The sequence below is a fragment of the Meles meles genome, chromosome 5 (assembly GCF_922984935.1).
Source record: "Meles meles chromosome 5, mMelMel3.1 paternal haplotype, whole genome shotgun sequence".
Taxonomy (NCBI): domain Eukaryota; kingdom Metazoa; phylum Chordata; class Mammalia; order Carnivora; family Mustelidae; genus Meles; species Meles meles.
In genome coordinates, this window is record NC_060070.1 from 128,153,898 (window position 1) to 128,225,986 (window position 72,089).

Genomic DNA, 72,089 nt, shown 5'->3' on the forward strand with positions numbered 1-72,089 from the left:
TTTGAAGGGGCGGGGGGGTGGGAGGTTGAGGAACCAGGTGGTGGGTAATAGGGAGGGCAAGTACTGTTTGGAGCACTGGGTGTGATGCCAAAACAATGAACACTGTTATGCTGTAAATAAACATATAAAAAATATATATATAAAATAAAAAAAATTTTCATTCACTGCAATTGAGTGGGATTTAGTGCTGGGATGCAAGTGTGGTCCAATGTTCACAAACCAACTAACATGATACATCACATCAATAAGAGAAAAGATGAAAACCATATGATCATTTCAATAAATGCAGAAAAAACATCTGGCAAAGTACAGCATCCATTCACGATAAGAAAAAATAAACCGTCATTGAAGTAGATTTGGAGAGAACATACCTCAACATAATAATAAAGGCCGTATTTGAAAAACCCAAACATCATACTCAACGGAGAAAAACTGGGAGCTTTTCCCCTAAGGTCAGAACAAGACAGCGATGTCCATTCTCATGGCTTTTATTCAACATAGTACTGGAAGTCCTAACCACAGCAAGCAGATAACAAAAAGAAATAAAAAGCATCAGGGTTGGCAAGGAAGAATTAAATGTTCACTATTTGCAGATGACTTATCATTGATAGAAAACCTGAAAGACTCCACTAAAAAGCTACTAGAACTGATAAATGAATCCAGTAAAATATCAGTATACAAAATCAATGCACAGAAACCTGTTTTATTTCCTTTTTTTTAAAGATTTTTATTTATTTCACAGAGAGAGGTCACAAGTAGGTAGAGAGGCAGGCAGAGAGAGAGGGGGAAGCAGGCTCCCCGCAGAGCAGAGAGCCCGATGTGGGGCTCGATCCCAGGACCCTGGGATCATGACCTGAGCTGAGGGCAGAGGCTCAACCCACTGAGCCACCCAGGCGCCCCCCTGTTTCATTTCTATACACTCATAATTAAGAAACAGAAATAGAAATTAAGAAAACAATCCCATTTACAATTACACCAAAAATAATAAAATATCTAGGAATAAACTTTACCAAGGAGGTGAAAGACCTGAGAACTATAAAACATCGATTAAAAAAAAAAAAACTGAAGACAACACAAAGAAATAAAAGGACATTCCACGCTCATTGGTTGGAAGAACAAATATTGATAAAATGTCTATATTACCCAAAGCAATCTACAGCTTTAATGCAATCCCTACGAAAACACCAGCAGGAATTTTCATAGAGCTAGAACAAACAATCCTAAAATGTGTATGGAACCACAAAAGACCCCAAAGAATCAAAATATATAATCTTGAAAAAGGAAAACACAATAGAGGGTATCACAATTCCAGATTTCAAGTTATATTACAAGGCTGCAGTAATCAAAATAGTATGGTACTGGCACAAAAATAAACACACAGATCAATGAAACAGAAAAATAAAAAGCAAAGATAAACTCACAATTGTTGGTCAATTAATCTTTGATAAAGCAAGCAGGAACATACAATGGGAAAAAGAAAGTCTCTGCAACAAATGGTGTTGGGAAAACTGGTCAGCTACTTGCAAAAGAATGAAACCAGACTGCTTTCTTACACCAAACACAGAAATAAACATAAAATAGATAAAGAACCTAAATTTGAGGTCTTAAACCTTAAAAATCCTAGAAGAGAGCCCAGACAACAATTTTTCTGACATTGGCTTTAGCAATATTTTTCTAGATATGTCTCCTGAGGCAAGGGAAACAAAAACAAAAATAAACTATTGAGACTACATCAAAATAAAAAGCTTCTGCATGGCAAAGGAAACTATCAACAAATATAAAAGGCAACCTACTTAATGGGAGAAGACACTTGCAAGCGATATACCCAATAAAGGGTTAGTATACAAAATACCTAGAGAACTTACAAAACTCAATACCAAAAAAACAAACAATCCAATGAAAAAATGGGCAGAAGACATGAACAGGCATTTCTCCAAAGAAGACATACAGGTGGCCAACAGACACATGCAAAAATGTTCCAATCAGTCATCCTCAGGGAAACAAAGACCAATACCACAATGAGCTATCACCTCACACCTGCCAGAATGGCTAAAATCAAAAACACAAGAAACAGCAAATGTTGTGATGATGTGGAGTAAACAGAACTCTCATGCACTCTTGGTGGAAATGCAAATGTTTCAAGCCACTGTGGAAGACAGTATGGAAGTCCCTCAAAAAATTAAGAATAGGGGCACCTGGGTGGCTCAGTGGGTTAAAGCCTCTGCCTTCGGCTCAGGTCATGATCCCAGGGTCCTGGGATCGAGCCCCACATCGGGCTCTCTGCTCCACAGGGAGCCTGCTTCCTCCTCTCTCTCTGCCTGCCTCTCTGCCTAGTTGTGATTTCTCTGTGTCAAATAAATAAAATATTAAAAAAAAATTAAGAATAGAACTGCCCTAAGATCCAGCAATCACACTATTGGCCATTTACTAAAGAATACGAAGGGATATTCATATCTCTCATTTGAAGGGATATATGCACCTCTATATTTATTACACCATTATTTGCAATTGACAATCTATGGAAGCAGCCCAAGTTCCATCAACAGATGAATAGATAAAGCAGATGTGGTGCATGTGCGTAACAGAATAATATTCAGTCATAAAAAAGGGAATGAAACCTTGCCATTTGCAACAACATGGCTGTTGTACTAAGCGAAATAAGCCAGAGAAAGGCAAATGCCATATGATTTCACTCATATGTGGAATTTAGGAAACAAAACAACAAAGGGAAAAAAAGAGACAAAACACAGACTTTTAACTACAGAGAACAAACAGATGGTTATGAGAGGGATGGTGGGTGAGGGGATGGGTGAAGTAGGTGAAGGGAATTAAGAGTACACTTATTTTGATGAGCACTAAGTAATATACGAAACTGTTGAATAACTATATTGTACACCTGAAACTAATATAATACTTTACATTAACTACACTGGAATTAAAATTTAAAAAAAAATCTGGAAGAGCAAACATTGGAGAACCAGCAATGTTTCAAACAAGTCATAAAAACCATTGTCATCTTTCTGAAAAGAAATTTTTAAACTTTTGTATTTTAAAACTTTTGTTTTTCAAAGGACATAATTTTAAAAGTGGAAGTTAACATAAGAATGGAAGAAAACATCCATAAATCATGTATCTGATAAGGGACTTGCATCTAGACTATATTAAGAAGTCTTACAATTCAACAATAAAAAACACAACTCCAATTTTAAATCAAGCAAAGTGTTTAGATATACATTTCTCCAAAGATATACAAAAAGCAAGTAAGTTTATAGAAAGATGCTTGATATCACTAGTCAAGTGCAAATGCATATCAAAACCACTTGTTGTGATGGCTAGAATCAAAATAATAAGCATTTGTGAGGATGTAGAGATACTAGAACTTGATACATTGTTAGTGGAAATGTAAAATAGTGTAGAGCTTTGGAAACAGTTTGCAAAGTTCCTCAAAATCTTAAATATAGTATTTCCATATGACTCAGTAACTCCACTCCCAGGTATCTACCAAAGAGAATTGAAAACACATGTCCACACAAAAACTTATACGCAAATGTTCATAGTAGCATTATTTGTAATAACCCAAAATAGGAAAAACCCAAAATGTCTATCAACTGATTGATTGATAAACCAGGGTGGTATATTCATACAATGGAATAGATACCAAGTTATGGATACATACTACAACATGGATGAACCATGAAAGGATTATAGAAGTAAAAGAAGCAGACATGAAAGAGCACATAATGTTTTATTTCATTTACATGAAATGTCCAGTATAAGCAAATCATGAAAACAAAAAGTAGATTAGTCATTGCCAGGGCCTGGGGGAAGGAGGAAATTGTGAATGACTACTAATAGGTACAGGGTTTCTTTTTGGGTGGTAAGTATGTTCTGGAATTAGATAGTGGTGATGGTTGCACAACTTTATGAATATACCAAAACCCACTGAAATGTATACACCAAAGGAGAAGGAATGTAAATAGAATGTGTTTGTATTTCAATAAAAGGAAAAAAATTAATAACAAACATTTTTGTACATGTATTGCTACATACTAGGGATTTCTTTCTAAGGATAGATTCCCAAATGTGGGATTGCTGTGTCTAAGTTATATGGGGTTATTTCCCCTATTTCTGTGTTGCCTAGCTGTTTTCCAAAAGTGGTACATTACTTCACACTCATAGCGACAATGTATCAGTAGGTTCCTTTCTCCGAATTCTGCCCGCTACATTTTTTTTAATTTTTGCCAAGCTGATGTAGGAAAACAATATCATTATTTAAACTCCACCTCCCTATTTAATTCAGCTTCTTTTCATACTGATATATATATGGATTTCCTAACAATGAACTGCCGGGCTGTATCTGTTGCCTATTTTTCTATTAGATTGTTTGTCAAGAGGTCTTTCTACATTTGATGTATTAACCCAATTCTATCTTACACATTACAGGTTATCCCCCTTTCATTTATAATGCCTATATCTTTAAATGCCCATGTATATTATTACAATATGATTTGAATCATTTGTAAAATAAGAAATAAGCAAGACTACCTCATACCTCCTTTCTATGAACATTCATACCCTCTCATGTCCTTACTCTTAGCATTAAACTAGAAACCATCCAAAAAGAAAGTTCTCCTCTTCCTACCACCAAATATAGCAAACTGCCTGAATCTGTCCTTATACATGCTGCCCCTTAAAAACCTCAAATCCATCAACTAGTCTCTTTTAGGATCCAAGGACCATCATCCCTTTGCATAGCTCCTTAAAATTTGAATTCAAACTTTTGGCTTTGTACCATCACTTACCATGACCAGAACTTGACAGGTGTCAAAAAAATTTTAGTTGAATTGAATTAACAGGTTTGGGAGAAAACAGATTAGGAATTGATCAAAAATGAATCCATTTCCTGAAATTAGTGGGACCAGATTAACCTGGTCTAGCCAAAATTCTAAAGCAGTGTTTCTCACACATTGTTTTAGTCTCAGGACCTCTTGACCCCCTTAAAAATGAACCCCCAGGGGCGCCTGGGTGGCTCAGTGGGTTAAGCCGCTGCCTTCAGCTCAGGTCATGATCTCAGGGTCCTGGGATCGAGTCCCGCATCAGGCTCTCTGCTCAGCGGAGAGCCTGCTTCCCTTCCTCTCTCTCTGCCTGCCTCTCTTGTGATTTCTCTCTGTCAAATAAATAAAATCTTAAAAAAAAAAAAAAAATGAACCCCCCAGAGGCTTTTATGTAGGTGATTCACATATATCAACTTTTACTACATTCAAATTAAAACCAAGTTTTAAAATATTTATTCATTAAATTTAAATAAGAATAAACACATTTTATGTTAGCATAAGTAAATATTCTATGAAAAGAGGTGTCTGGGTGAGGCAGTGGGTTGAACAACTGACTCTTGTTTTCCACTCCGGTCATAACCAAGCTCTATGTCGGCTCCATGGTCTTTGCTGAGTCTGTATGAGATTTCTTTCCCTCCCCCTCTGCCCTCTTCCCATTCATGCCCTCTTGCTCTCAAATAAACAAATAAACCTTTGAAAATTTTTTATGAAATAACTATGTTTTCCAAAAAAATTTAGTGAGAATGGTGGCATTTTTTTATATTTTGTAAATCTCTTTTATGTCTTGCTCAACAGAAGAAAATATCTGTACCGCATTTCATCTGTTGCAGTGTATTGCTTTGTTTTAAGTATATGAAATAGATCCAACCTCACACAGATATATAGTTGGGAAAGGGGGAGTATTTTAATTACCTTTTTAGATAACCCTGGATATTCTTCTTCTGTACTACATCAAAATTGCCAAGTAGCAGTTTCTTAAGGCTTAGTTGCAATGGGGAATCTTAAATCATATCAATGTACATTTTAACTCTGTTACATAAAAACCTACTGCTGTATCTTGCATGATTTTATAACACTATGCATCATTGGTCATTCTGAAAAATTGATTTAATGAGTTATGGAGATTTTTTAAATATGACACATTTCATTATACACATATTTTTGAATAATATTTGTTAATGTCACTAGAGATTTTAGCTGAAAATTCTTTAAGTTTTAGGAATTACTAAGCTTACTGTGGTGGATACAAGTTTCTAAAATTCTGATTTTCACTAGAAAACTAAAATTTTGTTATTTACAAAAGATACATTCAGAGATTGTTTCCCTAGAAGTGACTCACTGCATTCTTTAAGAAAAAGTCTTCCAAAAACTTAAGTTAAAATACCAGTTTGTTATTCTTTCAAGTAAAAACGGTGTTCCATGAAAAAAAGTTGTTAAGTCAGCTAGCAACTCACTTATTGTTTTTTTTCTTTTTATGTTTCAAGTTCTTATTTAAATTCTAGCTAGTTAACATACAGTATGATATTTATCTAATACAGATAAATACAAGCAAAACAATAAGTCCAATGTTCATTTATAAGCTAAAAGTCGAATACTTCCGACAGGTTATTAATTGAATCTTCATGCTTGCAGCAAATGCTTTAACACCAATTACAGGATTGTGGCAGTGCCACAACTTCTTTAACTGACTTTTCAGCCAGCAGACATTCAGCAAAGTCAAACTGTGCAAGATTTTATTCTTCCCTAAGCTATTGTGTGTATTTTTCCAGCCTATGCAATATAGTAATTTATTCTGTGAGATGCTCCTGCAGATTTTGCCTTTCTAGTTTGAAAAACTATAACAAACAATTTTTAGTTTTTAAGACAAATCATCATGGAGTGCCTGGGTGGCTCAGTGGGTTGAGTATCTGACTCTCAGTTTTGGCTCAGGTCATGGTCTCAGGGGTGTGGGATTGAGCCTCCTGTCAGGCTCTGCACTCTTCTCCCTCTCCCCCTCCCCCTGCTCACACACATGTTCTCTCTATTTCTATAAATAAATAAATAAATAAATAAATCTAACTTTAGAAAGAAAGAACTCATCATGTCTATGTTTAAAATAGTCTATTACTTTATCTCTGAAGTCTGAATGATAGGTCCAAAAATGATACCACAGTATTACTGGCACTATAATATAATTTAAAAATTTTTCCCTAAAATTAAAAATTCCCTAAAATTTAAAAATTTTGCCCTAAACACAGTAAGGAAAATTCTTATTCTATGGACTGAAGAGGAAATAGTTTTTGTGTATTTTCTTTTTTGTTTTTCATTTCTTACTTATAGTTTCAACCAATTTCTTTGGATTACAATTATCCTTTCACAAGTGAGCTAACACCATTACATATAAATTTGTCCTTATCCTACACATAAATGTTGCAGTTGCTCATTGAGAAAAATCTTCTAATCTCTCTTTTTAAATTCAATGGTCCATCCTTAGATATAATGAAAATACATTATATAGAGATTTCATTCCATTTTAAATAAAAATACTATATTCTAAAAAAAGTAAGAGATTTAATAGAATTATAAAATTAAGAAGAGTTCTTCAGAAAAAAATTAAAATATTACTGAAACAAAAGACAAAAGAATACTTTTTTATTGTATTCTGTGTAGGAAATTTGAGATTTCTTTCTTTTTTTCTCGTTCTTTATTTCTTTTTCGCTCTTTCTCTCTCTTTTTCTTTCTTTCTTTTTCCAAATGATGGCAGACAACGTTATGCTATCATTCCCTGACTTTTAGTGACATTGAACATCCTTTTTATATACATCTTTTCATATTTTATATATACTTTTTCATATTTTCACTAAATCAATTATATAATTTTTCCAATTAAAAAGTTAGATTGTCATTTTCTTAATAACATTTTACCCCACTGTAATTAATACCTATCTTTTGACTTTGTCAGATTTCTTCCCTTCAATACTGAAACTTTTTAATATTTATATAATCAAACCTGTCAATTTTTCCTTTATAACTTATGCATTTCCTGTGTTGTTTTAGATGTCATCTTTATCACAATATTATAAAACTATTCTTTAATATATTATCCTAGTATTTTATTTTACATTTGCATTTATATATTTAAACTACTGTGGGCACCTGGGTGGCTCAGTTGGTCAAGTGTCTGCCTTCGGGTCAGATCATTATCCTAGGGTCCTGGAATTGAGCTCTCTGTTGGGCTCTCTGCTCACCAGGGTGCCTGATTGACCCTCTGCCTCTGCAGGCTGTTCCTCCTGATGGTGTGCTCTCTCTGACAAATAAACAAATTAAGTCTTTAAAAATAAAATAAATTGTCTGAAGTTGATGGCTATTTATGGTGTTATAAATGATTGTTTTTCTTCTACATGGATAGCCAGCTTTTCCAACATTGTTTATTGAATAATATTTTTGTCTCCCAATAAGTTGACATGCCACCTTTGACATTAATGAAACGCTGAAAAGAAGTAAAATAAATGGAACTAGAGCGTATCATGCTTAGTGAAATAAGTCAATCGGAGAAAGACAACTATCATATGATCTCCCTGATATGAGGACATGGAGAAGCAACATGGGGGGGTAGGAGATAGGAGAAGAATAAATGAAACAAGATGGGATTGGGAGGGAGACAAACCATAAATGACTCTTAATCTCACAAAACAAACTGGGGGTTGCTGCGGGGAGGTGGGATTGGGGGAGGGGGAGCGGGCTATGGACATTGGGGCGGGGAAGCGAACCATAAGAGACTATGGACTCTGAAAAACAACCTGAGGGTTTTGAAGGGTCAGGGGTGGGAGGTTGGGGCAACCTGAGGGTTTTGAAGGGTCAGGGGTGGGAGGTTGGGGGAACAGGTGGTGGGTAATGGAGAGGGCACGTTTTGCATGGAGCACTGGGTGTTGTGCAAAAAGAATGAATACTGTTACGCTGAAAAAATAAATAAAATGAGAAAAAAAAAAAAAAAAAAAAAAAAAAAAAAAAAAAAAGAAGTAAAATAAAATAAAATGAAAAAAATTAATGAAGTTCCTTTAAAACAAAATTACAAAAACAACCAGAAACAATTAACAAAATGGCAGTAAGTACATACCTATCAATGATTAAATGTAAATGGACTAAATGTTCCAACCGTAAAACAAAGTGTGGTTGAATGAATTAAAAACAAAGCAAGACTCATCTATATGCTGCATACCAGAGACATTTCAGACATAAAGAAATGCACAAAATTATAGTGAAGAAATGGGAAAGACTTTACACAAATGGAAATGAAAATAGAGCTGGAAAAAACAATTAGTAAGTTGTTGAACATGACATAAAAAAACTAATGATGTTGGCTAATTAAATATAATTTTAAAATAGGAAAATAAAGAAAATAGAGTTGGGGTAGCAATATTTTTATCAAATAAAATAGACTTTAAAACAAAAACTGCAAGAAGATACAAAGAAATATATTTCATAATGACAAAGGTATCAATCCTATAAGAGAATATAATAATTATATTGATAAATAAATATCTGTACACCCAACATAGGAGCAATTAAATACATAAATCAAATACTAAGAGACATAAGAGGAGGAAATGAAAGTAATATAATAATAGTAGATGACTTTACCACCCATTTTCATCAATGGATAGATCAACCAAAGAGAAAATCAAGAAAATTTTGGCTTTGAAATTCAAACCAAAACCACATTGAAGTACCAACTTACACCAGTTAGAATGGCAGAGATTAAGAAAACAGTAAACAACAACTGTTGGAGAGGAAGTGGAGAAAAGGGAACCCTCTCATGCTGTTGGTGGGAGTGCAAGTTGGTGCAGCCACTTTGGAGAACAGTGTGGAGATACCTCAAAAAATTAAAAATAGAGCTACCCTATGACCCTGCAATTGCACTACTGAGTATTTACCCCAAAGATACAGATGTAGTGAAAAGAGGGCCATCTGTACCCCAATGTTCATAGCAGCAATGTCCACAACAGCCAAACTGCAGAAAGAGCCAACGTGATCTTCAACAGATGAATGGATAAAGAAGATGTGGTTCATATATACAATGGAATACTACTTAGCCATGAGAAAGGATGAATACCCAACTTTTGTATCAACATGGAAAGACTGGAGGAGATTATGTTGAGTGAAATAAGTCAAGCAGATAAAGTCAATTATCATATGGTTTCACTTACTTATGGAGCATAAGGAATAACATGGAGGACATTAGGAGAAGGAAAGGAAAAGTGAAATGGGAGAGATCGGAGGGGGTGATGAACCATGAGACTGTGGACTCTGAGAAATGAACTTACAGTTTTAGAGGGGAGGTGGATAGAGGGATGGGTGAGCCTGGTGGTTGTTATTAAGGAGGGCATGTACTGCATGGAGCACTGTGTGTGGTACATAAACAATGAATCTTGGACCACCAAAAGAATAAAATAAAATTTAAAAAAAAAGAAAATTGTGGCTTTGAACAATACATTAGAGCAGATGGACTTAACAGATATAAAGAAAACATTCCATCCAAAACAACAGAATACACATTTTTTTTTTCAAGTGCATGAAACACTCCCCAGGAGAGATCACAAGTTAGGCTACAAAACAAGTCTTAATAAATTTAAGACTGAAACCATATCAAACACCATTTCTAATCAAAACAGTATGAAACAAGAAATCAAATACAAGAAAAAAGAACAGGAAAAAAAACACATGGAGGCTAAACGACATGCTAATAAATAATGAATGGGTCAATGAAGACATCAAAGAGAATATCAAAATATAACTTGAGATAAACTGAAGTGGAAACACAATGTAACAAAATCTATGGAGTTCAGTAAAAGGAACGCAGTTCTGAAAGGGAATCTATAGCAATAGAAATCTACCTCAAAAAGAAAGAAAAATCTCGGGGTGCCTGAGTGGCTCAGTGGGTTAAGCTGCTGCCTTCGGCTCAGGTCATGATCTCAGGGTGCTGGGATGGAGTCCTGCACGGGCTGTCTGCTCGGCGGGGAGCTTTCTTCCCTCTCTCTCTCTCTCTGCCTGCCTCTCTGCCTACTTGTGATTGCTCTCTGTCAAATAGATAAATAAAATCTTTAAAAAAAATTTTAAAAATTTAAAAAAGGAAGAAAAATCTCAAATAAACAAGGTAACTTTACACCTAAAGGAACTAGAAAAATAAAAGAACATACAAGGCATAAGTTAATAGATGGGGGAAAAAATAGTAAAGATTAGAGTGGAAATAAATGAAGTAGAGACAAAAAATACAGGAAAAGGTCAATGAAACAGAGCTGGGTCTTTGAAAAGATAAACAAAATTGGTAAACCATTAGTCAGACTCACCCAGAAAAACAGAGAGCCCAAATAATAAAATCAGAGATAAAAAGAAATTACAACTGACACCACAGAAATACAGAAGATCATAAGAAATCATCACATATATAACACTGTATGTTAGCTATACTGGAATTAAAATAAAACAAACCAAAAAAGATACTATTACAAACAATTATACACCAGTGAATTGGAAAGCCTAGAAGAAATGGAGGAATTCTTAGACCACTACAATATTCTAAGACTAAAGCAAGAAGAAACAGAAAATCTGAACAGACTGATTACTAATAATGGATTTGATCCAGTAATTAAAAACTGTCAACAAACAAATGCCCAGGACTATATGGCTTCATAGGTGACTTCTACCAAACATTTAAAGAACACTTACGCCTATCTTTCTCTAACTATTCCAAAAAATTGAAAGAAATGCTTCCAAACTATTTCTACAAGGTCAACATTATTCTGATACCAAACCAGATAAACACACTAAGAAGGAAAGAAGAAGGAATGAAGAAAGGAAGGAAGAAAGGAAAAGAGGGAGGAAGGAAGAGGAAGGAAAGAAAGAAAGGGAAGGAAGGAAGGGGGGAGGGAGGGCGGAAGGAAGGAATGAATAGAGGGAAGGAAGGAAGAGGAAGGGAGAGAAAGAGAGACAGAGAAAGAGAGGGAGGAAGGGTGAAGGGAGGGAATTAGGGGACAATATCCACATTAAACAAAAATGCAAAAATCCTCAACATAGTAGCATACCAAATCCAACAATTCAAGTGAAATTTATTCAGGGATGCAAGGGGTGGCTCAGCTTCCACAAATCAATCAACATGATATACCACATTAACAAACTGAAGGATAAAAATGATATAATCATCTCAACAGGTGCCAAAAAAACATGTGACAGAATTCAATACCCATTTATTAGGAAAACTCTCAACAAAGTGGCTATAGAAGAAATACACTTCAACATAATACGAGGAACAAGAAAATAATACCCACTTTTGTAACTTTCATTCAAAATAGCACTGGAAGTCCTAGACAGAGCAATCAGACAAGAAAAATAAAATAAAATAAAAAGCATCTGAATTGACAAGGAAGTAGTAAAACTCTCACTATTAGCAAATGATATGGAAAACCCTAAAGACTCCACCAAAAAGCTATTAGAACTAACAAATTAATTCAGTAAAGTTGCAACATACAAAATTAACATATAGAAATCTATTGTGTTTCTATATATTAATAATGAACTATCAGAAAGAGAAATTAAGAAAAAATTCTCTTCTATAATTGCACCAAGAATATAATATCAGGAATAAATTTAACCAAGGAGAGACCTATACTCTGAAAACTATAAGGCATGGATGAAAGAAACTGAAGACAACATAAATAAATAAAGAGATATACTGTGCTCATGAATTGGAAGAATTAATATTGTTAAAATGCCCATATTACCAAGAACAATCTACAGATTCATTGTAATTCTATAAGAAATTCCTATGATATTATTCACAGAAATAGGACAAATAATCCTAAAATGGAACCATAAAAGACCCCAAATAGCTAAAGCAACCTTGAGAAAAGAACAAAGCTGGAGTTACCATGCTCCCAGATTTCAAATTACACAGCAAAACTATAGTAATCAAAACAGTATGGTATTGGCATAAAAACAGATACATAGATCAATGGAACAGAATAGAAATTCCAAAAATAAACTCATGCATGGATAGTCAAATAATCTAGTGGCATCTTGGGGGCCCAGTTACACATCCAACTCTTGATTTCAGCTCAGGTCATGATCTCAGGGTTATGAGATCAAGCCCAGCATTGAACTCTGTGTGGGTTTTGAAGCCTGCTTAAGATTCTCTCTCTCTCTCCCTCCGCTCCTGTCACCCTCACCCTCTGGCTCATGTGTGAGCTCTCTAAAAATAAGCAAGTAAGTAAGTAAATAAATAAATAAAAGATAGTCAGATAATCTATAATTAAGGAGGCAAGAATATACAATGGGGAGAAGATAGTCTCTTCAATAATTCTATTTGGAAAACTGGATGGCTACATGCAAAAGAATAAAACTGGACCATTTTCTTACACCATGTACAACAATAAACTCAAAGTAGATCAAAGACTAAAATTTAAGACCTGAACCCACAAATTTCCTAAAAGAAAACATAGGCAGTAAACTCCCTGAAATAGGTCTTGATGATAATTTTTTCAATTTAACACCAAAAGCAAAAGAAACAACAGCAAAAATAAATAAATGGTACTACATCAAAATAAACAGCTTTTGCACAGTGAAGGAAATCACCAACAAAACAAAAAGTTATCCTACTGAATGAGAGAAGATATTTGTAAATGGTATATCTAATAAGTGGTTAACATCCAAAATAAATAAACAACTTACACAACTTAACACCAAAAACACTAGCAATCCAATTAAAAAATGGGCAGAGGATGTGAATGGATGTTTTTCCAAATATATATATACATATATATTATACATATACATATATATACATATATATATACACATATATATGTATATATATGTGTAGGGAGAGAGAGAGATGGCCAACAGGTACATGAGAAGATACTCTACATCTTTAATCAACAGGGAGATGCAAATCAAAACCATGATGAGATATCACTTCATACTTGTTAGAATGGCTAGTATCAAAATGACTAGAAATAACAAGTGTTGGTAAGGATGTGGAGAATAGATTTTAGGAGAGGTATTCCTAATATTCTGCAATGTAAATAACCTGAATAGTAGTTTCTGGTAAAGGACACTTCAGGTTTCAAAATAGCAATTTGTGATGATTATAGTAGGTAAAAATAGGAGATAACTAGCAAGAACATAGAAGTTCTCTGATCTGAAAATGCATATATGTACGCTTTTATCCTACTAATTTAGTACATTCCAGAGAATGAAAGAGTGTACACATACACATTTTATTGGCTGAGTAGTGACATCTTCACATGTGATGTAACCTCTGGAAAATACTATCGTAACTTCTGTGGGAATGATAGTAAAAAGAGTAAATGCTGTCTTATTATTATTAGAAAATAGTTTTCACCTTGAAGATCTCCTGAAATGTTCCCAAGAATCCCAGTGGTCCACAGACCACATTTGGAAAACCACTGTTGTAGATGACTCCTTTTGGAGGCTTTAGGGATGCTGGATTGAACTTGTCCTGAAGCTGGAAACCAAGCAAAAGATAAAAGAAAATCCAGGCATAGGGAACCTGGGCTTTCCTACAGTTGTGGGGGCTTTTAACCAAGCTTAAGAGCCTCGATTCTTTGAACAGGAAAAGTCTCATAAACACTTATGTGCTGTTGGACCTTCTCCTGCAGCTGCAGGCTTCCAAAACAGAAAAGACATTCAAGGGCAGCCTACACGTCACTCTTGCTTTTCTGCAGCTTTCCCTCAGTTCCCGGGGATATGTTCAACTGCACTGTCAACTTCACACATATGCACACCATTCTGGAGATGGGTCATAAACACTCGAACTATGCTGGCTCAATAATGGGGACATTTTGGCTCCAGACTGTGCTGAACTTTGCCCATTCCAGAAATATCCCACAAGATGTTCCCAAGGCACTGAATGATGCAAACCACATTTATCCACTTACCATGGACAAAAATGTGACTGAAAAGCAGGAACTCAAATTCTTCCTGAAAAAAAGAAATAGTGTGAACAGTGTTCATGTACAGAACCTGCCTTTTACCCTTGTTTGAAAACAACTTCTCATTGCTCAGAACAGAATCTTTCAGTGAGAGTGATTTTCTTTAGATCTGATATCAAATACTATCTCCATTCCTATGCCCTTAAACAGAGAGCAGGATAAGGTCTAGCACAAGGCATCACTGCCATGTTTCAGGAGTTTTGCAGATAATAATGGAAACGGTAGTGAAAGCAATAGTAATGCATCGCCTTGTTTCTTTCTATCTCAGTAGGCAAGTATTAGCATTTATTTAGTACATACTTTGTGCACAGTATTGTATTTGGCCCCATGACAAGAGGACAGTGAGTTGACATTTGGCCCATTATCTTCAAGCACTATTCACCTTTCATTTCAGGAGGAAGCTTGCTATCTGTATTAGTTTGCTAGGACAGCCATAACAAAGTACCACAGACTTGGTTGCTTAAACAATAGAAATTTATTTCCACATAGTTCTGGAGCTTGGAAGTCCAAGATCAAGATGTCAGCAGGGTTGTCTTGTCTTGTCTTTCCCTTCTCTTTCTTTCCCTTCTCTTTCTTTCCCTTACCTTTCTTTCCTTTCCTTTCCTTTTCTTTCTTTCTCTCTCTCTCTTTCTTTCTTTCTTTTTTCGTTTTTCTGTATTTTCTGTATTTTCTGAAGCTTGTTTCCTTGGTTCATATGTAACTGTCTTCTCCTTATGTCCTCACATGGTCTTCCCTTTTTGTGCAATTATGTCCTAATCTCCTCTCCTTAAAAGGACAACAGGAATAGAACTACCCTATGTCCCAGCAATTGCACTACTGGGTATTTACCCTAAAGATACAAACATAGTGATCTGAAGGGGCACGTATACCCGAATGCTTATAGCAGCAATGTCTACAATAGCCAAACTATGGAAAGAACCTAGATGTCCATCAACAGATGAATGGATAAAGAAGATGTGGTATATATACACAATGGAATACTATGCAGCCATCAAAAGAAATGAAATCATGCCATTTGTGACGACGTGGATGGAACTAGAGCGTATCATGCTTAGTGAAATAAGTCAATCGGAGAAAGACAACTATCATATGATCTCCCTGATATGAGGACATGGAGAAGCAACATGGGGAGGTAGGGGGATAGGAGAAGAATAAATGAAACAAGATGGGATTGGGAGGGAGACAAACCATAAATGACTCTTAATCTCACAAAACAAACTGGGGGTTGCTGGGGGGAGGTGGGATTGGGAGAGGGGGAGGGGGCTATGGACATTGGGGAGGGTAAGTGCTATCGTGAGTGCTGTGAAGTGTGTAAACCTGGCGATTCACAGACCTGTACCCCTGGGGATAAAAATACATTATATGTTTATTAAAAAAAAAAATTTGGAAGGGGAGGCGAACCATAAGAGACTATGGACTCTGAAAAACAACCTGAGGGTTTTGAAGGGTCAGGGGTGGGAGGTTGGGGGAACAGGTGGTGGGTAATGGGGAGGGCACGTTTTGCATGGAGCACTGGGTGTCGTGCAAAAAGAATGAATACTGTTACACTGAAAAAATAAATAAAATGGAAAAAAATGGTTTATGAAATATAAAAAAAAAAGGACAACAGGAAGATATTAAGGTCCACCCATATGACCTCATTTTAATTTAATTATCTCTCTAAAGACCCTGTCTCCAAATATTGTCACCTTCTAAGGTATTGAAAGTTAAGACTCAAAGGACATTGTGAGGGAGAACACTGTCTCTCCTGATAGCCCTTTAGGATCCCTTACATTCTTCAGTGTAGGCCATCTATCTTATTCACCTCTAAATCTACAGCACTTAGCAAAGCTTCCTGGCATGTAGCAATGGTTCAATATACATTTGTTGAAAATATGAAAACTTTACAAGTGTTCACTTGTACATCCACCAGCATTACAGAGATGAAAAATGATGAAATTTAAACATCCTATTTTAAATCAACTTGGTTCTATAATTTCATAATAACAAATAGTAACAAACAAATAATAAGAAATAACAAATTGGTATTCTCATACAAAGGACCCCGAAGCATTAGACCCAAAAGATGATTACATGACGGAATTATTAAGCCACAAATTATGTTCTTGGTGATAACAAAATAACTCTATGAACTTTATTTTGCCTTTATTTTAAAGATAAGAGAACTAAATAAATTTTTAAAGTATCATTTTCAGAAAGGGGTTTAGGACTGAATTATGATGTTGCTAACCCAGTAAAGTTTAAACTGTGCCATGCATGGACTACAGACTTCCATGGCGATAAGTAATTTGCGTGTGAGCTCACACTTTCACAATCCACAGCATGTGCAGATTAAAGGAAAATGCTTTTTGGTCAAAATTTCCCCACATATGCTATCACATGATTCAATTTAATATGTAAATGAACTCCTTTAAAGCATAATTGCTCAAAGCAGGAAATTAAGCAAATCTGGTGCGGGTTTTTTCTCTTTCCCTCTCTCTAAATAGAAAAAAAACAAAAAACAAAGCAAAAAAAAAAAAACTGGATGCTTCTCAAGGCATACAGTGAAGTCAGGACATTTATATCTTCTATTCCATGAACTCACAACATCTGCATCTGCGTCTGGAGTTCTACAGCCTCTGTATCTAAACTGAAAGTCATCCGCACATTGTATCTGGAAAATGATTCATCCAAAGGAAAAGTACTGCAAAATGTACCCAGCTTCTTAAAGGTCATGGAAAAAAAGAATCTTGAAAGAAAGAAAGAAAGAAAGAAAGAAGGAAAGAAAGAAAGAAAGAAAAGAAAAGAGAAGAAAAAAACGTTCTGAATTCCACAAAATTGACCAGAAGCTTAAGATGTCCAGGATCTTTGTCTGCTGATTTTATTCTTCTTAAATACGTATGGAGCCCCAAAATACCTCCATTGGAGCAACAGAGAGAAACAGGAATAGCAGCATTGTGCCGGCCTCAGTGGGCCGTCCCGTTTCACAGAGCAGCACACAATCTCTTGTGCCACATTCAGGCACAAGCACAATTTTAGGAAATGCAAGCAACCTGGAAACCCACTGACCTACAGATAACCTATTCAGCAACAATGAAACTTGAAAAAAGATTTCATTTTTTTTTAAAAAGGAAAAAGGAAAAGAAATTTGTTTTTTAAAATATGCTTCCCTATTTCAGCAACCAAGTTGATGAAGTCTCAGATATTTCAGATTCCCACCTTCCTGGGTCTGCTCTGGGTTTGAAGCCTCAGGCAACAGTAAATAAGGAGCTGTGAAGTGAGAGCTTACACTGTGGTTCCCAAGTGCAGGAAAACCCCTCAGCCCATCTAGTGCACCTGTGCTCAGAGCCTCAGAGCTGGCACTCCGTAGAGGGATGAGCAAGGGGTTAAACATCTCATAGGCATATAGGCTCATCAGCAAGATCAATGGCTAAGAGCTTAGCCTTTGAGTCAAAGACAACAAGAAAATTACTGTGGAGCTTGAGGGACTTTCCAAGACAGGACATATTCTTAAAGAAAGAGGACAGCAGTACCTCATATGTGCAGATCACAGAGACACAGATCCAGAAAAAAGAGAAGAAGGATATTCAGATAGCTTGTGGAGTTCTCCTAGAATCTTCCCTCTGCTTTAGAGAAGGGAGGATGGTCAGATAACTATTCACCTGAATTTTATTCCAAACCAAAATATTTGAAAATCTTATTTTCACACTCAAATTGTGATAATCTAGAAAAACAGGAAAGCTTTGATTTTTTGTTTGTTTGATTGATTGGGTTTTTTTGTTGTGGTGGTTGTTGTTGTTCTTTTCTCTTCGTCCTTGAAATAGAGGAAATCCTTTTTAAAATAAGGAATTTAGCAAACTTTCATCAAAATATTAAAAGCAAAATGAGGAAGGCAGCCCTGGATCTTGGAATAACAACCTTGAAAAGCTAGTGATTTTTTTCTAAATCAAAATGGGAAAAACATAAGAATTTTCAAACAAAATATTTTATATGAGAGGGATTGAAGCAAAAATGAATATGTCAAGAGAACAGAGAAGATAGTGAATGAACAATAATTGGTTGTGTCATCAGAAGCCAAATATAGTAAGACACAAGATGGAGGGACTGCCTCAGGCTTGCCACTCTGTGGTAGAAGCCCATTATCAGTGACGCCCCCCACCTCACCAGGGGGTCATCACTGGATTAACAAGTGTGGGAGACATGACCCAGCCAGGTAGCCAACCCAAGAAACAGCCCAGCACACTGGGACCAGTGCTGGTGATAACCCCAAGGGCTCAGGTGCCCATGGCCTCCACCCACCACTTCTAGTCTTAAGCGAGTCTGAACTGTCCATAACTCATAAAGATGTTTTCTTAGTGGATGGATCCTTGGGCATACATTTCCTATTTTAAAATGAAGATTAAAAACCATTTTATAATCTTGGCGTTGCAAAACAGAATTTGAATAATATTTTCAATGAGAAACACTATCAAGTTAGGAGAAGAAAGAGAGATTTATTTATGTTCACTCCATAATTAACTTGTTCTAAGTGATTTACGTGTAATTGTTGGACATTTTGTGATCAAGACCTCATAGATATCAGTAAAATTCACTTTTATAAACTCCATCATTCCAACTCTCTTCATTAGTGTGCCTCCAGGATTGGAAAGCCGAGCTTGATGGTAGAAAATCTGATGACTCCAGCCCCTTCTGTGTTTTCATAACTGTTGATTCTAAGAGGGTTTCTCCACTCACGAGAAAATTATTAGTTTTCAGTCCTTGTTCCTTTGAAACTTTTCAACTTCACACACACACACCTACACACACACAGAGAACAATAAAGACTAAGAATTAACATGTCATTACTACTTTCCACTCTTCTTCCACTTACCTTTCAACTTGTATTTTCTTCACTCATTCAAAACAAAATTTCCAAAGTGTCACAGTTCCCAGGTTGGGGACAAATTACAAGAGAGAAGATAGAGGTCATCAAGCTTTGTCAGAGACCTAAGAAAAGAGTGCTTGCTCTCTCACACTCTTAGATTAGGGTTACACAGCCTCTCCTAAAAACTGCTTTGCCCCACAGCCAAAATGGAAGATATGCATGTGCACCGGGTTTTGTATGAAATATCTTAACAATCCTTGGGGCATGCGGGAGGAAATTACTTGCGCCGTGAAATGTGGCCTCACTGAAGACAGAGGAAAGGCCAGGGAATGTTTTATAGTAAAGTTTATAATAGAACATTTGAGTGGTGAAGGGCTATTTGTGCAGCCTCAGGGTGTACTGCTAATAAAAGTGCTGGCTAACCTGCTGTTTTTAAGTTCCACAGACCTATGATGTCAGAATTCATTATGCACCCAAGGGCTATTTATGGCCTCATAAACTGGTAGACAAGGAAATTGTTGGTGAAAAATGGTTTCCAAAGCTAAAATGCAATCATTCATTCGTCAGCTCTCTGAGGACCCTCAAGTCTATCTCTAAGGACTTCTACATAAAGCAAAATCCCGTGCTCTAAGTAGTAAAAAGCTTTCCTGCCCTGGTTCCATTTTGAGTATTCTATGACATCTGAGCCACAGTTGGGTCAGGGCACGTATCTCTAGGGGAAAGATGCCCATCCATAGCCAGCAGACACACAACCTGGCTAAGGTGAGAAATGGGGGAGGAAGGAAGGTGAGAGGAAGAGAGGTAGGGGACCAGAGACAGAAATCCTCATATCTTAGGACTATTGCCATGGGATCATTGGACCTTCTAAGCCATTAAAACTGGGCTTACACTGACAATACAAGACACAGCACCCCAAACTCCCTGGAACATAGTAGGTACTCAAAAAATATTTGCTGAATGAATGATAAGCAAGTTAGATGCCTTTCCTCTTCTGCATCCTAAGGTAATGAAACTCAACACCACTTTTTTGGGAGAAAGCATGTGTGCCTTCTTCAGCCCAGTGCAGAAACCATGTGCAGGAGCACTGAAACATTTTCACTAGTTCATCGAAAATAGTTCTATTTGCTAAACAAGTATCTTACTATGAATATTTTTCCCCTTTGTATGAGAAGCTGATTTCTTCTACTCAACACCCATTTCTGGCTTGTTATTATTATTATTCAATGTATAGAAACAAAAAACAAAAACAGTTCATCCATTTTTCCCACTCCCTACTCCCCACTTCTGGCAACCATCAATGGGTTCTCTGAATCTATGAGCTTAGATTTTTTGTTTATTTGTTTTTAGATTTCACATATAGGAGAAATCATATGATATTTGCCTTTCTCTGTTTGACTCTCTTCACTTAGCATATACCCTTCCAGTCCATGTATCTTGTCACAAATGGTAGGATTTTTCACAATTTTTATGGTTGAATAATATTCCATGGTATATCTACACCACAATTTCTCTATCCATTCATCTTTAATGGACATTTAGGTTGTTGCCATATCTTGACCATTGCAAATAATGCTGCGGTGAACAAGATGGCACATATACCTTTTTGATTTAGTGTTTTGTGTTTTCTTCAGGTAAATACCCAGAAGTGACATTGTGAGGTCATATTGAAATCCTATTTTTAATTTTTTTCAGGAACGTCCATAGTGTTTCCCATAGTGGCTGCACCAAATTACATTCTCATCAACAGTGCATAAAGGTTCCCTTATCTCCACATCCTACCAACACTTGTTATTTCTAGTCGTTTTCATAGTAACCACTCTAAAAGGTGTAGGTAATACTTTATTGTGGTTTTGATTTGTATTTCTCTGAAGATTAATGATGGAAAGCATATTTTCATGTACCTGTTGGCCATGTGTATGCCTTCTTTAGAAAAAAATCTATTCAGGTCTTCTGCCCATTTTTAAATATTTTTATTGAAGTACAGTTGACACACAATGTTACATTAGTTTCAGGTATACCACATACTGATGTGACAATTCTATACATTATGCTATACTCCCCACAAGTGTAGTTACCAATCTGATACCATACACTGCTACAATTATACCATTGACTATTGTCCCTATGCTGTATTATCTGCCCATTTTTATTTTTAATTTTTTTTAATTTTTTATTTATTTCTTATTTTTTTATAAACATATAATGTATTTTTATCCCCAGGGGTACAGATCTGTGAATCGCCAGGTTTACACACTTCACAGCACTCACCATAGCACATACCCTCCCCAATGTCCATAACTCCACTCCTCCTCTCCCAAGCCCCCTCCACCCAGCAACCCTCAGTTTGTTTTGTGAAATTAAGAGTCACTTATGGTTTGTCTCCCTCCCAATCCCATCTTGTTTCATTTATTCTTCTCCTATCCACCTAAGACCCATGTTGCATCTCCACGTCCTCATATCAGGGAGATCATATGATAGTTGTCTTTCTCTGATTGACTTATTTCACTAAGCATGATACCATCTAGTTCCATCCATGTTGTCGCAAATGGCAAGATTTCATTTCCTTTGAAGGCTGAATAGTATTCCATTGTGTATATATACCACATCTTCTTGATCCATTCATCTGTTGATGGACATCTAGGTTCTTTCCATAGTTTGGCTATTGTAGACATTGCTGCTATAAACATTCGGGTGCACGTGCCCCTTCGGATCTCTACGTTTGTATCTTTAGGGTAAATACCCAGTAGTGCAATTGCTGGATCATAGGGTAGTTCTATTTTCAACATTTTGAGGAACCTCCATGCTGTTTTCCAGAGTGCACCAGAATGCGCCAGCTTGCATTCCCACCAACAGTGTAGGAGAGTTCCCCTTTCTCCGCATCCTCACCAGCATCTGTCATTTCCTGACTTGTTAATTTTAGCCATTCTGACTGGTGTGAGGTGATAACTCATGGTGGTTTTGATTTGTATTTCCCTGATGCCGAGTGATGTGGAGCACTTTTTCATGTGTCTGTTGGCCATCTGGATGTCTTCTTTGCAGAAATGTCTGTTCGTGTCTCTGCCCATTTTTTGGGATTGTTTGTTCTTTGGGTGTTGAGTTTACTAAGTTCCTTATAGATTTTGGATACTAGCCCTTTATCTGGTATGTTGTTTGCAAATATCTTCTCCCATTCTGTTAGTTGTCTTTTGGTTTTGTTAACTGTTTCCTTTGCTGTGCAAAAGCTTTTGATCTTAATGAAGTCTCAATAGTTCATTTTTGCCCTTGCTTCCCTTGCCTTTGCCGATGTTCCTAGGAAGATGTTGCTATGGCTGAGGTCAAAGAGGTTGCTACCTGCATTCTCCTCAAGGATTTTGATGGATTCCTTTCTCACATTGAGGTCCTTCATCCATTTTGAGTCTATTTTCGTGTGAGGTGTAAGGAAATGGTCCAATTTCATATTTCTGCATGTGGCTGTCCAATTTTCCCAGCACCATTTATTGAAGAGGCTGTCTTTTTTCCATTGGACATTCTTTCCTGCTTTGTCGAAGATTCGTTGACCATGGAGTTGAGGGTCTATTTCTGGGCTCTCTATTCTGTTCCATTGATCTATGTGTCTGTTTTTGTGCCAGTACCATGTTGTCTTGATGATGACAGCTTTGTAATAGAGCTTGAAGTCCGGAATTGTGATGCCACCAACTTTGGCTTTCTTTTTCAATATTCCTTTGGCTATTCGAGGTCTTTTCTGGTTCCATATAAATTTGAGGATTATTTGTTCCATTTCTTTGAAAAAAATGAATGGTATTTTGATAGGGATTGCATTAAATGTGTAGATTGCTTTAGGTAGCATAGACATTTTCACAATATTTATTCTTCCAATCCAGGAGCATGGAATATTTTTCCATTTCTTTGTGTCTTCCTCAATTTCTTTCATGAGTACTTTATAGTTTTCTGCATATAGATTCTTAGCCTCTTTGGTTAGGTTTATTCCTAGGTATCTTATAGTTTTGGGTGCAGTTGTAAATGGGATTGACTTCTTAATTTCTCTTTCTTCTGTCCTGCTGCTGGTGTAGAGAAATGCAACTGATTTCTGTGCATTGATTTTATATCCTGACACTTTACTGAATTCCTGTACAAGTTCTAGCAGTTTTGGAGTGGAGTCTTTTGGGTTTTCCACATATAGTATCATATCATCTGCGAAGAGTGATAGTTTGACTTCTTCTTTGCTGATTTCTTTTTGTTGTCTGATTGCTGAGGCTAGGACTTCTAGTACTATGTTGAATAGCAGTGGTGATAATGGACATCCCTGCCGTGTTCCTGACCTTAATAGAAAAGCTTTCGGTTTTTCTCCATTGAGAATGATACTTGCGGTGGGTTTTTCATAGATGGCTTTGATAATATTGAGGTATGTGCCCTCTATCCCTACACTTTGAAGAGTTTTGATCAGGAAGGGATAATGTACTTTATCAAATGCTTTTTCAGCATCTATTGAGAGTATCATATGGTTCTTGTTCTTTCTTTTATTAATGTGTTATATCACATTGATTGATTTGCAGATGTTGAACCAACCTTGAAGCCCTGGAATAAATCCCACTTGGTAGTTATCTGCCCATTTTTAAATCAGATTATTTGGGTTTGGGATTTTGGTGGGGGGATTTGTGGTTTGTTTTTTTGTTTTGTTTTGTTTTGGTGTTGAGTTGTATGAGTTCTTTATATATTTTGGATATTAGGCCCATATCAGATATATGATTTGCTAATATTTTCTCCCTTCAGTAGGTTTCATTTTCAAAATGAAATGCCTTTTCATTTTGTTAATGGTTTCCTTTGCTATGCAGAAACTTTTTAGTTTGATACACTTCCCCTTATGTATTTTTGCTCTCGTTGCTTTTGCTTTTGGTGTTAGATTTAAAAACTCATTGCCAAGACCTATGTAAAGGAATTTACCACCTTTGTTTTCTTATCAGAATTTCATGGTTTCAAATCTTATGTTCAAGTCTATAATCTATTTGGAATCAATTTTTGTGTATGATATATCTTAGTGGCCCAGTTCAATTATTTTGCATGTGGCTGTCCAATTTTCCCAGCACCATTTATTAAGGACATTGCCCTTTAAACATTGCATATTCTTGGCTCTTTGTCATAAATTAATTGACCACATGTGATTGGGTTTAAGTCTAGGCTCTCTACTCTGTTCCTTTGATCTATGTGTCCGTTTTTATGTCAATACCATACTGTTTCAATTACTATGGTTTTGTAATATAGTTTGAAATCAGGAAGCGTGATGCCTCCAGCTTTGTTCTTCTTTCTGAAGATTACTTTAACTATCTATGTACTTTGACTATCTTTAAAAATCTATACAAATTTTATGATTTTATTGTTCTATTTCTGTAAAAATGTCATTGCAATTTTGATCGACATACATTGAATTTGTAGATTGTTTTGGGTAGACCAACATTTTAACAGTATCAGTCCTTCTAATCCATGAGCATAGACTATCTTCCCATTTATTTCTGTCTTCTTCAATCTCTTTCATATTGCCTTGTAGTTTTCAATATACAGGTCTTTCACCTCCTTGGTTAAGTATATTGTAGGTGTTTTATTCTTTTTGATGAAATTATAAATGGGATTTCTAAAAATTTCTTTCTAAAAATTCATTATTAGCATATAGAAATGCAAGATATTTGGATATTGATTTTGCATTCTGAAACTTTACTAAATTTATTTACTATCACTAATGGTTTTTGATGAAGTCTTCAGGTTTTCTATACATAGTATAGTGTCATCTGCAAATAGGGACAGTTTGAGTTTTTCCCTTTGCAATTTAGGTGCCTTTTATTGCTTTTCCTTGTCTGTTTGCCATGTCTAGGCAAACAGACTGTTTGCCAACACTACACTGAACAAAAGTGGTTTAAGAGTGGGTATTACTGTCTTGTATCTGATCGTAGAGGAAAAGCTTTCACCTTTTTACCTTCAAGTATGATGTTAGCTGTGGGTTAGTCATATATGGCCTTTATTATGTTGAGATACATTATTTCTTTACCTGCTTTGTTGAGAGTATATCATAAACAGATACTGAATTTGCCAAATGTTTTTTCTGCATCTGTTGAGATGAGCATATCATTTGTATCCTTTGTTTTAATGTGGTGTATCACACTGGCTGATTTGCAAAAGTTGAACCATCCTTATACCCTGAAATAAGTCCCACTTGATGGTGATGTGTCTCATGATGTATGATCCCTTTGATGTATTGTTGAATTTGGTTTGTTAATATTATGTTGAGAATTTTTGCATCTAAGTTTATCAGCAATATTGGTCTGGTTTTGTTTTGTTTTGTTTTTACGTGTGTATGTGTGGCATCCTCGTCTGGTTTTGGTATCAGAATAATGCTGTCTCATAAATTATTTTGGAAAAGTTCTCTCCTTTCTATTTTTGGAAGCGTTTGTGAAAGATTGGTATTAATTCTTCTTTGAAAGTTGGGTAAATTTCATCAGTGACGTTATCTGGTCCTCGACTTTTGTTTTGTGGAAGGTTTTTGATTACCAATGCAATCTCTTTACTGCTAATCAGTCTATTTGGGTTTTTTATTTCATCTTGAATTAGTCTTGGTAGGTTACATATTTCCAGGAATTTATCCATTTCTCCCAGATTATCCAGTCTGTTAGTACATAAGTATTCATCATAGTGTCTTATGATACTTTGTATTTCTGTAGTATTCGTTTTAACATCTGTTTCATTTCAGATTTTACTTACTTGGATCTTCTTTTCTTCTTTGTGAGTCTAACTAAAGGTTTCTCTATTTAGTTTATCACTTCAGAGAACGAGAACTTAGTTTCTTTTTTCTTAAAAGATTTTATTTATTTGACAGAGAGAGAGACAGACAGACACAAAGAGAGCACAAGCAGGGGAAGTAGCAGAGGAAGAGGGAGAAGCAGGCTCTCCACTGAGCAGGGAGCCTGATTCAGGGCTTGATCCCAGGACTCTGGGATTATGACCTGAGCTGAAGGAAGATGCTTAACCAACTGAGCCACCCAGGTGCCCCCCCAAATCTTAGTTTCATTGATCTTCCGTATTATCTTTTTAGTCTCTATTTCATTTATTCCTGCTCTAATCTTTATTTCTGCTCTAACAGTTATTTCTTTCCTTCTACTAACTTTGGGTTTTGTTCATTCTTTTTCTATAAGACATATAGAGGTATAAAGTTAGGTTGTTTGAGACTTTTTTGTTTCTTGAGATAGACATTTATCACTTTCCTCTTAGAACTGCTTTTACTGCATCCCCTAAATTTTGGTATGTTACTTTTGTTTCAAGATATTTTTTTCTCTTGATTTCTTCATGGACCCATTGAATTTTCAAGTGGTATGTTATTTAATCTCCACATATCTGTGAATTTTTTGGTTTTATTCATGTAGCTAAATTTGAGTTTCATACCATTGTGTTTGGAAAAGATACCTAATATGATTCCAATCCTCTTAAACTTATTAAGACTTGTTTAATGGGCTAACATAGGATTTATCTTGGGAAATGTTCTATGTGTGCTCAAAAAGAATGTGCATTCTACTGCTTTTGAATGGAATGTTCAATAAATATGTTAAGTCCATCTGGTCTAATGTGTAATTTAAGGCTGATGTTTCCGTATTTATTTTCTGTCTGCATTATCTACTCATTGGTGTAAGGGTGTATTAAAGTCCCCAACAATTATTGTATTGCTATCTAATTCTCCATTTGGTTCTGTTAATATCTGCTTTATATATTTAGATGCTCCTAGGTTGGATGCATAAATACATACAAACGTTATACCTTCTTGCTGAATTGACCTCTTTATCATTATGTAATCATTTCTTTGTCTACTATCATGGTATTTGTTTTAAACTCTATTTTGTCTAATGTAAGTATAGTGACTCCAGCTTCCTTTTCATTTCCATTTGCATGAAATACCTTTTTCACTGTCACATTTACATTTCACATGGAATATCCCTTCACTTTCATGATAATTAGTTAAGAAAGATACAAGATAGGGTCACCTGGGTGGCTCAGTAGGTTAAGCATCTGTCTTTGGCTCAGGTCGTGATCTCAGGATCCTGGGATGGAGCCCAACATTGGGCTCCCTGCTCAGCAGGGAGTCTGCTTCTTCCTCTCTCTCTCTTCCTCCTTCCATTCATGCTCTCCCTCTCTCTCTCTCTCTCTCTCAAATAAATAAATAAAATATTTTAAAAAAAGAGATACACAAGGTAAAAGTATGTAAAATGTGACATTAAAAACATAAAACATGGGGTGGGGAAGAGTAATAACATTTCTGATTCTTTAAGTCAGAAAATAAGAAAGTAAACATTCTTATAAAGATAATAATTCCTCTATCTATCTTAATTTATGGCCAACATCACACTTATTGTTTAAATACTAGAGAAATTTTCATAAAATCAGGGGAAAATAAAATACCCACTATCACCAATATCATTTAACATTATCTAGATGTTCTGGCTGGTGCAATAAAACATAACACAGTAATGAGAGGTACAAAGTTTGGTAACATTTCCCAAAACATGTTTCTTTGGAACACTATTTTTCTGGAATGTTAAACAGACTTAAACAGATTCTTTGCTGTAAGACTTCTCAAAGTCAGAAATATCCTGACATTTGCTCTGAGTGTCCAAGAATGGACATATTATTCAGCATTTCCCAATGTTTTAAGCACTGTTTTTCACTCAAAGAATTTGAGAAGTCTTGTGTTCCTTGGAACACTCTTTGGGAAACTCTGACTCTATTTGTTTCTTATCCTCAAACATCTTAATTTATATATCTAGTCAAATATATCCATCTTCCCTGAATTGAAGACATAAGAATATAGGCTTTAGAAGCACTTGGCTGGCTGAATCAGAAGAGCATGTGACTCTTGATCTTGGGGTGAAGAGCTCAAGCCCTACGTTGGGAGTACAGATTTTTTTAAAAAAATGAAAGATTTAGAGTCAAAAAGAAAAAAAACGGGTTTGAATCCTACATCCTCTACTGACTAACTGGGGGATTGAGGTGAGATTCTTTCTTCTTTCTTGAGCTTGAGCTCATCTATAAAAGGGAGATCATGATATCTACACTGCAAAATACAGTTCTTATTAGTTTAAACAATATATGTAAAATTGTTCATCCTCATACATATTTTAAAATCCTAACTAAAACAACTATGAGATATCACCTCTGTTATGGACTAATCAAAGGTGGCAAAGATGCAGTGAGATGGACCTTCTCTTATCACAGCAGGTGAGGCTATAGATAGTTACAACCATTAAAGAAAGTAACTTGACAGCTTAATCAAGGGCCTTAAAATTATTCATGTCTTTTTGTCTAGTAATTTCACTTCTAAGAGAAAAATTATGACAAAGATATTTGTTGAAGCTTTCTTATAGTAATGAAATTTTGGAAAAAGTACAAATGTCTATCAATAGGGTACCAACAAAAGTCACATTGCAAGTCCTAGATATTTGTCATTTGCTGCTTGCCCTTTCGAATATTTCCAATTGTGTGTAGTCTTATAGGGAGGTTGCCTGCCAATCCAGACATCAGGGGGTCAGAACCTCTCTTCTCCCAGGCAGCCCAGGGACAGCCATCTCAGCCAGACTCTTCCAATCATTGTTTCTCAGGACTCTACATCTTGAGTTAGTAAAGAATTATAAGTTTATAAATTATAACCCTTTGTTTCAGCTATTTCCTTGTGTGTGGGCTGTGTGTGTGTATGTCTGTTTGTGCATGTGTGTCACAAGCGAGGGGAAAAAGACAGAGAGTATGTGTGTATAACAACAATGTTTTTCTAAGTCTCATCAGAGGTGTGTCTCTCTTATTGGTTTTTTGTGGTTTTTTTAAAAATTTTATTTAGCTATGTGAGAGAGAGAAGGCTTGAGCACATGAGCAGAGGGAGGGCTAGAGAGAGAGGGAGGAGCAGACTCCCTGCTGAACTCCATCCCAGGACCCTGAGATCATGACCTGAGCCACCCAGGTAATTTTCAAAGAAAATCTTACTATTTTTAAAGAAACATCTTTTGGGTCTGTAAATGATCTCAATATTGCAGAGGGAGGTCATTCATTTCATTGGTTTCTGCCATTATCTTTATGATTTCCTTCGTTCTTGAATGCAGAAGGTATTTGCCATGTACCTGCTCAAACCCATGTATTGTGTGTTTCCTACTCGATGAGTCCTATGTCCCAAGATGCAAGCCAGAAACTCACCTTCCCAGCTTCCCTTAGCTAGGCTTCATACCTGAGAATTAGACTCTGTCGATCAGAATCACTCGTGTAAGACTTGGGTTTAAAAGAGAGTAACACTAGAAATCAGGTGCCACACATGGAATGTAGAAACTCCTTTCTGGCCAGGGTGGCCCCAGGGGCATTAATTAGTTAAGGAGATCCTGAAGTCCCACAGCAGGTATTATTAATGGTGTCCAGTAGTGGTGGTCAGTATAGAAGGGTCTTTGCATGGCTATTTTGTGATGGGGTTTCATTTTGTTCTAGTGATGCAGCAAAACTGACTCTTCAGCCCTCCCAAATCAGAGTCCTTAAATATCCTTTAATAAGTGTATTTTCTGTTGAATCTAGTCAGTAAGGACTTTGTAGTTTCTATATAAGAATTCAGACTAAAGCAATGTTTCTTTGGATTGTCTTACTACTCTAATTCTAGCTTCTTGAGTTGAATCATTGACTTTCTTGCTCTCAGTCTTTTTAATTTCTGATAATTGATTTTGAAGCTATAAATTTCCCTTTAGGCAATGCTATTTATATTATTATTATGATTGTTATTATGTTATGTTAGTCACCATACAGTACATCACTGGTTTGTGATGTAGCTTCCATGATTCATTGTTTGTGTATAATGCTTTATCTGCACTTTGGGGTAGAGTGCTTTGTCTGTCATCAGCTATTGGTATTTCATGATTTCCCTTCTGATAAGCTTTTTAATTCAATCATTATTTCATACTTTAAAAAATATATCCCAAACATGTTTTTTTAGATTATCCTTTTTAGGTCCTTGTTATAAACACCTAAATTTATTGTATTGCTGTGTGTCAATATGGCTTAAGGATACTAATTCTTTGGAATTTATTGAGACTTCCTTTGTGGCCTAGAACATGGTCAATTTTTGTGAATGTTCCTTATGTGCTCTAAAAAAAATTTTCTATTTTGTATTCATTACCAGTGGTTTCCAAATGGAGCTCAGCTGACAGACCACACTACATTCATATGAATCACTCTTTAAAAATAGAGTGCCATAGACCTCATTCTAAAATACTATATCCAAACTTCTGAGGTGAGACCCTCAAATCTGTGTGTCAAGCAGCATCTCAATTAACTCTAAAGTGGAAATTTTAGGAAGCACTCTCCTTTGATCCTATCCCACCCTGCCCCCACATTCAGATAGAATCAGAGAGATAATTTCAAATAGAAACCTTTAGTTTTGAAGCGATTTCATGTCTTTTCATGGTACATTTTCCTAATATTCAAAATTATCTATATTAGATTATTCTTTCTTATACTTAGCCTAAATGTTTCATGTATACTTTCTATTCTATATGCATTTCCCCCTCCTCCTTTCATAAAGAACCCAGATTTCATTTCTTAACCCCATGACACATGTGAGACCCATGAGATCATGTAATTTGGGGAAAAAGAGCTCCAAAGAGGTAGCCTGAGGTAGTCCAAATCAACCCCATGGTACTTGCCTATGACTGCCTTACATGATCTGTGAATGACATTCTGCTGGAGACTGTTACTGATCCAGAGAGATGCATGGGCCTTAAACTGGCCCTAAAAAGATGAAAAGAGGAATATTTTCATTTCACTGTCAGAAGAGAAGAACTTTTTTCCCCATAAATATCCTTCTGAATGCACACCACAAAGCCCACAGTGCTAGCTGATGCTATCTTACAACCAGGACATAAACAAGTTAGAATGAAGTGGATGGATCCTGTGGCCAACAGAGTAGAAAAAACAGATCACTGAGCTGATACGACTAGCACAGCTCCCAAATGTGCCCTACACCAACATCTCCAGTTACATGAGATAATTCAATTAGTGTATTGGTAAGGCTTTCTATTCCTTGCAGTCTGAACCATCCTAACAGATAACATTCTTGGTTCCCTTTCACTCTAGATTAAAAACTCAACAACCACTTTTGATTTTCAATGGATCTTTCACCCGAAGACCACAAGTAAAATCTCTCCTTCACTTTTTTAAACCAAATGCTCCCAACTGTGTGTCATCTTTTTATCATGGGTGTCATCTTTCAGCCTTTTAATCAAGGTGCAACTCCTCTCGAACCTACCCAGGTCCTCCTCTAGCATTCTCAGTTCCAGACCTGCATGCATGACCAATATCACATGAATAGTTTCCTCCAATCTATCATTTACCTATTCTAATCCTGAAGTCAGACTTCAGTGCCTACACAGGTTATTAGGGTTCATGTGACTCTGTGACTAAAATGAGAACAATCAGCATACGTATAATCATCTGCCACTAAAATAGGAGTGTCTCATGGAAAACTAAAGTCAGGTGGTTGTTTTTGTGCTTTATTGTAAAATGTCTTCTTCAATGTCATGTGACCATTAACAGAATGGTAGGTATTGCAGGGGTGAATACCTAGCAAAAGAAGAGCCCAGGTATCAAACCTGATCACTATTTGTTAGCACTGTCTCTTTCATTCTGAACATCTGGCACCTAGAGTAAAGAATGTCAGTTCAGGCACCCAAGTCCTCTTGAAATCCATTAAGTGTCCCAAGATCATTCCTTTGTGCCATTATATCTTCTGCTTGGTCTGCCAAGATCTTCTTACAGCTGACTACTCTCAGTCATGAATCTCAGACCAATGTCACCCCAGGAAGGGCTTTTCTGAACGACCACCCAACATCCATTTCTCTATTGCACCTCTCTGTTATCATCATGTATTACTGAAGAGGAACAGAATACGCCACCCCAAAATATGCCACTTTGACATAAGGATTATGTTGACCCAATTATTTTTAAGAAACAATGGACACAGGGCACCTGGGTGGCACAGTAACTTATAGCCTCCAACTCTTGGTTTCAGCTTAGGTCCGATCTCAGGGTTGTGAAATCAAGCCCCAAGCTGGGCTCTGTGCTCAGAGCAAAGTCTGCTTGAGATTCTCTCTCCCTCTACCTATGCCCGCACTTCTTTCCTGCTTTCTCTTTCTCTCTGTCTCTCTCTCTCAAATAAATAATCTTAAAAAAGAAGAAGAAGAAGAAGAGAAAAGAAACAACAAACTCAGGAGAAGCTCTGAAAACTGAGGACATTTACTTTTATAAGGGAAATCTCCATTTGTTAGTATCTCCTTTTCTGTACCAGGAAGAGAAGGATAACCTAAATCACAAGAAACTCTTAGCACCTATTTAAATCTGCATAACAAACTTATCCTTGTTTACTCTGTTTGCCCTGATGACCTCCCACAATTGGCTCTAGCCCCCACCCCAAAATCTTTTTTTTTTTTTCCCTTTAGTTTTAGATGATAGTTAAGGTGATGGCTGGGGCCATTTCAGGGAGTTACTCAGTTTTCCTAGGTCTCTCCCATGTATTCAGGAGGCATATATGTTTTTTTGTTGTTGTTGTTTTTTCTTTTGTCAATCTATTTTTTATTATAGGGAGGGGGGTGGTCTCAGCCTTAGAACCCAGAAGAGTAAAGGGAAAATCATTTTTCCCCCTTTACATTACCATGAGAAAGTTTCTCATTTATGTACTAACTTATTTATGGTCTGCCTTCATACCATTTTCCTCTATCTGAAGGGGGTTTTGTATACTCACTTGTTGTCTATCTCCTCCTCCCTCAAATTTAAGTTTTGAAAGCAGAGACTCTGACTGTCTTCCCCTGAATGTTTCCCCAGCACCTAGTACAGTGCCCCATACAGAATAGCACTTGTGAATAGTTTGTGGAAGAGAGGCATTGGCTGATCAAAAGAAAATCCCAGGGCCTGGGCCGTTCCCCGCCTCCAACAGTGTCATCACCCCATACTCTTATCTCTTTTGCTTCCTTCTGGTGTTGGTTCTCTTCTCTTGTAAGTGGGCTTCTACCAAGGAGTCAAGGAAGTGACAAGATAGCCACAAGAAGTTCCATGGGTGTTTCCTTATGGTTCCTGATCCCGGAGAGAAAAGAGTAAGCCTCTCTTATTGTCTTTAAGATATTATCCTAGAAGATTGTAAGTGACTGAGGTTGAGCCCATGCCCATGCTTGGCCAAGCACAATGGCCAAAGGTTGTGCGATATAGACTGGCATAGGTTGCGTAACCATGCCCAAGTCTGGGGGTGTCATAACACTGTGACTGCACCAGCACAACAGTGAGTGGGAGGAAAGAAGTTCTTAAGGATACAGAGAAGGTGCTACCAATAGAAGGAAGGAAAAGATGCCAGGTAAACCAAAGAAACATATATCTAGAAAATTATCCAGATATAGCAAGCATTTTTTAAATACATTTTTATCCTATTCTCTGATGCCCTGCTTTTTTTTTTTTTTATTTTTTTTATTTTTCCCATTTTATTTATTTTTTCAGCATAACGGTATTCATTCTTTTTGCACAACACCCAGTGCTCCATGCAAAACGTGCCCTCCCCATTACCCACCACCTGTTCCCCCAACCTCCCACCCCTGACCCTTCAAAACCCTCAGGTTGTTTTTCAGAGTCCATAGTCTCTTATGGTTCGCCTCCCCTTCCAAATTTTTTTTTTTAATAAACATATAATGTATTTTTATCCCCAGGGGTACAGGTCTGTGAATCGCCAGGTTTACACACTTCACAGCACTCACGATAGCACTTACCCTCCCCAATGTCCATAGCCGCCCTGCTTTCTTTTGAAACTCCCAGTTATTAATGAAAGTGTCAAATTGTATTGTCCTCTGGGCTTATTTTATTCTTCTAATGACTCCATTATCATAGTTTCAAAGACTAAAGATATGTTTACCTCTCTTTAGATGATTCATGGGAAGGTTAATAGACTTTCACTAAGTTATTCGAGTTCTCTAAAAAAGACAAGGTAAGTCATAAGTAAATACAATGTAGGTTATCACAGAAAACTAAAAGTGAAACTTAGAATATTTTAAAATCATTTAAATTTTCAAAGCTTAATCATTTTCTTAAAGTAGCATTACAGCCCTTAGAAGTAGATTACATGAAGGTAACTTTAATGATGCAAATGCACTTCTCTGCATTATTTGACTAACATGATTTCTTCTACTCTCAACCACTGAAATTCCACTTTTAACTCAAAGTATGAAAGTAAATTACACTAAGTCATTACATAAGAAAAGGGGATGAAAAATAAAGGAAAAGTGTAAGTAATATAGCCCAGGAAAAATATTTTTAAGGGGTATTACCTCTACTACCCAACACTGATCTTCATTTTGTAGAAATATCAAAAGTCCAGACATCAATCAAATCTTGATCTTGAAACAATTTCCTAGTCAGAAAGGGAAAAGGAATATATTAAAATGAATTCAAGGCACCTGAAATAATGTATTATTCTCACATATGTAAATTATATATAATTCTCACATTACTATGGATTTACATATAAACCATGATGTTAGAAAATGAAAAGCAAAAAAAAAAAAAAAACCACACATATACACACACACAAATTCTCATCATACTTAACCTGCTATATGCATCTACATTCTTCTCCCTTTTGTTCAATCTCTATGCTCATAAAATGCCCACCAATTCAACTACATTCCTTGCAACTGATTTACAAGTGGAAAGGACTTCAGGCTCAGATGTTCTCTGAGAACTCTCCAACTGCATAAGTGTTCATAGGTAGAATCCACACAACAAGTTTATTAACTTCCATTTTTGCTGAGCTCAGCAGGGCCAATTCCCTCAGCCTGATGCCAACATACACCCTCCATCTACACCACAAAGCAACAAGAGATTCTTAAACCTACTCTTCCAGATGGAAAGTGCTCCCTACAAGAATCTGTCACTCCCTACCCTCTTTTACTCTGCCCTACTCACCAGCACAGATTCCCAAATGCATGCCATCCTCTTATTCAAGAACAGCATCACTGTGTAAAAGACCTAATTGTCCCTGCCTCTCCCAGGCTTCTTCCCAAAATCCTGTCTGCCCTGTTGGCCTGTTCAATTCTCCACACCCATTTTATTTTATTCCATGACATGGGTCCTGGAGGTTTAGTGTACATTTTCCTGTCTTCAAACAGCATTTCCTTCCATAGGGGAAGAAAAAACCTTTGAGTCCCTCCCCCACCCCCATGAAAAGTTGACAATGAAAACTCACAGTTTTTCAAATTCTTAGCATTTTAACTCCAGAGACTTGAAGAGTAAATAGGTGAATAACTGACTCATCAAGTAGGTCAGTCTTTTTTAAAGCCAAGAACTAGTCACAGCTGAGTCTCTCATTAGGCTTGGTGCCGGGGAACACTCCACTAGCAACCTCATGACCTAGCTAACAACTAACAAGAGCCAAACAAAGGGGACATTTTCTTTTTTCCAAAACTATATTATCCCTCCAGTTGGAAAAATAAAATCCTGAATCTATCCTAGATCCATGTTGATAGGGAAAGTCATGTGGATCGTTGCAATTAAACAGACAGCAAAATTACGTGAAAAAACACTTTGGCCACCAACCTGGACATGAAACCTTAGCTGCAAAAAACAGTAATGAAAAGAAGGAAGAAAAAGAACCAGAATAAAGAAAAACCATTTTTTGTACCAGATCGTTTAAAGACTAAAAATGTATGTGAATGATTTGTTTAAATGGCTATTAAACTGCTAAGGTGTTTATATATGTAAAATATGCATATTGGAGGAAGTCAGCTGGTAGCTTCACCCTCCTGAGGGAAAATCCAAAGTTCATTACCAATCTTCGGTCTACCGCAGAGAAGTCTGCAAACCCCAGGGGCTTGGAATTCTAAAAAGGCCATTCAAGCCTCAGGTGGACTCCGCGTTTCTCCATTTCCCTGTCCTTCCGCTTTTCTTTCCTTAAAAAATTTCTTATAGGATTTGCATTTGATGAGGTTCAAGAGGTCACTTCCCCTCTCACCCACCCCCTCCAGGGCAGGCAGAACAGCGGAGTCCAGAAAACGCCTTCCAAGCCGCAGTGGCTGAGACCTGCGGCCCCGCCTGAAGTTTTGCGCCTAGTATCCTGCGGCCGCTGAGAGGGGACGTTTTCCGCACTCGGAGAACCCAACCTGCCCTTTTTTACTCAGGGTCCCAGAGAGGCTCGGGCCGATCTCAAGCAAAGGCCGACAGCAGAGGAAGGGCTGTTTATTGTCTGACTTTTTCCAAGTAGCATTTGGAGATAGGTCCTGGACAGAGATGAACCTGACCAACGATCATATACAGGGGAAACGTCGAGGCACTAAAATGAAAATGACCTCTCCAGCTTCTGAACTTGTCGCCCTCTGTGCCCCGCGTTTCCGTTCCATTCTGCCCAGGATGGGCACCCTCCCTCTTTGGGGTTACAGTAGCGCACCGCCGCCCTAGGGAGTCAGTACCTCCGCCCGCAAGCAGTCTGACCGCATTGAGCGAACCGAGTGGCGCGGCCGAGGCACGGAGAAGTAGCCCCAAACCAAGTCGGACGCCAGTCACCAGAACTCGCCAGTCCCCTTCTCGCAGAGCTCGACCCGTCCCAACGCGCATTAGCCCAGGATGTTCTCAGAAGCCTCTCCGCCGGGGCGCGTAGCTGTTCGGCGGTTGAGCCTTCGGCCCCAGCTTCCCATCAGGGCCTTTCCGTACTTTTCTCCCAGCTCCGTTTTTAACTCCTAATTCTTAATCGAATCCCAAAGTAAAACAAAGCCCAAGAGTTTCGTTGCGGCTGGGACTGACGGGGGGGGGGGGGGGGGGGGGGCAATTCCCCTTAGGCCCTCCACACCACAACCAAAAGTCACCCCGGAGAAAGCTCTAGGGCTGCGCTGGAGAAAGGGATTCCAGGTCAGAGGAATCTGCGCGGTTTCTGGGCCAGGTTTGGTAGAGCGCTCCCCACGTGCTGCACGCTGCTCTACACGCTTGACTTGTATTATTTCGTTTAGTCCTAGCAACTCTATGGGTCAGCTGTTATTATAATCCCAATTACAGAATGACAGAATTGGGCGCCTGGGTGGCTCAGATGGTTAGGCGTCTGCCTTGGGCTCAGGTCACGAACCCGGGGTCCTGGGATGGGATCCAGCTTTGGGCTCAGGGCTCAGCCGGGAGCCTGCCTCTCCCTCTGCCTCTGCCTCTCTCTCTCTGTCTCTCACGAATGAATAAATAAAATCTTAAAAAAAAGAAAAGAAGAGAAAAGAAAGGAAAGGAAAAAAGAAAAGGAAAGAAATGACAAAACTGAAGTCCGGAACAATAAAGTAGCGCTCAAGGTCAGGTTAGCTCGCATGTGCAAGGTGTATGGGCGAGGAGATATACACAAAAATATTAAACGGAATGAAAGCATTTACGACCTCAGTATTTCAAATTGCAGGTTACATTTTCAGAGTCAGAGCATTGTGAGCCCAGTGGGGTGGAAAGAATAGGGGTGTCGAGCGATGGCTCTTTCGTATCCCACACTTCTGTTCCCGGCTCGGTTATGGTGGACCGCGAGGGTTCTTTCCCTGCCACTCCACCTCCCACAAGACGGTGCAGAGCCTGAGCTTGTCGCAAACGGGAAATGGAGGGAAAACGTGGAAATTTCCTCCTAAAACAAGCAAACGCCACGGGTCGCTTCTCTGGCGGCCCACGACCGCGAGGAATCTGCGACGAACCCTTGAGCTCCAGCCGCAGCGCGCAGGCAAGTTTTTCTTCCGCGCTTTTACGCTTTTCCCGTGGGATTTCGAAAACCTCTAATGCCAATCAGCTGTAGGTGGCTAGACCCCCAGCGAGTTCCCCGAAGTCCCACATACTCGGGCTCCTGCCCGCGTGCCTAACATTACCAGGCGGGAGCTTCCGCACGGCATTCAGACAAGGGACTCGCTACCCTACTCGAGTGAAGTCCTCTGACAAAACAACTACACACGCGCGCGCACACACACACTCACACACACACATTCACCGTGCCCTGGTCACGTGCCTGCTCGAGCCACCAGACATTGACCCACCGCACTGAGAGGGCGCGCCACCAGCCCCGGTGCTGCGAAAGACATTCCTCCAATGGCCGCGTGATCCAGTCTAAGGGAAAAGTTCCCCGGTCCCCGAACCCACCCGGAGTATTTGCCCTTCACTGTGGAGCCACGCAGCGCCACCCATAGCTTAAACATACCCGGAGGCCAGAGACCCCAGCCCGCAGAGGCTGACTTAAACTTGTAGATTATGGACCCACCATCATTTCCTTATTAGGGACAAAACCAAACAAGCATTTAAGAGATCGCCCCAGGAAGGAAAGATCCCAAGTACGCATAAAATTTACAGAAGTACCTCAAAACTAAACAGCAATTTTGCTGGATTGGGCCAAAAATAACAACATAAATGTGTATATGACAAAATGTTAATACTTATACAATTTTCATTTCATCTCTATAATCATTGCAGGAGGAGAATTATTTTTAAATTTTTATTAGCTCTTTACCGGAAAAAAAGTAGGAATTGAAGCAGAAAGACTTACTCGAGGTCATCAGGAGCAGGTGCAATTGTCAAACAAAATTTAAGGCTACTAAGATCACCATATCACTATTCATCTGCTCAAGATTGCCCTGAGGTTGAGGGAAATGCTAAGAACAAAAGGTAACCTGTATTACTTGGGGGAGGGGAAAAATAAGACAAATCAATAACAAATTATTTCTGAAATATACACAAAGTCCTGGTGTGAACTGGGGGTTGGGGATACAAGCCAACCAGTGCCTCCTGGCCCATCCCCCAGGACCTCTTTTCTCCTCCAGCCTAGTCCAAAATCTTCTCACAAGAACTTCCAAATAGTATGAAAAATTCTTTCCTGGCTAGCCACTATCTGGGTTAATGATTCAGAAACTACTATATAGTCTACATGGATAAACATACACATATACGCATCGGGATAGATATATTCAAAGGTCACATATGATCTTGCAATAAAATGAATTTTATATATGTGATCTGAGATGCATGTATGAAGACAGTGTGGAGTTAACTCTAGCCACAGAACAAATGACTAAACACCTTTTCACTGCTTACTGCTAAAACATCCACCCAGCCCCAGTGAGGGTGCGGGAGGGAAAGTTTGGGGAGGGAAAGTTTGTCAACTTCTTGACAGTGCCAGTAGCCAGGAGAAAGCCAAGATATTTGGGGCTGGAAGTCAGTTGGGAGGACCGAGTAGCAGGATGGAGAGTCCTATTTGTAAAATACACCTACAGAACAATGTCCCAGCCCTATTTCCAACTTCCCCAAGGAAGTGTGCCCAAAATATAACTTTAGGTATGAGAGAGCTACAACTGGTGGGTGTGTTAAGAAGTAATAAGTTGCACTTTTTTAAAAACATGACGTCTGGATTTGTCCTAAAATATTTGAGCAAGAAGTGAAAATAGAAAGAGAAAAGAAAAATGGAGCAAATGGAGCAAAATCTTAATAGTTTTAACAACTATCTAGGTGAGAAGTATTGAAAGAAAGCCTTATTATATATCCTCTCTGCTTTTCTGTACTATGAAATTTTTCACAATAAAAATTTAAAAAGAAAAATAAAAGCTCAACCTTTTCATATAAATGGTTGTGCTTTATTGTATAGAAGTTACAACTCCGTAAATCTAATATTTAGTGTTTTTAAAATAAAAGTCAGTTGCAGTGGAGAATGCCATACTTCCTAAAAGACAAAAGCTCAGTTCTTTTCATGACACAGAGGAAGGCCAATGGTTGACATCTTGTTCTCAGGTTCCAAATCTAGTGCCTTTGGCCTTCTGGAATCTCAAGTCCACTCCTGGTCTCCTTATCTGCCCTTTCTATTTACCCTTCCCCAAAAGGACCTCCAACGTTCCCTTTGTCTAACAGACTTTCACCAGCATTAAGAAGCCGCCTGGCTTCTTCTAGTCAAAAGGATGAGAAATTATAAAAGCACAAAAATTTCATTCCTTTCACTGTAGACCCAGAAGACAAGAGGTCTGGGAGCCTCTTCGCGAATGAGAACGCTGAGGCAGAAGAAAGCGCCTTCTCCAAGACACCGGGCTGCAGTGCCGACTGGAACTGACTTCACCAGACGCTCGGTGGTCTGTTTTCCACCAGACCTCAGGAAAGCGCCAGGTGTCCAGATGTGTAACTTACAAACGAAGACACAGCCCTCTGCCCCTTGCTTAGAGAAACCAAAATAACTGAACTGAACCCCGAGTTTCTTCCGCATGGCAGAAGCATGTTTGCAACGGAAAGAGCGCTCAATAAAGAAGTATCAAGTTTGTGACTTATTTTCTTCTCTAAATGTTAACGGTGTGAGGGGGTAGTAGCAAAAGCAGAACGTGCCCTAACGTGGCCAACCTAGTACGAGGTAAACGATCATTTTTTAAGTAATCTGGGGTCCGGACCGCGAGGCTGCGGGGACCCCGGACGGCGGCGTCAGGAGCCTTGGACAGGTGAAGCAGAGGGAGCGGCTCCGTTGGAGGCGCGTTGGGCAGTCCCGTAGACCCCGATTCCCGAGAGCCTGGCGCCACCCAGCGGAAACGAAAAGAATCCCTGCTTCTCCGGAGCCGACAACCAAGGAAAAGGGGAGGCGCAGCCCACCACACCGCAAAATCTGAGGATTTTCGGAGGGAAGGAAGGAGATATCATTTGACGAATCCACAGCTCCATGTCCAGCCTTCCCAGTTTACCCCTTTCCACCAACAAGGACACTGTGACCAAACCCCGAAAGCACGTCCTCCTTGAACCCCAAGAGGAGAAACGGTTTCTCCTAAAATGCAACTACGCCCACGGAGAAGCTTTTAGCGTTGACCTTCAATGCAGAGCAGGAATGTGCGTTTGCCGCGCTGGCCGCGGGACTGCAGACGCAGGAGAGAGTCAAAGTGGAGGGCGGAGGAGAGGGCGAGGAGGGCCGCGTAAATCATTTGGAGAGATTTTTGGCCGAAGTCCCTGTTTCCGAAAGGTTGCGGGATGGTTTGACGTTGATTATATAGCTGCTTTCTTTTCAAGTGCGCGCCCCTCCCCACCGCAGCCCGCCTGGTGTTCGAGGATTGTGTTTGAAAGGGAGGAAGCATTCTTGAAGTGGTGGGTGATGGATTGTCTAAACCCTTCTGGGACATATTGGGCGGGGGTTTTTGAGTCAGCTCATCAATAAAGACCCCCCTGGAGAGAGGAGGAGGTGGCTGGAGAATAGCCCCCACCACGCAGCCTGGAAGAACCAGGCCTGGAAAGGAACACTTGAGGCCAAGGGGGAAGGGCATGGGGGAATGTGAAGAGGATAAGGCAGGTGAAGACGTCTCTTTGCCTGGATACCCTCAGCCCGGGGAGCCTTTTATGCTTCACCCCGTGGATGCGACAGGATGATTCATTGGGGGTAGGGAGTGGTGACAGACAAAAGGCTGGTCGGCTCCTAACACCAGGGTATCAGGGGAGCAGAAAGGGAAGTGGGGGCGCCAAAGGCACCAGCAGACCATCCTGATGCATTAGGGGCATTCTGCTATAGACTTCCTTCCAAAGCCCCAACCGAAAATCAATCCACTTCTCCCAAATTGGAGAAGGGAGATGGGAAGGGGACACGGAGAGGATGATGGAACTCAAGCCATCCCTTGGGTTTCATGGACCAGGACAAGGAGAGGCCACAGACTCTAACACTGAAAAGCCCCCTTCTTTCTCATGGGCAGCAGCTTTCAGAGATGCCCCGCGGGGTCACATAGGCCCCCATACATGCACTCCTCTGGGCTCTTCTCTAAGAGAAGGCTGCCCTGCCATTGGGAATGCGGATGGGGAACCCCTTGGCTGCTAGCTCCTTGGGAAAACTCGAAATCTCCAAAGCAAGGCCAGCTTGGAGAGAGCTTTTGGGCCTCATCTAGGATGGGCGGCCTCAGTTTCCAAACAGCCATGGTCCTGGGGCTTTCCCGATCTCCTCTTCTGTCCTAGCACTGGCGAGCCCTCACTTCCCCCTCCTGATGGCCTCGAGGGCCTTTGCCCTCTGCCGCCCAGAGCTGCCCTTCTCCTGCTACCAGCAGTCAGGCCGCATCCCAAAACAGGGATTGACTGCCAGACTGGAGGAGGGGCAGAGAAGAGAGTAATGGGGGATGGATGAGAAGGCGGGCTCCCGAAAAGCAGCTCCTCCAAGGCGGCGTCTGGGCGCCCGAGATCCCGAGTCGGGCTCTGGGCGCCGAGCACGTTTTATTTATCCCCACAGAGGATGCTGGAGGACAAAAGAAATATTTGGACGTCAGCGCTGATTTATATTTTTGGAAGAGCTACGTTTCCTTTTCTGAAGAGAAGCAAGCGCGCCCCATATCCTGAGCTCAGCAGGGAGGACAAGAGAAGAGTTTTGATGCTCCAGGAAGTTCATCCATCGTGGCGCGACGCGCAGGGCCCGGCGCCCTGCGGAGTTCGCTGCCCTCGGAGATATTTATTTATTTGGGAGGAGGGGGAGCGCATGGGGAGAGGAGACGAATCAGACAAGTGAAGAAAACCTGACTACGGCTGGGTTGGGACCTCCAGGGCGCCTCCCAGCCCGCATACCCCTAGCGGGCCAACCTAGTTCCTCCATCGAGGAGAGTTCGAGGCACGGCCTTGCGATCTCCCGGCGCGTTTGGCTAGTGCGTTCAGCTGCCCTGGACGCGCACCCTCCTAAATTCAGTGCCAGAGGCTAACCTCCCAGGCCAAGGGCGCCTCCCAGGTGGGCCCGGCCCTTCCACCGGCCCTGCCAGGCGCTCAGGAGGCCCAGCCACCTTCCTCCAGAACCTGGGTAGATAAGCAGAAGCAGTGGGCGAGAGACCTTCCAAGACCAAGGCGTGGGGCTGCAGAGGAGGGGGTGCGCAGCAGGGTGGGCTCAGGGGAAGAAATGCCGAGCTCAAAATATCCTTAGGGGCTGGGCTCCTGAGACATGCCCTGGTTCCTCCGGTTTCTGTCTCATCAAGGGGGCTTCCCTCCCAGCAGCACGAATGGATGCAAAATTAACGTGCTGAGAGGCACCAGCATCGACACTTATTTCCGCCTTTTTTCTCCTCTGACTGGGTGTGTGCGGCAGAAGCTTCTCTAATTTTCCTTCGTTATTGGAAACCTACTCATTCCTGCCCTCTTGGGGAACACACAGACTGTGTCTTTTCCAGCACTGCCCCTTTTCTCTCCGCCTTGCAGTCACCAGAGCTGCCTTTTAGGAGAATTGCGATCCCTACCACAGAGCCCCTCTTCTCAAGCCCCACCCATAAACGCAGCAGGCTGCGGAGGATACAAAAGGACGGTCCACCAGAGCCCTCAGGGTGCCCCGCCTGGTACCACTAGGCCTGTATCCTGGTCATGGCCTGCGGGCAGTTGAGCCCTGCTCCCGGGAGCATCCCAAAGTCGCGTCCCCAACTGAAAAGCACCAGGGCCTTGAAATCTGAGAAGGGCAGAAATGGGTAGAGGCGCAGTCTCCACATGGGGTTCTGGTAGATTGGATCCTTTTTTTCGTCCTCTCCAAGCACCTCAGACCACGTCAAGCCAGGTATCAAATCATGCCTACCGCCAGGCCCAGGAGAAGGGGCTATCCGCGGATCTCTCAAGAAGGTGGCTATAAAAAGCCCTGCCCAGGACAGGCGTTTGGAGAGTGGAAAAAAATCTATCCAAATAAACACTTGCAATTGGGTGCCTGGTGTTCAAACCCGGAGGTCTGGGGGTTTCTGGATGGAAGAAGAAGAGCAGACGCCGAGAAGGGTGTAAAATCCCCACCGTTACCCCTCCTCGCCAAGACCCCTTTCCTCAGCGGCGGATTTTCTATATAAATTAAAGTTTCTAGAGGGGCCTCTGTGGCGCGTTGGCTGGAGGTCTTCCTTGGTTTCCTCAAACAAGCCGACACTCCCTGGGCCTCAGTACCAGAGCCCATCGTGTGCAACTAGAAAGGCCTCCCGGGAGCTGGGGAACCCTCTACATACGTTAATTTTGTGCCAAAACACGGGGTGAATACAGTCGTCCGCAGACTGATTTGGGAAGAGACTTTGCTCCAGCCAGGCTGGCGGAGGAAGGGAGGGGTAACTAGAGCGAGAAGTGCCTCGAGGAGGAGAGGTCTTGGATGGCGGTAAACAGCGTCGGTGCGGATGCGTCTCTCCGGTGGGTAACTGGTTTAGTCTAAGCCATTTCATGTAAAACCCACGAAGCAGAGGAAGTATGCTAAGAACATAAGATTTTAACCGCAATAATGAAGAGATTTCCTAGAATAAAATGCCGATTACAAAACAAATCGGAGAAACCGAAGCTTCCCGAAGTTTACATTCCCCTGCGCTGGAGCAGAGGCGGGGCCTTGAGGTTTGGAGCGGGAAAGGAACCCGCAGCCCAGACGGAGACAGTCAACCAAAGGGGGACAGAGCACCAGGGATGGACAGAGGGCGGTTGCACCCGACGCTGTGTATTTCTGGTTAAGCGAGGAGCAGCCTGGCCTCATCTATATTTATCTTAACGAACCATACCTTTCCTTCCAGTAAGAAAAAATAAATCAAGATTTATGTTGTTTATAAGGCAATGAAAGTCAGTCGGAAAGAGCTCACCACCAGAAGAAAGGGCTTCCGAGAGAGGGAACCATCCTAAGAAAGGCTATGTATCAGAGACAACTTTCCTTTTAAACTATCTTCTAAATATAAATTCAAATATTATTGCCAGGGATAAAGAATTTGACATGAATTCTTACCCAGGAGACCTGTATAAATGAGTAATTAAAACGAAGTTGAGAGGTTTTGCTGCAAGGTACTGGAAACAGCCCTGGACTGGGATCCCAGGCCCCCCAGTACAGGCCAGCTTTGTCACTTCCCCAGGTGTGACTTGCAGCAGGTCATCTGATTTCTCTGAGCCCCTCATGGCTAAAGGGGAGATAACTGTATTTAGACCACGTGGTTGTGACATGATAAGAGTGGAAAGCCTTGTACCTGTGAAATCTATCAGGAACAAAAGCAGATGTTTTGTATTTCTAGAATGACCTTTAGGTCTAGGGGAATTTCCATAGGCAAAGATGGGGTATGCAAGAAAGAATTTTAGAGAAGAGCCTCTTCCTGCTCAGATAACTAAGGTCATTAACCTCCATATTTTGTGGCGTGCAGGGTAGTATTTAGACCCCTGGAGAGAGAAAAAATCTTCAAGTCAACAGAAGCTGCTCCTGGCTGGGACTGTAATTCCAATGCCTATGGCTGTTTCGGGACTGTCTAACCTCCTGGAACACTCAGCAAACCCTAGGTGGTATTTCTTGCAAGTCTGAAGAGTTTAGGTAAATGAGTACCGTGGTCACTAGGATTGATATTTTAATCTTCTTAAATTTTAGGGTTGGTCCTTTTTATTCTTCAGTCGCTGGGTCCTAAAACCTTGTAGGGCCTGAAATCCAATATACATCAAATTCCTAGTGTGGACAATCAGACAGGGTTCAGTGACAGTGACGTTTACTTGCTTGCTGAATTTTCCCAAATTCCATTGTCTACCATCCCCTCCTTCAAGTGAGATGATTGCCTTCCTTTTCCTTATTCTTCCACCTGGGCCAATTCTATTCCCACAAAACACACACACACAGAAGGCTATGTCATTGGAGCTCCTTTGAGTTATTATCTGTCCTCCTGACACCAGCTTCTAATTGCATTTAATTATTTTTCAGACATTCAAAACACTGACTTAGTGAACCTACTATATATGCTTCTATAGTTAGTTACTTACATTTAAATTGTCCCATGTAAAATGACAAAAGGGGGTAAGAGGGGAAAAACCTGAAATAAATGAGGACCCATCTCCAAAATATGCTCCCATGTCGCTCAGAAAGAAATTCTTAGAAGTAGAAGCAAATGCAACACCGCCCCCCCACCCCAACTCAATCAAAACATCCCATCCGGAAAAGACTGACTTGTTTCTTTTTTCTATTGGAAATGAGCGGTAAACTGAGTTCATTTTAGCCGTGTTTTCTTAGCTGACTCTCGGCTACAATCAAGCCATTTTCGGACACATTCCCATGTAGGTACCAGGGGTGCTCTGGAGGAAGCTGTCGACGCCTGTTCAGCTAATTTAGGTTTTCTTTGTCTAATTACTGTGGAGCTTAGGGAAAAGGAGTCCGGCTCAGGGCAGTAAACTGACACTCCGTCTCTGTGTGTGGTATCCAGGCAGGGTTTGATGGAAAAAGCCTGCTTCCACTCAACTTCAGGTCACTGTCTGGGGCCAGCCCCAGCCCAGCCCCCAGCTTCCCCTTTCCCACCCCTCCCTCTCCGCTGCTTCTACAGCCCCACCAGCACACTTAGCCAAGAGCAGATGCTCTATTTGGTATCTCCAGGGGCACAGATAGCTAGTGCCATTCCCCCCAAAACCTGCCTCGGTTCTGTTCCAAGGTCCTTTGCAGCTGGCCTTTCTCTAGATCCCTGATGGATCTCAGATTCTCTTATCCTATCCCCCTCGCCAGCCTCTCCAGCACACATACGTGCACCTCAGTCCCTTCAGAGGAGACAGAGAGGTGTGTCCAGGCCAGCCTCCCATTTGGTCCTCTGGTCTACAGCACCTCCCCTTCTGGGCCTCCTGCATCAGCCCTTGTGTGGCCCAGCCAGCTCCCAGGCCTCAGGCTCTCCTCCTCCCACTTCCAGCCCCTGTCCCTGGTCAGACTACATTTCCTTGCACGTGTAATCCAATAACTAACTGTCGGGTCTCATTGGAAGTGATTCCTCCTGAGGGCACATCCTCTCTCCCAGCCTCACTCTTACTTAGAGAAGAATTAGCCACACTGGGTGGAGTGTTCTCCTACATAAGGCAGCTTGGAGATGGCACAGCATTTTTGGTGGAGGACAGGAGACTGAGGAGGTAAATCTAGTGAGAGTTACACAGCCCTTCAGGCCTGAATATAAATACAGCTATCTCACTTATCTCACCCAGTGTCAGCCTTCTTTCTGCACTTCTTTTCCTTCCTTCCTCCTTCCTTTCTTCCTCCCTTTCTTTTTCTTTTTTTCAAAACATCGAGTGGAAAACGGAAAGGAAGTGGAAACCAACGCAAACATGAATCCTATTCTAAACCTTGGTTAAATTTACTCTATCTATACCCATCTTCTCAAAGTTCCAAACCTGTTCAGAATCCTCTGGCAGCACAAGGGAGGGGCGGGGGGGGGGGGGGGGCGGGGAGAGGGGTCCTTTGCAGCGCCTCGGCTTCTTGCCCTCTACTAGCAACTGTTGCAGATCTTCCAGGCCCTGTCAGAAAGAGAGAGGACTGGCACTTTACCTTTGGGGGTTTGGCACCCTGGCGTGTGGCTGAGGGCTGTAATGTTTAAATGAAGTTGACAGATGGTGTCAGTGCGGGCACGGGGGAAGGCAGCTAAGGAGGCTCCCGGCGGCGGCGGCAGCCCCAGCACCAGCGGCAGCACCACTCGGCCCAGGATGAGCCAGGAGGAGAAGGAGAACGGAGACGGGATGGGAGACGGAGACGGGGTAGGGGTGGATTGAGGGGATACGGGGTAGGAGGAAGAGAGGGAGAAGGAGGAGGATAGCGGAGAGGAGAAGAATGGGTGGGTCCTCTCCGAAGGGGGTGGCTGGTTTCTGGGATGGGAGGCGGGGGTGCTGTAAGGGGAACGAGAAAGAAGAGCTTATAAAGTTATATAGGTGGTCGAGTTTTGCTGGGGATGGGAGTCAACCTAGCAAAATGTGATTCTGTGGTCCCTCCGTTTGAAAGAGGGTGGGTAGGTGAGAGGGAAAGTGGTCGAGAGGAATTAAAAGGCCGAGGAGAACCGAGGAGAGAGAGGAGCGAGATAAGAGAAGGAGCCTGCCGCCAGGTTGGGAGGGGGGAGGAGTGAGCACTGAAGCCAAGCGCGCCCTCCCCAAGGCGGCGCGGAGCGTGGAGGGGGCAGGGCGGGGTGGGGGTGGAGGGAGGGAGCGAGGGGGGGGGAGGGAGTGCGGCCGGGGGGAGGGCGCGGGAGGGAGGAAGTCTGAGAGACAGAGCGAGGAGCGCTCCTGAAGGGAGACGTCGGGCTCGTCCCCGGGGTCCCTGCCGTGGTCCCAGCTCGCTGGCGCAGCTGCCCGGCACCCGGCCGCTTTGGTTCCACGGGCCCGTAGGCCATTGCGCAAGACAGGGGCCAGAGGCTCAGGGGAGGGATGCGCCGGGCGTTGCCTCCGGCCCGCTGCCGCCGCCGCCGCCAGAAGCCCCAGCGGAGCTGAGGGAGGCGACGCCGAAGCGCTGGCTCGGAGTGGCCACCGCTGCAGCCCGGGCGGCGGACTAGGGCGCTCGCCCGGCTTCTGGGCCGACCCCGTTCCAGCGCCTCCGTTCCCGGCCGGGGGCCCGCCCCTGCGGCCAGGCCTCGCTCCCCGGTCCCAGATGACTACCGAGGGCGGGCCGCCGCCGCCCCCACCGCGCCCGCCGCCGGCCCCGCTCCGCCGCGCGTGCAGCCCGGCCCCCGGCGCACTCCAGGCCGCCTTGATGAGCCCGCCGCCCGCCGCAGCCGCCGCGCTGGAGACCACCTCGTCGTCCTCTTCTTCGTCCTCAGCCTCCTGTGCCTCCTCCTCCTCCTCCTCCTCCAACTCGGCCAGCGCCTCCTCTGCCGCCTGCAAGAGCGCGGGCGGCGGCGGTGGCGGCGCGGGCGCCGGGAGTGGGGGCGCCAAGAAGGCGAGCTCGGGGCTGCGGCGGCCAGAGAAGCCTCCTTACTCGTACATTGCGCTCATCGTCATGGCCATACAGAGCTCGCCCAGCAAGCGCCTGACGCTCAGCGAGATCTACCAGTTCCTGCAGGCGCGCTTCCCCTTCTTCCGCGGCGCCTACCAGGGCTGGAAGAACTCCGTGCGCCACAACCTCTCGCTCAACGAGTGTTTCATCAAGCTGCCCAAGGGCCTCGGGAGACCCGGCAAGGGTCACTACTGGACCATCGACCCGGCCAGTGAGTTCATGTTCGAGGAGGGCTCGTTCCGCCGCCGGCCACGCGGCTTCAGGCGGAAATGCCAGGCGCTCAAGCCCATGTACCACCGCGTAGTGAGTGGCTTGGGCTTCGGGGCCTCGCTGCTGCCACAGGGCTTCGACTTCCAGGCGCCCCCATCGGCGCCTCTTGGGTGCCACGGGCAGGGCGGCTACGGAGGCCTCGACATGATGCCTGCGGGCTACGACGCCAGCACAGGCGCCCCGGGCCACGCGCATCCGCACCACCACCATCATCACCACGTCCCGCACATGTCGCCCAACCCCGGATCCACCTACATGGCCAGTTGCCCCGTGCCTGCCGGGCCTGGGGGTGTCGGCGCTGCTGGGGGCGGCGGCGGAGGGGATTACGGCCCGGACAGCAGCAGCAGCCCAGTGCCCTCATCCCCAGCCATGGCGAGCGCCATCGAGTGCCACTCTCCCTACACGAGCCCCGCGGCGCACTGGAGCTCGCCCGGCGCCTCGCCTTACCTCAAGCAGCCGCCCTCCCTGACGCCAAGCAGTAACCCCGCAGCCTCGGCAGGCCTGCATTCGAGCATGTCCTCCTATTCACTGGAGCAGAGCTACCTGCACCAGAACACCCGCGAGGACCTCTCAGGTAACGCAGTGCGCACCTCTAGGCTTCCAGGCTCCACGACTACTGCAACTTCCACAGGGTCGCTGCAGCCAGGGAGTCTGAAGGCACTGGAAGGAGTGGGTGCTGGGAGAAGAGGGAACCTTATTCATGGAAGGGAGAGAATTGAGGTCATACTGCCCTCTCTCATACCCTTGGCCAAGAGCTGGGCCTCCAGAATTTGCACTGCCAGGAGGATGGTGCAAAGTCGCCTGACTTCCTGGGGTCCCAGCGTGCCCCTAAGGATGGCAGGTCTCAAGTCTCAGTCCCAACTTAGTTCAGAGAGAAGGCATGTGGTCTTTGGGGAGCCTGGCCAAGGAGCTGTGTCTGCTTCCGTGTGTGTGTGTGTGTGTGTGTGTGTGTGTGTGTGTGCTGGCACACGCAAGTGTGTTTAGTTTGTTTGCTGTTGCCTTCCTCCCAAAATAGACGTCAGAAAGGGACATGTTTTGTATGCTGAGGGTGTGGGTGGGGAGGAGTTGCAACTGGGCCAGAGTTGAGGGAAGGGGAAATGAGGGAGGGTCAGGGAAGAAGGCAGAGGGGGGACCCAGGATCGTTCACAGGAGGGAGGTATTACTAATGGAGAGGGGCACCAACCTTTGAGGAGTCCCTTGCTTCCCAACACAGTGGACCTATATTGATGACGTGAGTCTGTCCTAGGCCAGGAGGACCTGAGGCCCACGTTGTGATTCCCCCTGAGAAATGCTTGCCTCTTGGACTTCAGTTGTATTGCTGGTGTAAATTTTGTTGGTTGAAGATTATGAAAATTTATTGACTTGCCAAAGGCGATGAAAGGTGGGAGGGAACAGATGGGGTAGAGGAGGGAATTTGAATATTTAACCAGGTTTCTCAGACAGTGGAAATAAATTCTGTCATATTAACCTATCTGAAGCACCCTCAGGCTTAAAATCAGGCTGATCTGCCTATCAAATGGTGTTTTAGTTCACACCCACCTTTCACCCCAATTAGAAAAAGGCTCGAAGGATGATACACACGATATATGTTCAGGAATCAGCTTGTGACATGAGCTGCAGGGAAGACGGGAAGCCCAGAAATGGGCAAAAGATGTTGGTTCCCTGGATGGTGAAATTTCCCAAATAGGCCTTTTTAAATGCGGGTCTCAGAGGTTAACTAAACAAAGACAGTCTCGGCAGGACCACACGGGAGAGGATTTTAGCCTGACTTAACCCACTGAGAGCAGAGTCTTGTTCAATTTTTATGGGAATTTCAACAAGTAACCAATACAGACGACCTTTCCCTCTTCATTTTTTTTTTAATCCCCTGGGACTGGCTGTCAATCACCGCTCACCCCAGGCAGCCCGCACTCCCCCACTCTCCTGCCCACCGCTCCTCTCCCCGCCCAGCCCGCTGCCCTCTGCCCTCTGCCCTCCTAGTGTTCCCCATTCCCCTTCTCCAAGTAGGCTCTACTCAGTTTGAACCCAGACTTCGAGGTTTTCCAGCTGCCCTGAAACAGTACCTGAAAAATTCAAAACAAAACTCGCAAGAAAGAAAGAGACTTATGATTGTTCTTTGAGGCCGCCCTCGCCCTACCCAACACACCCAAGCTCACGCACAAGTCCCAGAAATTCGGGACCCGGAAACAAAAACTTGGAAAATGAAAACGGCAGAGCGGGAGCAGGCCGGCCCCCCGCAGCGGCCTTGACGGAGAGCCTCGCACGACCTATGGGCAGAGGCCGTCACTGGGGCCAAGGCCTGACCAGGACGCTCTGCCCCTTCTTCCCTCGTCCTCTGGCTCCCGTCCCTCTCTTCCCCCGTCCTAGTTGGCATCCCCCAGGCGGAGGAGAAGTGGGGGCTCAGCAGGAACAGGCTGAGTGAGCGGGCGCCGCGGGGCCTGTTTAGGAGTGCGCTGCTGGTGGAACGCGGCCCAACGAGGGACGATGGCCCAGCGAGGAGCTGAGAGGCCGAGCAGACCGAGGGGCTGGTGGTCCAAGAAGGTTCCCCGCAGCATACACGCACGCAGACACGCACACAACACACCCCCGCGAGCAGCGCAGTCCAACTTGGGATGGGGCGTCTAAGGTCCGCGTGCTCAGGGAGGCCCCGCACCAGTCATTTATTACAGTGAGTCTTTCAAGAAGGAGCCGGGGCTTTTATCTCTCTCTGGTCACATCAAAGAGCTGACGGCGGCCTTCGTCGGTCGTAACCCAGAGCTCTAGCTCAGGGTCCTGCTTGGGCCCGCTATTTTGAGCTCATAGAACTGGCACTGAGAAGCGCTGTAACGTGACGGGCGAAGGCACCTGTATGCAGAGCAACAAGCACACACCTGGACCGCGTGGACGTGTTGCTACCTTCTGAGATCAATGCGGCGCGCCCTTGGCGACAGTAGGTGCTACAAGGCAACAAATGTGGCTCAAGTCAGCGACCGTTCGCAGCCCTGGGATGCTGCCAGGCCAAGGCGGTGAGAGCAGGGCGTGAGCGCGGCGGGCGGGCGAGTACGGTTTTCACGCACTCAAAAATCGTGGCCTGGCCCCCAACATGCAATTTATGGTCCCACAAGGCGCGGGTACCCAGAAAAGACGCAGACGAAGAGGCCTCACCCAGCCCAGCGCGGAAAGAGACTCTGTCCGGGAGAAGACCCGGCCGCGGCGCGCTCCGGACGCCGCCGGCCCGTTGCGCCCCGGGCCGGGAGGCGCTGAGAAAGCAAAAGCAAAAGTCCGCAGTGGGTTGGCGCCCAGCGGCCGGGCTCTGGGCCTTCGCAGAGCAGCGGCCCCGGAGGAGAGGAGAGAGAGCCTTCTCCGCCCTCTGCCATCCCGGAGTTTTCTAAGGCGCTCCCTGCGCTGCCTGACACCTCGATGTGCAGAAGGGTTCTGCAGCTGAGCGCTTATCGAAGAGCATTATCTGATCCGTGGAGAAAGGCTTCGATCCGTGAAGAAAGGCTTCTCTAAGGGAAGCCTGAGACTTTCCGAACTTAGGACGACCTGTACTTTCTTTCCAGGCTCTTTGTTTATTGCAAAGGGATTGTTTTCTCTCATCTCTTTTTGGCACAATGAATATCTCTGTTGTGACCTGCTATTCTGACTGGGCCAGTTAATTGAGAAACAGGCAGGAGGCTCGGGAGAAAAAGTGAGAACGACAGCGGTGTTTCTGTGAAGGGGGCTTGGCCTCTGCAGCCAGGCTCTGGCATCAAGGGCCGGGAGACCTGCGCTTAGGGAACCCTACAGAGAGTGTGGGTCAAACAGTCCCCGCGCGGTTGCACCCTCCGCGATTAACGCGTTCCTGAGGGTCCGGGAATAAAAGGGGAATTCAGGCACACTCGAACCCGGTTTAGAGGAGGATCGTGCTCTGTGCGTGAGGGTACATCAAAACAAAACATAGTGATTTCACAGACCTCCTATGACCCAGTTTGAAACTTTCAGAAACTTCTAGAGGTGGGTTTGCTCTACCCGTTTTCTAACGATAGACAAAAGGCACATCAACCCCTTTCTTACCCTGAGTCAAAATAAGGCGTGAGTTTAATTTAAATTTAAAAACTAATATGCCTCATCGTTTAAAAAAAAAAAAAGTAACATGCCTCATAGTCAGCTGAATGACTGTTTCTGAAGAACTTTTCCTTTCTTCTTTCAGTGGGACTGCCTCGATACCAGCATCACTCTACCCCAGTGTGTGACAGAAAGGATTTTGTCCTCAACTTTAATGGCATTTCTTCTTTCCATCCCTCTGCAAGCGGACCATATTATCACCATCACCACCACCAGAGTGTCTGCCAGGATATTAAGCCCTGTGTCATGTGAATGGAGGGAAGGAGGCCATGCCCAGACCGCTCTCTGCTCTCTTTTCTGCAGGGCAGAATGAACTGAGGTGGACTCCCCAACTATGCACGGCCCTAGCAGTAAGTAGCACACCAGTCACTTAGCCTGAATCCCTAGGCCAGTGCTGTTCACTGATACTTGTCTACCATTGGTAGAAGGACAACCCTGGCAATACCCTAATATGAATATATGCAGGATCCCCACGAGGGAGAGAGCCAACCGAGAACTCAGCTTTTTAGCGGAAATGATAAAGAGTTACCACATGAAAAACATAAACCTGTAACTCTGGGATCTTCATAACCTTCAGTCATCAGGGTCTGAAAAACGCAAGTTGTGTGTGTGTGTTTTTCTTTGTCTATGAAAATTTTTGTGCTTTTCAAAAAGGCAGTGCTAAGCACAAGACTTCAAGAAAGCCTCATCTTGTTGCCTAGCCAAAAGAGAGTTCTGTTCCGCCAAACACTAAGTTTGGATACAGGTGCCAAAGAACATTATTAAGAAAGTATTTAGAAACAATGTGTCTAGTTTAAGAAAGTGGTTTTCAGTATTGTGACAATACAACGTTTTTTTTACAAGGTTGTTTTCTACCACCATATTTTAAAGATATTTTTATGATTTTCGTGTATACTCACACTTTGCTTGTATTTTAAAAGGAGAATATATTTGCACTTATGTATACTTTTACAGTTTGCCAAACTATTTTGATGTAAAATTTTTTTCAATAAAATATATATAACAAATAGCTGTTTTAGAGACCTATTTCCTCCACGGGCATCCTGGGATCACCAGGCTCTCTTCTCCACCAGCCAGCAATGCAACTCTACACTGTTGGTTTTGTTTTTTTTTCCCCCCAAGTTGTATAATTGACGTGGTGTGGGGTCTGTGCCTTGAGTAACACAGGCCAGGTTCTGATTGTGGGTCTTCTCAGGAGAGAAAGAGATGAAGGAATTTTTCTGTTCTTTTTTTCCCTCACCCTAGCTCCTTCTGGCTAAACAAAAACCAGAAGGTGAAAAGAACTTAAAAGAAAACCAGGCAAGATAATGAAGGCAAGAGTCTGATTTGAGGAAACCAAGTTTTGTGCCCCTTTTGTTCTCTTTCCTGTAGCCAGGGAGAGTTTTGCCTTTTGCTCCTTCCTCTTTTCCACCAGCAGGGAATGAAGGCAGGGAATGATGGGCAGAGTAGAAAGTCGCCTCCTAGGGCTCGGCTGAGTGGCGATCAAGGGATAGGTGTTCAAAGAGTGGGACCAGCTTCCCCTTCGCAACTCACAGTTTGGTAGGAGTACTGATCACATTTTGTTGTGGTGGTGGTCAGATCCTAAAGAGTCCAGAGGGGGATGGCTGTGGAGCAGTAATGGGCAGTCTTTGACCATTTGGATGGAGAGTAACAGAAGCAGGTACTCATCCTCAAAAGATGTTCTGTGGCTGCTGTCTGTCCCCACCACCACCAATTCAGAGCTTGACCAATCCTACTTAGCAGGAGCACGCTCAACCCCCACCCATCTCTGTCCAACTTCCTTTGTCCCCCTTGCTCCCTCCTTCCTTTTAACAAGGGATCTCCTTCAGGGATTCTCTCAGAGCCCCTTTTCCTTGCTTGATATCTCGAGCTTCCCCAGTCTCAAATGCTACAGGCAGCTCTGGTAAAGCTCTAAATTCAAAAGAGAGAAAATAAGCCAACCAGGCAGCAGGGCTGTTTTTTGTTTTTTGGGTTTTTTTTTTTCTTTCCTCCTCCTCCTCCTCCTCTTCCTCCCATTCTTCTTCTTCTTCTTCTTCTTCTTCTTCTTCTTCTTCTTCTTCTTCTTCTTCTTCTTCTTCTTCTTCTTCCTCCTCCTCCTCCTCCTCCTCCTCCTCCTCCTCCTCCTCCTCCTCCTCCTCCTCCTCTTTCTTTCTTTCTTTCTTATCTCTTTCTTTCTTTTTTAACCAGCCCTCTTCTGACCAGTCCTTCAAAATCATGGGCAGCCTTGGCAACAGTAGATCTGAACAGGAACAAGAAGGTACTCAACCTATGATCAAGCTTCGGGTTTTCTTTCCCAAGTGAGGGCTGATATTTGGGGGTTGTTTGTTTGTTTGTTTGTTTTTGCTTTTGCTTTTGAAAACTCACCTTTGTTTCTCATTCCCTAAAAGGTCTCCCCACTGCCCCCCCCATCAGTTGCAAGGCACTTAATGCCACTCAGTAGATATCTCACACAGAAGTTTTTTGTATTCCAAGTGAATTTAAATCCAAAGACAGTATCATTAGTAAAACATCTTGTTTTCAAAAAGTCTGAACCATCTTCCTAATCCTTAGGTTTCCTTTCTATATTTTCCAAAATTAAGCAATGATTTAAACATGTTTTTTGTGTCTCCATTATCATATTTGCAGTTAAATAGGGCTTTTTTTCCCTTTTATACTGAGCTACACAAGGGCCTGCTATAAATTATGAAGTCAGTTTCAGAGTTTGCTCCGACCACAGTGCTGTGTTTACATTCCTTCCGAGGCAGCCGGCATGGTCGTAATTTATATCCTAAACACTTGAACGTAACTTGTTTATACAGAGAATGACAGGACCTCAAAGACAAAAACGTTGAGTCTCTTGGGGTGACGGCTTTGGAAATGCTAGCGCGCCCCCTAGTGGTGCAAGTAGACACCGGCACACAGTAATTCATGGTTGTTTCAAGCTGTGTAAGAGCTTGACCCATTTTATGGTGCGTTTCCATATCCCTATAATGTGGAGGTGTTGATCCTATTTACAGATGTGTAGTAGGTCATGACTATCAAGGGTTCAATCTATGCTTTCTGAGTTTGGTTCATTTCACATCTTTCTTTTTTAAAGTTAGCTCTGTGCCCAATGTGGGGCTTGAACTCATGATTCTGAGATCAAGTCCCATGCTCTAGTACTGAGTCAACCAGGCTGCCCCCATTTCACTTCTTTTAAAGCTGACATCACATAGAAGAACTTCCATCAACACTCCAGACACAGGTACAATGACAGTCTTCACTCTGAATCAGAATAACTTGAAGGGCTTCATAAACAGACTACTGCCTGTCCCCTCCCCCACCCCATTTTTTACTCTGTTTGGAGAAGGGCTCAAAAGGTTCTAGTCCGAATAAATCCGCAGGTGATGCTGATGATGTTAGTCCAGGACCACACTTTAACAACCACAGGTTTAGAAAAACAGACTGAATTACAGATACAGGTTCAGATGTGTGGGTGTTGAGGCTAGTCCCTTAATTAGGTAAGGAAAGATCTAAAAGCTTTTTTTTTTTTTCTTTTTTGTAGTTTGTTCACCCAAATAGTTCTGAAATTGATTACTGGGAAAATACAACGCCTAATTTTGAGCCCTGCAGCTGAAAATACAGCCTGCCCATTTTTACCCAAAGTGATAAGGTCTCTTGTTTTATTCTAGTAAACCTTGCAAAGACAAGTCAGGTGGAATCATTAAGGACTACCTGCCTCAGTGGAGCAATAAGTCTAGGTACTTACACACAACATGATATTGGATTCTCCAGATGGAAGGAGGTGGTGATTGGAGCAAGCAGGAAAAGAAATCCTTTATTAGTTATAAAATCTTTTAAGGGTGGAACATAGAGAAGGCAAAGAAAGGAAATTGTGATCTCCACATATAGAAATAGTGATTACTAAGTATAAATCAGGTGGAACAATGAGGAGTGGATAGAGAGAAGAGAGAGACAGAGGGAGAGAGAGAGATATGGAGGGAGATAGAGGGAGAGGGAGGAAATAGGAGGGTGAGAAGGGAGAGGAGGAGGACAGGGGAAGAAGGAGGGAGGGAAGGAGGGAAGGAGACAGAGACTGGAAAGAGGCAGAGAGAGATCTGGAGAACAAGAGTCTCTGAAAAATATTTCATGAATCCCTGTACCAAAGCTAGCAAAGCAGCCTTTGAAGCTGGACTCTCATCCTTGGAGGCAACTATTATCTGTCCAAATCTGCAGTGCCAAGACTGTGACTGAAAGGCCCACGTACTTGTTTTACTTGGCTTCTACCCGGATTCTGGGGACGTAAGTGAATTCTCTAGTTGTGCACGCTCAAGTTTTCTGAACTGCTACCACAACTTCTAGAGAATTTAAGGAGAATAACATTGAATTACATTTTAGAAAGTGGAAGTCTGATTTCTGGGAAAAATTTTCAGGTGCACTATACAGTTATGTCACTATATAGTGTGAAATGGAATTAGCACATCCCTCCCAAAGGAAGAACTGTCTGGTGGATTCATATACACCTAATTACTGTGCATCTTGGGGATTAATTCAAAACAGGCACCAACTTATTTAGAATGGAAATATATTTTAATGTATTTTATGGGAGTGGAAATACATTTTACCAAACCTGCCTCTATGAAACACTACATGAGCAAGGAAAAACACTACAGATGTAGACATTGGGCCAGAGAGGGCCACAGCACATGGATGTCTAGATCATTTGGAAAAAAAATGAAAGTCCTGGAAGTTCTTTTGGAGTTCAGAATGCCCTGAGCCCACCGCAATCTGACTGATAAATATTCAGCTCTCCGGTTCCTGGGAGACATGACCATCCCAGTGCCGATTCGCCAGTCCTCTTGGCATAAGTGTCTGCAGGAAAGGGAGAGGGGAGGTCTTGGGGCAGCATGGAGGCTCTGTCCCCAACGACGTTCCCTCCTAAAGTATCACATCCCACTCTTCCAGCTTGGGAGCTGCTGTCCTACAGATGGGAAGAGAGCCAAGGAACCTCTGCCAGAGCCAGTCAGTGGCTTGGTCCCCTAGACCGTACCATGTCACCCCCAGAAACTGACAGAGCACCTCCAGCATCCCAGACTGCTCTGCACTAGATTGAGTTGGGCTCCAGAGTGTGTGGGGAGAGGAAGACTTTCACTCTCTCCCTCTCCTTCATCATTGGGGCTGTCATTTCATCTCCTACTCCCTGAAAGCAGGCCCTCATCTGCAGAGAAAATAATTACTCTCTCATCACTGGGGGCTCTGGCTACTATCATTTGGACTTTATCTGGGACTTCCCACTCCCATTTCCTAAGCACTTCCCCATGGTGCCCCTCCCATGGCCTGGGAGGCTGTCTTTGTCACCCTCACTTTGTTTGTAGAGGAGATGGAGGCTCAGCCCAGGAACAGTGTCTGACAGTGGGCTCAGGAGGCAGCTGGTATGTGTCGCCTCTGCTCGGAGTCCCTGTCCGTGTGCAGAGCCTCACACTCGGCTCTGTCTCCATGATCTCATGTCATCCAGGCTCCCCTTACTTAATATGTTCACCTCAGAACTAACCAGACGGAGGTAACCTTATATCATGGTGTGTGTGTATGAGGGTGAGGGGAGGTAGTGGATGAGCCATAAGATGATCTAGGCCATGGGCTAATCTTCAAGGTGAAGGAAAGAAACTCCTATCAGGAAAGAACTGCTTTACTTGATTGAAACACAAGGTCACTAAGCCAGTATTTGGTTTCTGAATAGGGACTCCAAAGATATCAAATCAGCTAACATGCTCCCATTTTGAGGGCCCACAGTTACTTGAAGAGGCATTTGCACACACTATAGGGCATCACTGCCCAAGTGCATGATAGAGGGACACGGGCAGCTTTGAAAACCACCCATGGTCATACCATGGCCTACCCAGCCAGCTGAGTTGGCTCCTTGGAGGGGGTCCTAGGCCTCAGGGTTCTTAAAAGTTCCCCACAGTGCTTCTACCTCTCAGGCCAAGACTGAGAACCGTAAATGAACATTATCTTATTTATGTTCTATAGAGATCTTTTGAGGAAAGTGTTACCAACACAAGCTTGCTGGTTTGCAGATGAGAAAAGGCTGCCCCAGCTGTTTGGCTGGTGTCCTCACCAGTTCTCTGTCAGTAAAGCATGTGGCCTATACCTTGGCATCTATCATGCCACCTGGACAGCTTTGGCAAATCACTTCTCTGCATTCCTTCAGTTGGTGATACCCAAACTTGCTCCACACGGTCACACAGACTCTCTGGGTGGGACTGAAACCTCCAGAGCCTTGAAACCTGCACAGGCGAAGCCCCAGCTCTATCCTCCTGCAGGCTGGGCAGAATGGCCGTCTGTCCTCAGAGTCTTCCTTTGTGGTCAGGGCCAGAAGGAACGTATAACCTTATGGGGAAGGAAGGTATAACCCAGCACAGCCATCAGATGTAACTTACTAAGGTTCTTTCCAGGAGAAAAGTTGAGTTAAGGAAAGGCACAGGGTGAAAGGACAGGGGCATTGGTTGCGGGAAGACACCAGGTCCCTGGGTTTATCACCCAGATGTCCTAAGCACCGTGACACATTGCGGTGATGCTTCCCACAAGGTGGTCGTCAATACTCTAATTGGATGGTGGTAGTGTGGGTAATGACGCAGGGGCCCCAGCCCTGGCCCCAGCCCCGGCAATATTGTTAGGTAGGAGACATCCTGCCTTGTGAGTGGGGAAGAGGCCAAGAGCATCAGAACCATTGCTTAAAGAAAAATAACACGAGCAGACATGCACACACAGAGGCACTCACAGACACATACATACACCAACACACTCAGAGACACAATCTTCTATTCAGTTGTGCTCTAATGCCCAGTAAGGAAAGGCTGACATTTATCACACCTGCCATCTTTCCTAGTCTCCAAATTCAGGCCAACGGTGTAATATTCACCTTTAGAGGTTTTATTTGTTTGTTTGTTTTTCTAATGGTGGGACTTTCTTTCCCTTCCTCTAATTCTAGAAATGTAAAGAACAACCGGTTTTAAATTAAATGGTGGCTTTTGTTTTCAGAAAAACTCAGCCGCCCTTCCCCACCCCAGCCATAGATAAGACTACTGGCTGGAAGCAGGGCAGAGCACAAAGTTGTCCAAGACATGCACAACAGGGCAGTACCACAATGACATACGGCTACTGATGGCATGGCGCTAGGAGGGTGCTTTGGTTGCTCCTCCAAGTGGTGAGATGCCAGGGGGCTGCTTCTGTCAGCCTCTAAACACTGGATGTCTCCTTGCAATGATAAGAACAGGTGTGATGGGCAACAGCCATACTCTTTTCTTCTGGATGATCCCTTCTTTACAGGCAAGTCCCAGGTCCCTAAAGGAACCAGACAGATGACCAGCAGGAAATCCTCAATCTAGATGTGAATCAACCAATGAATGTCCAAGCCAGGAGCACACTAAGGATGATGTACCAGCTTTGAATCTTCCCTAGCAGAGAAATAGCAAATGAATGACCATGAACAGTCCACTCCAAGCTTTAGGGGAGAAACCCTGTCCTTTATTGTGCCCTGAAAATATCTCCTGCAGAGAGTACATAGGCTCAAGAAAATGTCTCCCCACTTTTACTCCCAAAGTCTCTTCCAGGCAGCACACCCCGTTCAGTGAGCAGAGATGGCTTTGCTGAAATTTTAGCCCTGCCGTTCACTGCATTCCTTCAGTGGTGGTGCTTCCGTTTCCTAAACTGACCAAGGGGGCTACTGACACCAACCTTAAATATTTGATGGAATGATTAAGGGCTACAAAGTAGTTAGTTCCTGGCACAATGCAGTGGTCAAGACACAGTTCTTCAGTTTTCTGCAAATGTAGAAGCAGGACATGGTAAAGCTGCAAAAAGCCTGATGTCATTTCATGTATAAACCAAGTCGCAACTAAGTCCTAGGCAGAGGGAGGAGAAAGGTTATTGTTATCAGGGTATGCAGAGGGAGGAATTGAGGCACAAGATAGTTAGAAGTGTAATTTTGCTAAGGCTGTCATAAATGGGGTGATTTAAACAACAGGAGTTCCTTTTTTTTCTTTTCTTTTCCCTCAGTCTCAGAAGCCAAAAGTCCAAAATCAAGGTGTTGGCAGGGTTGGCTTCTTCTGAAGCCTCTGACCTTGGCTCATAGATGGCCATCTCCTTCTTGTGTCTTCATATCATCTTCTCTATGTGTGTGTCTGTCTCCGTGCCCAAATCTCCCTTTACATAGGACACCAGTCATATTGGATTTGCACCCACCCTAATGACTTCACTTTAACTTAATGACCTCTGTAAAGACCCTATCTCCGTATTAGGCCACTGGGAGTTAGGGCTCTAACATGTCTTTTTTGGGGGAACACAATTCAACCCATAACAATTATAAACCAAGCTCACAGTTGGACAGAATACATTTGATTTATTAAGGTCTCCCACCCAGGGCTTTCTCCATTGTCCAAGACAATTTAGAATAAATAAGCTCTTTTGAAGAATGCTTATGACAGTTGGGCCATTGAAGTCCCTCCATCCAGCCCCTTGAGTGTTGAGTGGCCTGGACGCTAAACTTCCTTTCCTTCAACTAGAAGATACTCTGAAGTGGGTGTGTAGGAGAGCCCTAGCTCCTGGCTAGTCTTCATTCTTTTGGGAAAAGCCTTCCAAAGTACTACTCCACAAGTCCCTGGGAGGGGCTGGGGTTGGCCCTGAAACTGTATCAGACATGGGCCCTGCAAGGATCACACCTCCCAAAAGAGAATGAAGACCAGCAAAAAGTTTTTTTTTTCCTTTTTGAATTGGAGAAGAGCTAGTATTTTATTAACATTGGTGTTATGAACATTGGGACTTAATGAGAAACTGCTCTCTGTAGGGTTACTGGATGTTCAGGTTCTCTGCTAATCAGCATGCAAAATCTATAAATCCTTAAATCGTCTTACAGGGTTTGTATTATTACTAAACCCATTTCCTAGATGAGCAAACTCATTCACGAGTACATAGCTAGCAAATGGGAGGGCTGAAACCCCAAACGAAATCCATCCAACTACACCTGTCTGTGTTGGGCAACTGGAAAAGGATGGGATGGCAGCTACAGTGGGGGAGACTTTGTTGAAGGGTAGGGATGCCCAGCATTCCACAGTGTCCACATCGTCTACCTAGTGATTCATGAGATGTCATGGCCTTTGTCCAGGAAACTCATGCTGAAACCATGGCAGACATCACCCTTCCTCATCCTACATGAAGAAACAGACCTTTGAGGAGGCCAGGCAAAGGCAGCAGGACATCCAGGCGTCCTATGCTTTCCTGTAAGGGCCAGGTGAGAACCCACCATGGTGAGACAGCTCCCAGAGCTCACACCATTGGCAGAAGAGTGATTCTCTGGGATCCCACACTGAGCAGTCTGATCTGCCCTCTGGCCAACTTCCCACCCTGAGTATTAGCTGGTTCTGCGCAAAAGTAAGTAGGATTCCCAGTCCTGGCCAGAGGCGGGTTGGGAGATGTGTTCCAGTCTGAAAAGGGACTTCAGAGAAGCATGGAGTAGAGGAGACCCAGCCTTGGATGTAAGGATTCAAAGTCTATTCCCACTGGCTCATTGCCACTGACATCTCCAGGGAATTGAAAGTCCCCTAAATGCTCGGGGGACACAAGGTCTGCCCTCAGAGGGAGCCTGGGGAGAGGGAGCGTCTAGAGCTGCAGTTTCCTGTCCTTCCATCTGCCTTCTGAAGCCCAGATAGTCTCTCAAGCTAGCTCTCCTGATAGTTCTTTGTTTCTCAGACCATAGCGGAGGCTGAGTCATTGAGGGATTTTAATTTGGAAAACAAGATTACCAAAGAAAGAAAGAAACCACGATTCTATTAACAATTATGTGCAGAACAAGACCAAAGTTACAACTTTCCTTTTTTTCCCCCTCCAAATTCAGTGCTGACATTAGATGAGGCTTTTCAGAATTTCGAAGCAGGCTCCGTTCTCATGGAACCAGAGGCGACTGCAGGAAGAGCAGAAAGTCTGGGTCTAGAACTTTTACTTCCTTTAATGTCAAAGCCCAGATGAAAATGAGAAATCTGATTTAACTGTTGGGGCCAGGAAAGAGCACGAGGAGGCTTTTTAGAAGGAACCAGGGCACAGGGATGCTCTCTGAGAAAAAGGCACAGAAAACTTGAAAGCAAATGTCGCGGGTGGGGGGGGCGGTGAAAAAAACCTGATAGTCTTGTTCAAACCCTCAAGGCCACCCTGGCTTGTTATTTTGGACCCTGGAGGAAGGGTGGGAGATCAGGACCCTCATCTGACTGTGACTTGAAGACCACCCTGCATTCTTGCCTCTGCAGTTTTAAAAGCAGCCCCTGCATCTCAGGGCAGAAGCTCAGCACGGGGTGAGCTTTGTTGTCCTGTCTTCCTGCCAGTCCTCTTCCTAGCCCAGCTGCCTCTGTCATTGCCTTGTTTGATATTCTCAAATCCGGCCTGAGGCAGATGATGGGGCCACAGGAGGAGAATCCTTCAGGGTGTCTTGTTTGGTTTGGAAATATTTAAATGTCTGCTGCATTTCCTCAGAGAGGGGGAAAGTCAGGGCCTGTGGGAGAGCCCTGCACTCTGGCCACAGCCCTGCAGGGACCCCAGCTCCTCTGCCCCTGACCTGGGACTGAAACCCTGGGGGCCCCCTCCCTACATTTCCACCCTGAACACCATGAGAAACTCAAGACCATCCAGACATTCCCCACAACCTGTTTACAGTCAAGTGACTCAGCCCGTCACTCTTTTCAAGCCAATGTAGCAATTGTCCATGATTACAGAAACCTTCCCTGCTCCTGGAAAAGTCGCCAACACATTATTAACCTAGGCAATGAGACACATGTTTTCCATAGATTTAACTGCTAGTGGTCACCGCAGATGAACAGAGCCCTTTAGAAGGAAGAGCGTGTAATTAAGATATAATCTATTCTGCTTTGTAATATATGAAGCAGTAAATGGCTACGAAGACTGATTAAATTCTGCAGCTTCCCTTTGGCACGTAAGCACCCTCGAAGCTGGTGGAACCCTGTGTGCTGTAAAGGCGGCACTGACTTCACAGCCTCTGGGGGGTGAACTTTCAGTGACATGCCTGCCTGCTCCTGGGGTTCTGGGAGCGCAGTAGTGGTCCATCTGAGACTCAGACTAACACCCATCGCAGGAACACAGCAAGATTGACAGAGCGACGTGGGAAAGCAGGATATGATACTGATTAACTGATACGGAGCGGGCTTTGCTCAGTCAAAATATTGATGGAGGCAAGGACTTGTGGTAAAAGGAGATTTGATTGTGTAAACACACAGCTCACCATGGAGGCTCCCAGCATTAGGCTCACTGCCTGCCTTTCAGGGATAAAAAGCACAACGTGGTTTTTTTCATGTTGTCAGGAGTCTTTCGAGGCCTGCCTTTGACAGGTTAAAAAAACTGAACGCTTTTTACTTTATACCACTCCACATGAGGGGAAAATTCAATCATTTCCAGTGGCTCTGTGCAGAGAGTTGACGTGGCCTGTAGCTGATTGTCCAGGTAGCTGGATCTGCCCCTCATGCGCAATGTAGAGTCTGCACCAAGGCTCTTGCCAGAGAATCTAACCTTAATCTCTGCTGTTCGAGTCTTATCGAAAGCTCATTTTTAAGAAATAACATTCGTGAGAGATTACCCAAAGATATGCAGTCCATCTAACCTACATTCCATCCTAAGTGCACAAGCCCGGCCAAGAGCAAAGGATTTAGGAAAGAACGTGGGACTCCCATCAAGTTGCCCCTGTGAGTGCTACTTGGGTATTAGCCTGAAGCCCACAGTGGGGGACATTAGAACGAGCAGTGATTTGATTCTCACTGGTGTATTTACTGGGAGGGTTGTTAAGGACACGTTCTGTTCCTTCTGGGCATCCTGTAAACACCCATTTTCTTCTAACCTATGACCTTCAAATCATGTAAGTGACCATATCTCACTCTTGTCTCTGGTCACAGAAAACTTTCTGAACTCAGCCCCCACCCCCTCACCCCACCATGACTCTAGAGCTCTCCTTGGTAGGCCTCCTGCATGCCGGCCCTGCGTGCCTTCCCTCGCCCCCGACTTCCTCTCTTCTGTTAAATATATCTCCGCAAGCTGCCTCAACCTTTCTTTTTTCCCCTCCTTATCTTGGAATGCTTTTGATTCAATTTTTAGTTTTTTGATTTGTTGTTTTATATTTTAAGTTTTACTCATTTTTTAACGACCACATGCACATCACAGATGTGCCATAGGGTCACTAATCTAGAGGCAGAAAACTAAACTTCCCCCTTCTACTGCCCCTCTGCGGCAGAGGCAGTCCGTCTTCACTCTCTGTGTGTCTCCGAGACAGTCTACACATGCACTACACATGCATGTGGGAACGAATTCAACATCTTCATTATAATTTTGATATGTACTGAAACTAAGCAAAATTTTCTCCAACTTCCCAGTTGGTTATTTCCTTTTTATTCTTATGCACTTCCTGATAAGACTTTGGAGGTCTTGCTGAAAAAAGCTGTGCATTTCCTTAAAAACACACACATGTACACACAAACGGCTTTTTTAGTGTGTAGAAATGGGTAAAAAAAAAAATTCTGCCTGATTTCTAGATTCAAAATCTAGAAAGAGAGGAGAGGATCACGAGGCCAAGGAATTCCAGTGGCTGGTATCACCTACTGCAGGTGAAGGGAGATCACAAAAGCAATTCCATCTCTGAAGGCTTAGTGAGGTTTCCAGCACCGGCAGAGGAGGTAGCCTGGTGTGTCCCTTTGGGCTGCTGACTCTCATCCTCAGGGACCCACCGAGAATAGCGCAGTGATCTGTGTTGCTGCCTGTGTCCACGTGGTCCAACGGGAATGCACTATGGGAGGGAAACCTCAAGTCATTGGTTTTGGAACTTCAAACACAATCTTGTGGCTTTGGGTTTTCTTACAAGAATCAGAAAAGTAAATACACTTTATTTATGTGTAGAGGCAGAAACCATCGAACTGCATTATAAAATGGCAATCTCGGGAGGGTGTGGGGGATATAACAACAAGCATCATCTCTGTGCCCAGCTGGGGCTGAGCTCTGAGTCATCATGGTGACCATTCAGGTGAGCCCGGGCAGCAGTCCTCACTCTGCCCTTTTAGAAAATAACAAACAAATCTTCCAGGCTTGAGGAGAGAAGAGCTCTAGGGCGAACCAAGTAGCCAAGTTCTCAGGCAAGTTGACTACCTCCAAGTGGAGACAGGACACTGTTGTTCTAACTGTTGTGCTTTAGAGAAAGCAGACGATCTTGTGGGGGAGCTAACCAGGGGATGTGCAAGAGACAGTATGACAAGAGCCCAAGCACCTGCAATATAGCAGTCCATTCACATAGATCAGCTCATTCAGTTTTCATTTAGCCTCCGCAGACAGGCCTCCTGCTATTTTAGTAAAAGGACATGAGGCTAACATGGGTTAAGTGACCCATTTGAGGCCATAGGCAGAGCACTAGAGGAACAGAAGAGGAAACCAGGCTCTGTGCTTGGATTTTGGAAGTTGCCCATTGCCCTTCAGGCATCCAGAAAGGGAACACACTATTCCCAACTTACTGTATGAGTCCTTTCTGAGATCTTTGAAGACAAAATCTGAACCCTCTGGCAAAATTCAGAGATCTTGGGAGGTCTACAGCAGTGGTTCTTAACCAGGGACCATTTGGGGCCCCAGGGTACAGTTGGTGATCTTTGAGAATGGTTTCGGTTGTCAGGATGCCTGGGTGGCTTAGTTGGTTAAGGGTCTGCCCTTGGCTCAGGTCATGATCCCAGGGTCCTGGGATCAAGTCCCAAGTTAGGCTGCTTGCTCAGCAGGGAGCCTGCTTCTCCCTCTGCCTGCTGTTTTCCCCTGCTTGTGCTCTTTCTGACAGATAAATAAAATCTTAAAAAAAAAAAAAGTTTGATTGTTACTGTGCAGGAAAGGGTAGTTGGTACTGTTGTCTAGTGAATACAAACCAAGAATACTGCAAAATACCCTGTGTATGCAGGCCAGCCCCACACGGAGGAATCATTTGCCCTAAGATATCACTCAGATTGACAAAATTGGAAAAACGCTGGTCTATTGGTATAAAAAAGTCAGAATTTGTAACTGATTCTGCACTTTTTAAGAAGTCTTATAGATCTTTAAGGATAGCATGCTTCTTTGTAGCCACATTGTATCCTTCTAATTAAATTTTTTGTACCTTTAGCACCTATCATTAAGTGGTGTTAGCTCCTATCACTGGAGATCTTACCCAAATAAGTATATTCCAAGTAAAATCTACCTAAAGAAACAGTCCATTTTGCTACAGATTTATACAATACAGTGGAGATGAGGCTTCACAGAAATCTGAATGCCAAATGGACAGGACAAGATACGCACTATACAGCAAGAGAAAGGATGGGATACTTTTACAAGACAATAGGATACTTTTCAAAGGTATAATTAACACATAAAAATGTACAACATAATGATTTGATATTTACACACCTTATGAAATGATCACCACTATAAGTCGGGCTATCTTCTGTCACCATAGAAAATTTTTACACTATTATTGACTGTATTACTTATGCTGTACTTTATACCTCCATGTCTTATTATTTTATAACTGGAAGATTGTACCTCCTAACCCCCTTCACTTATTTTGCCTATCCAACCCACTCTGGAAACCACCACCTTGTCTTCAGTGTTTGCGAATCTTTCTGTTTGGGGTTTCTTGTTCGTTCATTTTGCTATTTAGATTTTATATAAATAAAATCACATGATATTTCTCTTTCTCTGTTAGACTTATTTCAGTCAGCATAATAGACTCTAGGTGTATCCATGTTGTCACAAATGGCAAGATTTCATTCTCTTTTTTATGGCTGAGTAATGTTCCTGTGTGCATGTATCACATCTTCTTTATCCATTCATCAGCTGATGAACACTTAGGTTGTTTCCGTATCTTGGCTATTGTAAATAATGCTGCAGTAAACATAGGGGTGCATGTATCTTTTCAAATTAGTGTTTTTTTTTCCTTTGGTTAAATACCCAGAAATGGAATTACTAGATCATATGGTAGTTCCATTTTAAGTCTTTTTTAAAAGATTTTATTTATTTATTTGACAGAGAGAGAGATCAACAAGTAGGCAGAGAGGCAGACAGAGAGAGAGGAGGAAGCAGGCTCCCTGCTGAGCAGAGAGAGCCTGATGTGGGGCTCCCTGAGATCATGACATGAGCCAAAGGCAGAGGCTTAACCCCCTGAGCCACCCAGGTGTTTCCCATTTTAAGTTTTAAAGGAACCTCCATACTATTTTCCGGAGTGGCTGCACTAATTTACATTCTCACCAACAGTGCCCCGATGTTCCCTTTTCTCCACATCCTTACCAACAATTGTTATTTTTTGTCTTTTTTTGATAATAGCCATTCTGACAGGTGTGAGGTGACTTCTCATTGTGGTTTCCATTTGATCCTCTGCTCTTTTGGGTTTTTTAATAGAGAGTCCTGTGATTTTTTAAATATGTTTTGAATGTTAATCCTTTGCCAGATATATTACTTACAAAAATCTTCTACCATTCAATTGGTAGCGTTTTTGTTATGTTGATGATTTCCTTCACTGTTTTTAGTCAGGGCACTCCTTATGCATGAAGGGTATTGACTTTGAATACATCAAAACCTCAAATGATAGCAGTTTTTAGGGACTCTTGATGAAATGATTTTCCCAGAGTTCCCTGAGTCTATCGTGGATTTAACATCACTTCCATGGCAGCTAATTTATCGTCATTCCACATCTATCTCAGACACAGATGCAGCTCTCACCAAACAACCCCACAGAGGACACAAGAGGAGTCCCAGCACAGTGACGGCTCATCCCCCCCCAGATGAAAAAGGAGATGTTTGTAACGTGGCTGCTTCCCCGCTTCTTCACTCCAGGGCATTCTTACATCTGGCAAGACTAGAAACCACAAGTCAAACACAGAATAATTCAACTAGCTAACAAAGAGATGATCAAGAGAGCTTTTGGCAATCTCTATTGCTATCATTTCGCTTCTGTTCTTCTTTTTCCGTTCCAAAATGTTTAGTAGTTCTGGAAGCACGGTGACTAGAGAATATGCATCTAGAGATAGAGATCAATTCTTAAACCGATAGTGTAAGTTCCTCAAAAGCTATTGTTTTTTATTCATTGTCATAACAAAAAAATTGAAACAACTTTAATTAAAATTTGAAAAAAGAAGCAGATCATCTGTAGTCCCACATTTTCAGAAATTTAAGCAATAAACACACAGGGAGAAAGGAGGACAGAAGTGGACCCACAAATGCAACAGTCACAACCTATGTAGCCAGTTGTGAACAGACAAGATATGCTGATTTTCCTCAAACCCAGATTATTATGTAAAATTTCTCAATTTTTAAATATTGACTTATATTTTTCTAAGCACTCTGCCAGCTAAACAAAACACATCTGAGTAAAATTCAAACAATAGGCCACCAGTTTGAAATCTTGGGTATATAATTTTGCATCCAAATGAGGGTGAACAGAAGAAATTGGTGTGAGTTTATATATTTTTACAACTTTAATAATCATGTCATTAATAATATAACCATATTATTAAATGTACATGAAAATACATTCTCAATAATATTAATGGGTTTTAGGCCTCTGAAGTTGAGAAGTCTAATGTGGCAAAAGAAAGATGTTGGTGAAACTTCTGATTTTTACCAGGAAAATGTGCCTTGGTCCACCATAGTTTCTTGCATATGACTTAGAACTCATCTTTATTGAGAGAAATCTACTAATAATATGAGTGTGTAGCAATTGATGATGGAACTGAGAAGATTCTGGGACAAGTAGTGAAGGCGCTCTGAGACCATAGGGCTCCTGCTGCCCAACACAACTGGAAGGAACACCTTTGAAGAATTACTAAATTATTAAGAATATGAAAATTTCCTTTTCAATGCCCAATCCAAATGAACTAATTTGTAGCCCATATCATAAGTGGATGTAACTGTGGAGCATTGCACACCCACTTCTGCAAAGAGTTTTCCATCTTTACAGGAAGGAGGGGAAAGGTTGGCCATTTCAAGCATAGACAACAGAGTGTATCTGCCATAACTTGGAATTGGAAAAAATTATGAATTTATTCATAAGTCAACTTCACTCAGGTGTTAATGTTTATCTATTGCTTACTCTTGGAGCATCTTAGACCCTGGGAATATAGAGATAAACAAAATTGACATCATCCCTGCCCTCACAGAGCACATGTCCTGGTGGAGGGGACATAAAATAAATACAAATATCCAAATGCTCATATAATTGTAAAAAAGTGGCAAATGCAATGAAGGCATTAAAAAGCCCCTGCAGGGACGCCTGGGTGGCTCAGTCATTAAACGTCTGCCTTTGGCTCAGGTCATGATCCCAGGGTTCTGGGATCGAGCCCAGCATCGGGCTCCCTGCTCGGTGGAAAGCCTGCTTCTCCCTCTCCCACTCCCCCTGTTTGTGTCCCCCCCCCTTTCTCTCTGTATCTCTCTCTGTCAAATAAATAAATAAAATCTTTAAAATAAAATTTAAAAAACCCCTGCAGAAGTGCCGTGTGTCCTGTCTTGTGTAAGCAATCTGAAAATCAATGGGCAGGGCAATACAACCATCTACTGGGGCTGTGATGGGCACTAATCCACAGCCCAGAATTCTTGCCTGAAGCTATTCAGGCAGCAAACCTTGAAAGTATGGAGGTATTATGTGAATTGCTTAGATGCTGTCATTAAAATTACACCATTATGTCTTTGAAAGAAGTATGTCATTACCACAGGGACACAGAACAAGGGTACCCTAATCAGATCATATGAGGGGCAACCATTTTTCATAGCAATAAGCTTGCACATCAAGGGCTGGAGGCAGAGTCACTCTTGCTGCTGGCCCTGGTAAACCCAAAGGTAGACAGGTATTTTACCACTAGTCCCTGAAGGAGACCGTGGAGACCATCTCCCACCCCCAGACTCACTCTAGGATGAGGAAGCCTCTATCCAACCCCCAGATGATTTATTAAGTATCTGCTCTTCTGAAGCAATTTCCTCTTGAGCTTATGACCTACCATCACCAAAAATGATTTGCTATTGAAGACATACAGACAACCAACACTTGACTGTAAAACATGAGCATCTCCAAATAAAGATTTATTTTTGTTTCCTGCTGTGCAAGCTTTGAGTAAGAGATTGCCAATGAGATGAGCAGAGTGTGTGACCATCAGAGTCCCAAGGCTAACTCCAGTCATGAGAAGGACTAATATTCAAACTTCTTTCTATAATTCCCGTCCGACTACTTTATGAACGGAGGTGAGAATCAGGCTGTGTGGTTTTCATGGGCAACACGGATCTTAAATAAGAATCTGGCTATGCTTCCTCCCTCAGCTGTTTGCCAATCACAATATGGTTCTAGCAAGGCTGCCAGAAAACAAGCAAATTACCATTTCTTGTGCTGCTTCTCAAGACCCACAATCCGGCTGATGGAG

General features: G+C 42.5%; 1 protein-coding gene and 1 long non-coding RNA gene across 2 annotated transcripts; one reads left to right on the forward strand and one right to left on the reverse strand.

The window, feature by feature from the left end:
- Positions 1–19,167: 19,167 nt before the first annotated feature.
- Positions 19,168–50,617, reverse strand: LOC123941981. The gene is made up of 4 exons (XR_006818374.1): positions 50,336–50,617; positions 47,739–47,861; positions 35,000–35,082; positions 19,168–19,596 (listed from the first exon to the last, which is right to left on the reverse strand). It is a non-coding gene; the product is annotated as an uncharacterized LOC123941981 (long non-coding RNA).
- FOXF2 (forkhead box F2) lies at positions 48,834–54,677 on the forward strand. The gene is made up of 2 exons (XM_046005864.1): positions 48,834–50,167; positions 53,765–54,677. The coding sequence occupies exons 1-2, from the start codon at positions 48,979–48,981 to the stop codon at positions 53,929–53,931; spliced, it is 1,356 nt and encodes a 451-aa protein (XP_045861820.1). The 5' UTR covers positions 48,834–48,978; the 3' UTR covers positions 53,932–54,677.
- Positions 54,678–72,089: the final 17,412 nt, after the last annotated feature.

Bases quoted from the DNA above. Each gene is read 5' to 3' on its own strand.
- FOXF2 (XM_046005864.1), top strand. From the start codon at position 48,979: ATGACTACCGAGGGCGGGCCGCCGCCGCCCCCACCGCGCCCGCCGCCG. The intron at 50,168-53,764 runs GTAACGCAGTGC...TTCTTCTTTCAG, and splicing joins CACCCGCGAGGACCTCTCAG to TGGGACTGCCTCGATACCAG.